The sequence below is a fragment of the Dermacentor albipictus genome, chromosome 2 (assembly GCF_038994185.2).
Source record: "Dermacentor albipictus isolate Rhodes 1998 colony chromosome 2, USDA_Dalb.pri_finalv2, whole genome shotgun sequence".
NCBI classification, from domain to species: Eukaryota; Metazoa; Arthropoda; class Arachnida; order Ixodida; family Ixodidae; genus Dermacentor; species Dermacentor albipictus.
Genome location: NC_091822.1, coordinates 109,649,522 through 109,721,610, shown reverse-complemented (window position 1 = coordinate 109,721,610; position 72,089 = coordinate 109,649,522).

Here is a 72,089-nt window from a genome sequence, read left to right as displayed (position 1 = left end):
TCCAACATTAGGCACACTTGTAGTGCGCTTCAAGTCACCAGGCATCTCGGCTCGCCCTCAGCCCTTGCACCCGCATGGGTTGCCTCCAAGATATGGCACGCGGGGAGCACATGCGCTCAGCCGAGCTGACATCCATGCGCTGCGCGACAGCCGGGTTAAAGAAGAGACGCACGCACAGTACCTGCACCCCCCCCCCCCCACTCATCTCCCAGCGCATTTGCAAGCTTGTTCGACTGTATTCGAGAAACAATGGGCGGCAGGGATAAGTGACACCAATTCTGCAGGCTGACGTCTTCATTTGTTTCTTTTTAAATTATATGTATGTGTAGGAGAGACGGGTATCATGGGTGATGCCGGCTACTCCTCCTCGCTCAGCCGAATAATACGTATCAAAACCCAACCGTGTTAGCCAATGCATTTCAAAGCCAAACAGCATAGATCTGCCAATGCCCGGCTTAAACGTACAAACAAGACAGAATTCTAAAATAAAATGTAAATAAATGCTAACGCATAGTTCAGAGGAAGTTTAAACATTGTCACAGTAGATGCAATTTGCGCAACAAGTAACCGAAGGCCGTAAACACTTTTGTTCATCCGTCTTATTTACGACTCTATATACACATAATTCGTTTGCTCTATAGACCAGAACACGCTAGTCTCGCACCCAGACTAACCGAACGCATACTCTCGCACCCGGGTTGCCCGGTCGACCGGCGCTATTTTGTACTGGGCTGCCAAAGTGTGTTCGCCGGCGACCAGTAGACATGGCAAGCGCCAGCTCTAGGGCTCCAAAGTGCGGAAATGTGCCCGTTCACACGGATCCAAAGTAGAAGAAGTCATCTGGGCATCATTGCGTCGTGTTTGGATGCCAAAACAACCAGCGGAAAAGGAGCAGGTTGCTTAGCGCTGTTTGCGAAGAGCACAACACACGTAGGGAATCGTGCCGGTGCGGTGTTTTCAGCCTGCGCCGATTTCCATCCGCAACGAAGAATGCAAAGCTGCGCCACCGGTGGATAGCTGCAGTGAATAGGAAGAACTACCAACCCAGTGAAAATGCACGAGTGAGTATTCGATCTGTGAATATTTTGGTGCCACGTTCAACTTTGCGCCCTACAAACGTAATACGCAGGTTTGCTCCGAGCACTTTCTGGGCAACAAGCCTACAGAGCAGAATCCCGCGCCGGCGCTTCGCCTTGGCTATACAAAAAGGCAAGCCTTTTCGTGTTTTCATTCAGGCAGAGCTCCCGACGGTTAAGCGGAACAGTTGAGTTTGCGGTTAGCGATACTTGCAGCTGGTGCACGGAATGACCATTAAGCGTGAACGACAAGTTGTAGGCCTTGCTGGTGAGCGTTATTGCTAATGAAAGTAAACCGAAGTCTGCTCGTCACGTAGCATGCGTCCACAAAAACGTAAACGGCGACTACTCGTCGCCGAAGGTGTTCTTGCAGCGCACCTACCTTTACGAGCTGGTGTTGCAGGTGTCATTCGTAACGAATTCATTTGAGCCTCCTGAGCTCTAAACTGCGTGTGGGCTGTTATGCGGGGCAAAGCGCAAAATATTTCCGTTCATATGGCGAGGAAAATAAGGTGCTTAATTATTCTTGTATTTTGTAACAAAATTTTGATCGTTCTCACTAGTTTTTTTTTACTGTTTTCTTTTCTAAGGGAGCGCCAACAATCCGATGGCCTCGCACAAGCGAAACAGGTCTGGTACCAGGTAGCTGCACTTGGTGGGGCTAATTTCTTGGAATGCAGGTGCGGTTGTTGTCTTGTACCAAAGGGGTCCTGATGATGCAGCTTTAAGTAGGGATGGTAATTTTACGTGCCCTGTCATGGTTTGTGCAACTGTACAACACCTGCATCTGTCATGCTCGCCCTGTTATACGGGCTTTGACTGCACATGTAGTTGAACATTATAACTACTGTACGTAGTACCTCATTTTCCAATGAGTGCAGGTTTAGCATCATATGCTGCTTGTTCGAGTGCTGTAAGCTTTTGTTCTGAATGTTGTACTCTTAAGTGGTTGCACGATACAATTGGCCTGGTGTATTTTCTATTTCATTTTGAGAGGACTTTATATCTTCGCAAAAGTGATGGCATGGGAAAGAACTACAGCCCTTCTTACTATAACATCTATTTTGTTTTCAGTGTGCAGGTGGTGAAGGGCAGGCGTCTGCTAACCAGGCAGTCAAACGACCTCGCCAGTTGGTTGCCAAGCGCGGCCAACCCAGTAGAGACCATTACAAACAAGACCAAACTGAAAGTGCAGATGACAGTGTTCTGCGTACTTTAATAATATATGGCACCAACACAGTGCTGTAAATTCCTTCACAGGTTACGTGCCAAAAAGCTCACAGGTGTTCTAGCATATAGCGCGCGGTTTGTACAAACGTAATAGCGTACCTACCCGATGTATTCGCTCCTGCAGTCTGCACAGCACTCAGTGTGTCCATTGTGGACTTGCACGAGGTCTTGAAGTTTGATTGAATACAGACAGCGAAAATGACAAGTTAGAAAAAACGCGAAACACGCCTTCAGCCCAGCTAAAAAAGCCCAAGTTTCGCTTTCGCGCCGGGTCGCATCTCCCGGCGTGGCAGCCCAGGCCTGCTACTTCGCGGTGCTTGGGATAGATGGCGCGACCGGCGCTCATCAATATGGCGGCGCCCTTTGAATTCACGGTGTTCTGGTGTATAGCATGACAGCCACCATCTTGCGGACTTTGCATATGGTCTATATTTCGCGCACAAATAACGGTGCCCAATATTTGAGTGCGACGTCACTGATTTAACGGTATTTTTGAGTTATAATACAAAAGGGAGCGTTCTATGAGCTCGCGTTTCAAGAGAGATAGGAATCGTTTCTCCTGCCGCCTTCGTCACACTACAATATTCACACTGCAATATTCAAACTATACGGTCGTCAACACTTCCCCTTGCTTTAAATATTTATATATATATATATATATATATATATATATATATATATATATATATATATATATATATATATATATAGAGAGAGAGAGAGAGAGAGAGAGAGAGAGAGAGAGAGCGTCGAATCGGTGGGCTGCGATGCAACGAAATCGTCATTTGCGTGTCGGTATTAGAGAGCGCTTGTGAAGGTCGCACAGGCAACACAGCATTCAGCTTGCGATACCATCTTTGTACAGAAGACAGCACACGAGGCGAAGGCGACACAACACGGCGCTGAACTGTCAGTCGAGCGCTGTGCTGTGTGTCGCCTTGACGACGCGTGTCGCATAATGAGAAACCAACAAGCCCAGTGCAATGTGTTAGCGTTAATCAGCTCGGTACTTTGAGCCTGTCGATGGCTGCGTCATTATACTCTTTCTTTTCTCTGAAGCGCAGAGCTCGATCACTTTAGACAGCCTGTGAGTTTGCAGTTCGACCTAGAGAAGTTGGGAGAGAAAGAGAGAGGGAGGAAAGAAAATGCAGGGAGGTTAACTAGACTTTGTCAAGTTCTTCTAGCCTGCATGTGTGTAGAATGTCGGAGTGAAATAGGGGAAGACGTGGGTTTAAATCAATCACACGCACTATATACAATGTGTCCCAGCTAATAACTTTAGCCAGAGTTTAAAAATATGCGAATGCCACGTATCTGGACAGAACCAAGCTAATTTTGTTTGCCGTCGCTTGGAGATATACTCAGATTATGGTTTTTTTCGCTCCGCCTAATTAGGTCACCAGTCTTAATTAATTAATCAACTTCTCAAATATTATAATTATATGAAAAGTGTAAACGAGAAAATTTTACAGCCACATGATTAACTACCGATACAGCTTTCTGTTGCTCAATACGTGCTACACAAAAGTGCTTTTCCTAGTGTGAAAGAAGCCCGTGAATACGCGCAAAGTGCCTCAAGGGGCTAGTCGCGCGAACTACTGTGCAATGTGTGACGTAGGATTGGACGGTGGTACTGAGTAACACTAGGAACACCTTCGCAGACTGCGTGACAGTGCCCTCAGAAACAGTTCTGTATCGTGTGTATATGTATGTGCGTGTGTGTGGTTTCTTTTTAGTTATTGTTCTCACTCTCACCTATCGCATTCTTTTGTCCCTCCCCCGGTACAGGGTAGCCAACCGCATATAATCTCTGATTAACCTCCCTGTCTTTCCTTTGCCTTTATCTATCTATCTATCTATCTATCTATCTATCTATCTATCTATCTATCTATCTATCTATCTATCTATCTATCTATCTATCTATCTATCTATCTATCTATCTATCTATCTATCTATCTATCTATCTATCTATCTATCTATCTATCTATCTATCTATCTATCTATCTATCTATCTATCTATCTATCTATCTATCTATCTATCTATCTATCTATCTATCTATCTATCTATCTATCTATCTATCTATCTATCTATCTATCTATCTATCTATCTATCTATCTATCTATCTATCTATCTATCCCCTTGCGATCTCCAACTGTCCTGCGCCAGCCGATTACAGCTAGCACCTGCGAATTTCTTAATTTCATCACCCCGCCCACTTTTCTGTCGTCCTCGACTGAGCGTCCCTTGACTAATTATCTAATCAGGTGTAGCGAAAAGCAATAATTTGAGTATTCCAACGCAGCAGCAAACAGCATTACCTTGGTTCTATTCCAGCTACGCTGCATTCGCATATTCTTAAGCTATGGCTTAAGTTAGCTGGGGCACCCTGTATAAGGTGCAGCATATCTACAGTCGGGCTACTCAAGGCTGTCGCCTTCGTACATGTATATGCAGACGAACACCAGAGTATTATGTATACAGGAGAAGTTCTACAAATCAGTTTTATTTCGTATCATGGCACAAGTACGTGTTTTCCCACCTGAAGCACGTACTTGGTGGATCTACCCTTGTTTCAATTAGAGAGCGAACATTTGGAGAGAGAGAGAGAGAAAAACTTTATTGATTCTATCAAGGGGCTTAGCGGTGAGCCGTCTTGCGCTTGCTGCCTGGCTCTTCAGCACGGGTGTGCCCCTATTCCAGGGCTCCACTGAGCCTGGCCACTTCGCACGCGTCTGCACCATTGCCCTTTGGGCGGTGAGCTCACTGCTGGTGAGCAGGCCCTCCCATTGCTCCGCACTCGGGTTGTTATGTTTATGGAATGTGTAGATATGCTTACATTCCCATGTTATGTGGTAAAGAGTTGGTATTTCTCCGCACCCTGGGCAAGAGTTTCTGTATTGTGTCGGGTACATTTTACTTACTATGTGTAGATTATAGAAAGTTCCGGTTTGTAGCCTCCTCCAGTCGGCTGCTTCCTGTTGTGTAAGTAGTGTGTGTGGCGGAGGATATTTGATTCTCTGCCCTCTATAATAGTTTAATATTTCCGCACACGTCGGCTCCACCGTTGTAGGGTTCTCGAGAGGCTCTATCTGTCCAGCTCGGTATGTGATCTCGCGAACTAGACTGTCTGCTCTCACGTTCCCTTCTATCCCGGTATGGGCCGGTATCCAAAAAAGTTTGTGTTTCACTTTATTTCCGAGGGTTCCTGCTCCGAGGAGGATTCGCAGGGCCTCTTTACAGACTCTCCCCTGCATGTAATGCCTGCATGCAGCTTTGGAGTCTGTTAATATGGTTAGTGATGTGTTACTTCGGTAGCCTTCGGTCGCTGCAAGCGCTATGGCGACCTCTTCCCCCTCCGCTACCTTATGGTTGCGCAGCTGATTGTCTCTCCCATGTAGTCTACTACAGCCGTAGCTACTATGTGTGTTCTAGTGTGCTTGTCCCACGGGTATAGCCCTGCATCCGTGTGCACCGTGTTTTCCTGTGTTGCCAGGTGGCCTTCCACGTAATCTGCCCTTGCCTAAATTCAACATAACATAAATTCAAATTTATTTTGCCACCATGGTACAGATGATGGCGGGGACCCGTAGTAAAAGCTGCCGTTGGACAGCTTGACAAGGCCACGGGCCCCCACTTTGACAGCAATACAGTGGTTGTTTTTCTTTCCCTTTTTTTTTTTTCACACACACGAAAAAGAAAAGAAAATACAGGAAATACAGATAACAAAGGAAAAAAAAAAATACATATAGCAGAGTTGTTATCCGGTTACAGTAGTCAGCATAAAATCAACAGCATTGTCCTGGCTGGAAAGAAAACTTACAATGATGGTGAAAGAAAGAAGAATTGGGTAGACAAATCACAGAAAAAAAAAAAAAAAAGGTTAGGTGTAGTGTAAAAAATACTCGAACAGTTTGTGGCGTGTTGTGTTTTGGAGATCAATATCGTTTTGTGCGAGTTTGTTAAGAAGTCGTGGTAGTTTATTTTCTAATGTTTGATTACCATAGAAAGTTCTGTATGTTTTTACGTTCCATTGTGCTATGTTTCTTGTGCTGTACATTGCATCTCGTTTTTCTAAACCAGCTAATTTTGATAGAAAAGATATGTTCTTCAACACCTCGTTTTTCACACACTTGCTCAGACGATAGTCGTAAAGTTTAGTAATTGGTAGTAAGTTATACTTTAAGAAAAGTGCGGCCGTATGGTAGGTATGCGGAACATTTTCAACAATTCTTAGAAATTTTTTCTGTAACAAGTGTAGTTTCTGAAGATTGCCTGCTGTTGTTGCACCCCAGGTTAAATGGCAATAGCTGAAATGCGATTGTATCAATGAATTATATAGCATTAGCATTACATTTCGCGGTAGTATCTCACGGTTCTTGTAAAGAAGACCAATAATACGTGAACATTTATTTGTTACAAAGCTAACATGATCATCCCATGACATTCTTTCATTAAATAATATACCTAATGTTTTAAATGAAGGCACAACTTCTAAGGGTACGGACTGAAGGAATATATTCTTAGTGAGACGGACCTTCTTGTTTCTACCTCTGAAAACAACGACTTTAGTCTTTGCTGTGTTAATCCGCAACGCATTTCTGCTACTCCAGTTTTCTATTTGCTTCAGTGCATTGTTTGCAGTATCTGTGAGTTCGGCTGCATTATCTCCGGCAAGAAAAATACTGGTGTCGTCAGCATAGATGATAAATTTAACGAATGGAGTTGCATGTACAATGTCATTGATGTATAGATTAAACAGAAATGGACCCAAAATGCTACCTTGTGGAACGCCACAGCCTACAGATTGCATATCTGAGAGGAGACCATTTATTGCTACTGCCTGTTTGCGATCCATGAGGTATGACTGCACAAGCGATAGTGCATGGCCGCGGAAGCCACAACGCTCAAGTTTACGAAGAAGTATTGTATGGTTTAATAAGTCGAATGCCTTCGAAAAATCAAGAAAAATACCAATGACTATCCTATTATGTTCGAGTTCGTTCAATATATATTCTCGTTGATCTAATAGTGCAAGTTCAGTAGAGCGGTGCTTACGGAAGCCATACTGAGCTGCTGTTATAATTTTGTGTTTTTCTTCAAACTGCAAAAAGTTTCTAAGTATTACTTTTTCTAGTAGCTTAGAAAACACGGGTAAGATAGATATTGGCCTGTAATTCCCGAGCTGGTTTTTATCACCCTTTTTAAAGATAACTGTTACACGTGCAATCTGCATTTTACGAGGAAATACAGCGGTACTGACACAAAGGTTTAAGATATGCGTGATGTATGGTAAAATAAGGTCAAAAATATACCGTATAGGCTTTATCTGGAGGCCATCAATATCAATGGATGTGCTATTGTTTAGTTCGTGGAAGGCTGCCGTTACATCTGCTTCTTCAACCGGTTTGAGAAATATAGTGTCGCTTATATGAACGACATCACTGAGATTGTTATGCGGGACTTGATTTCTAGAAGCGCAAATAAAGTGCGTATTAAACGTATCTGCTAATTCTTTTCCAGTTATACTTACACCATCGATATTTAGCATATTTAATTCACCTGATTTGCTATTTCTCCCCAAAATTGCGTTTAGCCGCTTCCACATAATGTCGACACGACCACAAGTTGACGTGAATTGATTTGTGTAATAGGCGTTTCTGGCTTTCTTGAGCTCAGTATTCAAGCGGTTTCGATATTTTTTAAACGCTGTCAGATCACATTCAGCTCTCGATTTAATAAACTTATGATATAGGATGTTCTTTGTGTTTATCTTTGCCACCAACTCCGGTGTGACCCATGGTTTGCGACTGTGACGCCTTTGTTTTTTTGTTAATATTGGGAAACAGGCCTCGTAAATCGGCTTCAGAATACCTAAGAATGCCTCGTAAGCATTATTGGCGTCATTTTCTAAAAGGACAGGCCTCCAGTTGTTCTTTTCTACCGAGTTTCTAAATGTCGACAGTGTTTTTTCAGATATAAGTTGGAAAGAATATGTTGAACTACGTTTCTTTTTAGACATGTTTTTAACACACATAAATATTGGCAAGTGATCGCTGATGTCAGAAATTATTACTCCAGATGTGATCATACTAGGGTCATGGTTAGTGATAAACAAATCGATCAGCGATGAAGATGTGATCGTAACACGCGTTGGCATTTTGATTGCATTCAGAAGTCCATGTGTTCTAAGCAATAAATCTAAACTCATTTGGGATGCATCAACCGATAACATATTAATGTTTAGGTCACCACCAAGGACAATGTTTAAATGCTGACTGGTTGCAAATGAAATCAGGCTTTCAAGAAAATTCAAGAATATGGCTACGCAACCCTTTGGTGGACGATAGCACACTGCAAAAATAGTGTTGTTCAAACACATTGTTAAGATTTCATATTCTTTCACAGAAACTGTGAATCGCTCTAATATTTCAGGCCGCCACTTCTTCTTAAATGATATAGATACGCCACCACCAATACCAGCGTAACGATTCAGAAAAAATGTCTCATAACCAGGAATTCGAAAGACATCATAATCACTTGTAGACCAAGTTTCGCTGATCATGATAGCGTCAATGGGAACATTTAGTTGTTGAAAGAAAGTGTCGAAATATGCTTCTTTACGTCTGACAGATCGAGCATTGATATGAAGACATTTGAATGACGTCTGGAAAACCGGGCCAAGGTAATCTTTGAAGTTCTCTGGGAGTAGATAATTCTTTTCTGTTACAGTCTGCATTTTTGGCAGGAAACAAAATAAAAAATCAATTCTCCCTTCTTATTGCAGCTTGCCAAGGTCGCAAGAGTGCTGCACTGGCATTGCTGACGCGCCATCAGTCTTTCTTATCAGAATCTTGCCGTTGCTGTGCCAGACATACTTGTACTGATTTGTTTTTGCCCATTCTTTCACTTCCCTCAGCAGTTCTCGATTTCGCCTGGTCAGGTTTTCCAACATGTGAACATTGGCATCCGCAGTGGTCAACTCCCGCCTGCTAGCCCACCATTTGTCCCTCATGCTCTGTCTCGCGAAACGGCAGATGATGCCAGGCACTTTGTCACGCTTTACCGGCAATCGATGAATTGCCGTGATGTCGTGTTCTGATAGCTGGGGCAATCCACTTTCACCAGCCAAAGCATTAAGTTTGGACAAAAGATTTTCGCCTTCCGTTTGTGGTACACCATGAATTTCTAAGTTCAGTTTCCGGTTGCGCCACTCGAGGTCATCGAGTTGGACACTGAGCGATTCAAGCTGCTCTTTGTTCATTTCTGTTTTTGCGAGCCTAGTCTGGATTGCTTTAATATCTCGCTCATTCTGTTCTGTGCGCGTCAACAGGTCTGTCATCTGTTCGGACATAAACTGCACCGATTGCTCAATTCCATCGACAGTTTCTTTCAGTGGCAACAAAACATCAAGTTTTCGGTTAATCTCCTGAAGTACGACCAACATATCTTCTACGGTCAACGGTGCTTTTTCTTTCTCATCCTGGTTAACATGTGAGGTTGGTAGCCTACATTTCGGGCATTTCCATTTCTGGTAGGTTGATTTCTTAGATTTTATTGTTGCCTCCGACACTCCTGCGCAGCTTCCTACATGGTACGAAAGCTTACAAGTCATGCAAGATATACTCTCTTTGGGATCCAAGATTTCTTGTTCACACTCAACACACTCCATACTGACATAAACAAGGTTCGCTCCTTTGGCAGCAGCAGTGGCAGCAACACAATAACACCCCCCTCAAAAAAGCCACTAACCTGTAACAGTATGCAGGAGCATTTAGGCAAACGCTCTTCCGAACACTGCTGCTGCCAAAGTGCCGTCTTGGATGCGATGCCGTAGCTTTATAGCAGATGCGTCGATGCAAGCGCCACGCCAGGTGATGCCAGCCGGTGACGTCCGTCCTTGATAACTCTTAGTTGATAACCGGAGTCGAAATGCAGCCTCAGAAAACGTGCGCTTCTCGGCTTATAGTGGTGTCGTCCTAGGATCCAGGGTTATCTGTAACAGTATGCAGGAGCATTTAGGCAAACGCTCTTCCGAACACTGCTGCTGCCAAAGTGCCGTCTTGGATGCGATGCCGTAGCTTTATAGCAGATGCGTCGATGCAAGCGCCACGCCAGGTGATGCCAGCCGGTGACGTCCGTCCTTGATAACTCTTAGTTGATAACCGGAGTCGAAATGCAGCCTCAGAAAACGTGCGCTTCTCGGCTTATAGTGGTGTCGTCCTAGGATCCAGGGTTATCTGTAACAGTATGCAGGAGCATTTAGGCAAACGCTCTTCCGAACACTGCTGCTGCCAAAGTGCCGTCTTGGATGCGATGCCGTAGCTTTATAGCAGATGCGTCGATGCAAGCGCCACGCCAGGTGATGCCAGCCGGTGACGTCCGTCCTTGATAACTCTTAGTTGATAACCGGAGTCGAAATGCAGCCTCAGAAAACGTGCGCTTCTCGGCTTATAGTGGTGTCGTCCTAGGATCCAGGGTTATCTGTAACAGTATGCAGGAGCATTTAGGCAAACGGCTGCCTTCCGGCTGCGTGTAGGTTCGCATCCATGTTGCGTGGAATTGGACTTATTCTGAGGGTTTGTCTGACGTTGTCTGGGATGTCTGCCCCTCGATCTATTGCCCCTTTCGTATCGTATCCTAGTCTCTTTAGGAGCATTCTTCCTGTAGCCGACTGCCAAAGTCTCGCTATTTGTGTGTTTAGTTGCGCTTCTGCAACAGCAGCAGAGCACGCTACTATGTATCCAGGCCGATCGTGCACGGTGCTGGCCAGAAAATAACTAGCTTCGTATTCACAAAAAGATCTAGCTTACGACTCAACCGTTCATAAGAGCGAATGCTATCCATTCCCGATGGTGGCAAGATTACCGGAAAGGACGGCCGAGCAATGGCAAAGAGCACTGACCAAGCAAGGAAAATAAAGCATTGTGAATTCCGCCCCTGTTTGGCGTGGCGATCGGCGAAATCAACTGAGTGACCGCGAACGAAAGTTTCGCGATTACCGGTATCACCTCACGAAATCGCCTTTTCGTTCGAGCTCACGTCCGGATTCCAACAGGGGGAGAGCAACGCGGCGCCTTGCACGCAGTCGATGAACCCAATTCCGAGGAACACCACACCATCGCGCCACACGGCGCGGTCATTGAGGAACAGAAAGAATCAGGAGGGGGTATAAAAAAAGTAACACTAGACAGAACGTTCGTGCGCGGAAAGTACAAATAGCCTCGAAACCGAACGCTCCAACTAGAAGAAATAAGACACAGAGAGGGAGAGAGTAGTACGCCAGCAGGAATGCGCTAACGACGGCGCGAAAGGACGACGAGCTGCGGCGGTACAGAAAGAAACAACCAGGAATATCGCTCGCCCGAACTCCGAGCCGCGCACACTTCCTCGCACTGTAGCCACACGCGTCGCCCGCTCCGAGTGATCGGCACGCCACGCGGGACATGCACGCCGTACTAGACTTTCCCGACCATCGCATAGTAGTAGGCAGCGTGTACTACGCTCCTCACTGTACGTCGAAGTGTGCGCACGTCTCCACACAGCTCTGTGCGTTCGTCGCGTCGCTCGCTCGCTCGCAAAGTAGAGTGTACCGGGAAGTCGTTTGCCGCGACGCAGTGCTTCTCCGAGGCGCTGCTGCCGGCTTTCTGGCGGCGCGCTGCGCTGACAGTGCGCGCGAGTTAGCTCACGGAGAAAAGAAATAAAGAAAGAAAGAAAGCGCCTTTTGTTGTCCGTGGTGTGCGAGCGTGCGGTGCCGGTTTTCCTTGGCGCGCGGACCGCCTCGGCTCCTCCAAGTCAGCACCCGCAGCGTGCGGCGGCGGGAGAAATTCGAGCCGCCAACGCCGACGCACGCGCCGCGGCCATTCAACAGCCTCGAGGTGGGCTGCGGCGGCGTTTCTTTGTGCGCTGGTTGAAAAGTTGGCTGGCCGCCGTTCGCTGGGCCACGCGCGGTGGTCTTGCGTGCGGACGAGGCTTTCGCTCTCTCTCTCTCTCTCGCTACCCTTCTCCCTCTTCACGAAAGGCAGAACGCCCGTCGCACGAGAGCCGGTGAGTGGGCGGGTGGGCTGGCGCGCGCCCTCGTAGATTATCCGGGAGGAGGAGGAGGTGTGCATATAATGTATCACGGTGGACAATGGATTCAGAAATCGTGCGGTGCCGTCTCGTTCTCCCGTGCCTAGATGATGATGCAAACAATCCGCAGCGACGAGGCAATCTGAGGAACACGGTAGCGAAACCTTCAAGTTAACTTGTTCCGATCCTGACTTCGGTCGCATGTGCCATGGCATATTAGACGGGTTGTTCTAGAGCGCCGCTCTGGCTGTGCTACGGAAATCGGTAATCGGAGAGCTTTCAAATTGTATTACTATGACAAACCGGCTATAATAGCGCTGACCTGGCTCTACTGTCGTCGTTTGAAAGCGCGTATTGCTCGCATGAGCTACCTAGTTACTGTATTAGCTGACTTTTGTAGTGCTGCCGGAAAGCTCTAAAAAAACACCAGTCGAATGTGTCATCGGTTAGCGCCGCAGCATGGTCCATCCCTGCTAATTTATCTGCGTTTCGACTGTGCGTTCCATTTGGGTCTTACAGCAAGTGCAAGTGTATGATGTGCATTCTGTTGTGTTTATCTTGGATCTTCTTCTGAAGGATGAGCTACACCGAGTGAAAGAATGATCATTGATGACAATGCGTTCCCGTGAATACAAACGAGGCGACACACTGTAAACAATGCTTGAATTGAGTCCAGCTCAAGACCATAGCTGCTGCTCCATACGCAAACAGTATAAATTACTTTCTGCCCAGGATGTAGAGTACCGCCAGCATAGTCGAAGCCTGCATTGGGACAACTATGTCGCGGTGTACCGGCCATCGAGTTTCCCGCTCAAGCAACACCCAAATACTACAAAGCCTGTTTACTCTGGTCCATGACGTCACTCCACTTGGCCCGAAATTTCCATTGACAAAGCTGGCGTTTTGAAAGCGGTGACGTCAAAATCACTGTTGCCTACTAGGGGGAATCCACATTAGATTCTGTGGAAGACGGGCCAGGTAACATGGCGTCGTGGATCGCAGTGAAAGGGCCTTGTGCTATATAGAGTCAAAGAGTCAAGAGTCAAAGAGTTTATTCAGACAACGTATGGTACAGCTGCTAGGCGGTGTTGGCTCAAGTCACTAGTGAAAACCTCGACAACAAAGGCTTCACGCTCAAGTATCAATGGATGCCCTCTCGCGGTGGCGTCGCTGGAAATCACGAAGCTGGTAGGAATCCGCTTCACATCGTCCAAAACTCAAAGTCGAAAAAATTTAAAGCTAAGTTATGGAATCAGAAGCCAGTTCTCACTTTCCGTCTCTTTGGGTACCGCCAGATCAGCCTTGCATAAACAAGTCGTTTAATCGAGAAGAAGAGCCCGACATCTGCATATACGATAAGAACAGGATACACTGATACTGCAGCGGGGTTAAGACGGAGTGTGCCGTTTCCTCGTCTTTTTTTTCCCCTCATGCAATGGGACAGGAGATATGGAACTATATGCCGTGCTGAAAAAAGACGCTATTCTTGATAACACACTGAAAGGTCTTCCGCTTGCGTGCCTGCAGCCCACTGTGTTTTCAGAAGGGTCTGCTATAACCGTCAACGAAGCTTCAGGTCTTCGACTTGCATTCTTATACAGTAAAAGCTCGTTAATTCGAACCGCAATGGGAAGTCGCTTCAGTTCGAATTAACGAAAGTTCGAACTAACGAAAGTGAAGGAGAGCAACAGTACACTGCGATTTGGAAGCAGTAGGGCATGTCAGAAATTGGGCGAGTCAAAAAGTGATGGCGTGTGCCGCGGGCACACGCCATCTCCAAGTCGAAGCTCTGGGTCCGACTGTGCCACACCACCGATGTCCACCGAAACGAACGTTAGCCGAGGCTTAACACCATCACAATGAATCGCGACGGCCGATACCTCCTAAGCTGAAAACAGAGGTGCACAAACGATGAAGACTGCCGAGACAAAGACGCTGAACATGTGAAGGTGGCGAAGGTCCTGATTCGTTGGTTCTTGATTACAAGCGCAGCTGCGACGTACTTGATTCGCTGTGTTTTGGCGCTTGCCGTGCCATCTCCGCACAACATTAGCAGCTGTACAAGATTTGCAAAGCCTCCGAGATTTGCAACGGGCAAGAAGTCTCGGAGGTTACGTAGAACGGAGAGGCGGCAGCCGCCGCTGCCTTCTGGCTGACCCCGCGTCGGTTAGATTTTTTTCCGATTTTGCCTTCTCTCGCCGTTCTTTCCGTTTCGGAGGCAATACAGCCTTGTGTGAAGGCAGTAGGCGCGTTTCTCTGGCCGTGTGCTAGGCGAGCGTAGTTCGAATTATCCGTGAGGGAACCTTCTCGCGTTCGAATTAACGGACTTTTTTATACATAGACTTCTGTGGAGCTTGGCAGGACCAAATCGTACAGTTCGAATTATCCATAAGTTCGAATTATTGAAGTTCGAATTAACGAGCTTTCACTGTAACACTGGTTTCCTGGACGCATAATGACACATCACGGTGAAAATGCAAGGGAAACTTAGGCGGAGCAGTTGCCGGCCCCGATCGCCAGGCTAAACTCGCATATACGCGCATATAGCTAATATTTAACCCACCACCTGTTCAATGTTCTATGAAAGGTGATGCTTGCAAGTGATTCTGCCTGTAAGCCTTAAGGCGACGGCAGCAAGGATATGGGACGCGTTGTGCTGCAGAGTGCCTTCAGTGTCTCCGACGTTCCTTATTTGCTACAGACATTCGCGTCGGCAGCGGAAGAATGAGACCTATAGATCTGTTAAATATCAATTTCCATATCATTTCGTTTTTTCTCCCTTGGTGCGGGACGGTCAAGGTAGCTCCAGCAGGCAATAAATAATTATGCCACTTATTCTTCACGATATCGGCTTGCATCAGTCGACCATCCTGAACGTGTCCCTGTGTACGTTTTGACACCAACACTTTGAAGAGAAAGTTGTGGCTGTTGCACGTCTCAGGCGCTGTATATGTGCTGTAAGATCATTTACACCCTTGAAGTGAAGAAGGGTGTAAATTTGTCTATTACGCACACCCTTACACCCAAAAAGGGCATAACGATGTGAGTTACAGGCGCATTTACTCCCATATTTATTTTTAAGGCTGTAAAGTATTTTACGGCGTATACACATTAAGCCTACTGTCTGCATGTTATTCGTTATACAGGGTGTTTCAGATAACTTGTGCCACACTTTAAAAATGCCGGGTTAGCGCTACGCGCATTGCAACTGACTTATTATTGTTCATGTTACTGTGAATTTACGGCGAACACCCGGACAAGGACAGGAAATGAAGAGAACAGGCGTGCGCTTTGATTAACAGTAACAGCGTGGTCTTAAAGCTCATCAAGCATTAAAGCTTGATGTTAATTCCATATGGTCATTGCGTATTCAAGTTAAGTGCGAATGAAGATTGTATACGCGAATTTACGTATTGTGAGGGAGGATGCGGGATAATAATAATGTTCTTTTGATGCACGTAGCCAAGAGATTTTATCATTTATGAGAGAACTAGTTATCAATTTCTTGTTTCGAAGAAGCCGGCGACAGAATAGTTACCGTTTACATCACGATAAATAAATAAATGAATGAATGAATAAATTAATAAATAGATAAATAAATAAATAAATAAGATCAAACAGGACCTCGTAATCTAACGGAACGCGACAAGCAGCCCGGTATAGAGAGCGAATATCAAAGTACAAGAATAAGACGCTGTCTGTCGTGGTCGTCGTTGCGTTCCATAAAGACAGCTCGACCAACGATTCCAATACGCGTTTTGCTCGTATTACGCCTCTTACGTAACGCAGTCAAATAACGCAATAAAGATCTGACGTAGAAACAAAATAGAAATAACTTTCTCTCACTCCTCACATCTTTATTCAAGTATTCGCGCACTTACAACAACACACCTTTCGATAAGATGAGTCGCTGCATGCGGTAGCAGCACCTCACCGATATATTCACGCGCCTTAGGTTAAATTGGCGAAAGGTACGACGCAGAAACATTCCTTCTTCCGGTCCCCGTAACAGTATGCGTATAAAGCCGGAGTTCCGACCGGCAAACATCATTCGCACACATTCGCGCGCATTGAAGCAAGCGCTCTTGTTCGAAGGAGCGCCGCTGCGCATACCTTCAGGGGGGCGTGCCCCGGTACGCGCGAACAACGACGTTCCTTGCTGTCCATTCTACATACGCGCGCTCATCTACGGAAACGAGCGCCGGCAAATAATTAAGCGTGCCGTTTCGATCGAGCGGTGCTCAGCCTTCGAAATGGTGGGCGTAAAAACCTCGCCTCGCGAGGCTGCCGCAGTTTGCTGTCCATTAGCGAGACACTCCTTTGTGCGTCACATGGCAACCTACCGAAATGGTGCATTGGCACGCCTTCCTTCCTTCACTCTCTTTCTTTCTTTTCCATTGCAGTTGCATCATGTGCGCGCACTCGCTGCTCCACCTGCAGTGCGCGACAATCAAATTGAAGCGGAAAGGGGGCTGCCAGCGGCGCGCCGAGGATTCGTGCTGGAAGGAGTGTGGACGTCCCACATGCGGGGTAGGGCGGTCGTCCACAGGCGACAACAGCGCAAATCGTTCGAGGCGACCTTCCTCCATTGTTTTTTGTTCTTTTTGTAGGACGCGCCCATGCGCTATACGACATCTTGCGGGAAGCCGTTACTACTTTATATATATATATATATATATATATATATATATATATATATATATATATATATATATATATATATATATATATATATATATATATATATATATATGTATATATATATAATTATTATTATTACGGAAGGATGAAAGAAGACAGAGAGCAAGAAGATCGCGAGACGCTGGCTGCTGCGTGTTGTTGCTGGTCAGCCATCTTGGCCACATTGACTTTGCTTGTATACATACTGTAAATATATTCAGTCTATACTCCCAACATCCCCGTAGCCACACTTTATACATGTAACAGTAGGGCCACCGCAAGCATGTTTTTTTTTTGTTTTTGTTTCTGTAATAACACCCTATGTTAACTGCATGCGGCGATCGATGGCAACGCTATATATAAACATGCGGAAGAGTTTCGATCTCGCTGCACATGCACTATATACACGGGCAGTTGTGAATACATTTCTACGTTGTACATACTAACGAGGAAAAAAAAGGATAGTGTTACTGTATATTGCATTTGCCGCATAGCGCGGCATGCCCGTGTTGTCTCAGGACTTCCAACTCCTTCACAGGCCAATTGACGCCGGACTGGTCGGTGATTACGTTTGACATTAAGCGGACGTATACCTTCCGCGCGTAGAGCTCGATTTACGCGGTCCGCTCCCTTGTGCACGTACAAGATGGCGGCAAAAGGCAACACCACATAATACGATGAAACACGCCCACATGTTGCACGAACCTCACTCTCCATGGTGCTATATATATTCCAGATTACTTCTATGGTCACCCGTGTATATCTCCTTGCTTCTGGGATTACGCTCTTAGAACCTCGTTTACACCGAAAGAGGGCATTCAACCGCAATTCGGTCCGACAGGGCCGTAATTCGTGCCGAAGCCGACTAGCGTAAACGGACGTGCAGACACCCTCCACTTCCCACGCCGCCGCGGCAGCGGAGAGGAAAAAGCCACAATCGCATCGGGGCCTTTTCTGGCGGCTATACACAGCCAACTATGTGGACTTTGCTTTGAAACTTGCATGCGCATACACGGAGCAGTAAATTTTTCTATCTAAGCCGACGCGCTGTTAATGTGACATTCCTCCCCAGTCAGTTCAATGCCTCATATGCACCGACGCGCAATCGTTACATGGTGCACAGCTGCGGCGAGCCAAACACGCGCCACGAACAGAGAAGGACCGCGCTGCGAGGTTGAGCTATACCGGTGTGCGGACGCCGTCCGCGTGGATATGCGCATGCGCGATAGCATCGCCAGAGCACGCGGCTCCGATAGAAAGCAAGGAAACAGCGCACGGGACAGGCCGCACGCGAATGACATGCGGTGCACGTATACACTAGAGAGTGTTTGCGCAAACAGTGTGTATAGCATGCCCTCCCCTTTCTTCTCCCCTTCTTTTCCGTACACAACTGCTCAAACTTGCAACATCAGGAAGGATATAGGCGAAGATTGGTTCGGTATCGAAACCTGCCGATGAAAAAGTCGCTGTGATTGCGTTGAACGGCTGGCTCGTGGCAGTCTTTGTGAGTTTTGTGTACACACACACACACACACACACACACACACACACACACACACACACACACACACACACACACACACACACACACACACACACACACACACACACACACACACACACACACACACACACACACACACACACACACACACACACACACACACACACACACACACACACACACACACACACACACACACACACGTGTGTGTGTGTGTGAGTGATGCTGCTGCAAAACCGCTTTATGTACATATCGCGTAAACTGCGCAATTAGTTGGGAAACGAGACGAAATTTGTGATGTCTGACGATAAGCGAAGACATTTGACGACGAAAAGGGATTCCTACGGAAGCATTTTCGTGCGGACGCCTGCTTTGTTGAATTCCAACTGCACAGTACATGCAGGGTGTCGCAACTTGTTTATTTATTTTTTCATCATTCATCATTAGTACAGAAGGAGGTCCCGGAGTTACAAGAACTGTCAGGGGGACCTCCTATTAGTAATTTAACATTGCATGAATTAATACATTTTGGCAACATAGCAACGACAGACATCAGAAAACACGAAGTTAATGAAAAAAATTAACAAATACAAAAAGTTGCTTATAATAATTGAAGTTCAAAATACAGCAAATAAAACAGATACAGCGTATGCATAAATAAATATGTGGTAATTGACACGTTAATGAAACACAGGAAATGACACATGTCAAAGAACACGGGGTTATTGCAACAGATAATTAAAAATAAATATATGCTTACAATACGCAAAGTACAAATGTTATATAGGCTATGCGACAAAAAATTTGAAATGTCTAAGAAAGGATTAAAAAAGAAGACAAAGGAAGATATAGAATAACGAATAAATAAAGGCTGTCGATACAATAGGTAAGTACAGAGTCATTGAAAACTGGGAAATATATTTGTACACAATATATACTTATAGTAATGAATCAGTAGCCAGTAGTGTCGTTAGTAAATATTTCTTCGTCTCTCTCCTGAATGTTAATGTTGTGCGGCAGGCTTTAATATGGGGTGGTAGTTTGTTCCAGTATTTAATGGCCGTAAAAAGCGAAGTAAACATTCCATAATTAGTGTTTATTCGAGGGAGTAAAAAATTGTTGTTAGAGGAAAATCTCGTATTGTTAGTGTTGGTAAGAGCAGAGTTATTAAATGCATCTGAAATTATTTCATGATTTAGTGTGCGGTATATTAGTAAAACCAATTTGAGCTGGAGCATGTAACGTAATGGTAGTATTTTTAAGGAACTGAAGATTGGTACTGCATGCGACATGTAACTGGAGAAAGTAATGATCCTCAAGGCTTGATTTTGTAAATGCTGTAGATGTATTATGTGCGAGCAATATGTGTTTCCCCAAACTGAGATGCAGTATTGCAAGTGACAGTGAATAAATGCGTAATAAAGTGAAGTTCTAACGTTTTGTGGAAAATACGAGCGCGTTAGGATTAGTACTCTTATTCCAAAGGCAATTTTTTTTTTAGACCATGTCAGCATGCAAGTTAAATTTAAGTTGGGGATCAAGTTTGACGCCAAGGAAGACAACTTCATGTGCAGGTGAGAGAACATGGGTTTGTAAGACGAGTGGTGGCGCGGGTGCGATGACGCGTTTATGTGTATGGAAAAGCATAAACTGAGTTTTCGAAGGGTTGATGTGAAGTTTGTTACTTGTGCACCACGCAGATAAGTTGCTTAGGTCAGAATTTAGTCGTTTTATTACAGTATTTATGCATTTGCTATGAGTGAATATAGTCGTGTCGTCAGCATATAGAATAGATGAAGTACTGGTTAAACAGTGAGGAAGATCATTAATGTACACCAGGAAAAGTAAAGGGCCTAAAAGTGAGCCTTGTGGGACACCCCTAGTGACTGGTTTAGTACGTGAAAGTGAACCTCCGAAATTTACAACTTGAGTTCTGTTAGTCAAATAACTGCGGATGAGCGTAAGAGCTGGGCCACGAATGCCCAGAGCTTCTAACTTGTAAGAAAGGATGTTATGACAGATGGTGTCAAATGCTTTACTGAAGTCAATGAAAACTGAACCAACAATATGGGAGTTGTCAAGGGCATGTTTTATTTTGTCAGTGAATGATGTTATAGCTGTTTCGGTCGAATAACCTTTACGAAACCCGTGTTGTTCAGGCGAGAGAAGATTAAATTTGTGAAAATAGTTTGTTAGGCGGGTTACAAGTAGTTTCTCAATGACTTTGCTAAAAAAAGATAGCATACAGATAGGACGGTAGTTTGAAATTAATTCTTTGTTACCTTTTTTTAATATGGGAGTTATTTTACCGTGTTTTAATTCATCGGGGAAAACGCCTGTTATGAACATGCAGTTAACAATGTGCGCTAGTACATCGGCGATATGGGACGATACTAATTTGATTTTAGAAGGGTGTAAATTATCAAGGCCGGGACCTGTAGTTCGTAAACTAGCGATTGAATCAGATACTTCTTTGGGTGATGTAGGGAACAAGTAAAATGAATAAGGGGTTTGCCTGAGTACTGGCTGTGGTATACTGTCTAGTGAATGATCATGTGTAGGACAGAAAAAGGTATTGAATTCATTTGCGATGTCAGTGGCTTCCGTTACTACCCTTGTTCCTGTATTAAGTTGGTTCAGTGCGTGGTTTGGTGAAGACAGATGAAGAAATGACCTAATGATATCCCAGGTTTTGCGGGTGTTATTTGTGTGTTTAACAACCATTGTCTCGAAGTAGGAACGCTTGGCTTCTTTCAAGAGCCTGGTAAGTGTGTTAGAATAAGTTATGTACCGCGACTTTAAAGTTACATTAAAAGGTTGGCGTTTTAATTTTTTGTGGAGGTTGTCACGTTTTTTAATACTTTTTAAGAGGGATCCTGTTATCCATGGGTTTCTAGGGGCGGAGAACCAGTGAGTATGTTGTGTTGTGTTAGTACACTCCGAGTACACGCTTTTAACTTTGTTGTTAAATTGTTCGAATGCTAGGATTGGGTCTGTTATAGAAAGAATCGGGTTCCAGTCGATTTCAGCAATTTGACTAATGAACTTAGTGGTGTGAAAGTTTGCCGTTTTTATGTTTCGTTGGTACGGTGTGTTAATAGACTTTAATAGAACGAATATGGGATAGTGGTCTGTTATGGGAACAGTGACTACGCCAGCACAATGCTCTAGGTGTAAGTTAGATAATACATGATCTATTAAAGTGTGAGATCCGGACGGAGGACATCTTGTGGGTACGGTTATTAATGAATCTAGGCCATATCCCGCATAGCAGTTGGTATAATTAGAGCAATGACTATCATTGGGGTTAGTAATATCTATGTTTATGTCACCGAGGATGACAACATTTTTGTTGTCATCCTCGGTGACATGCACCAAGATTCTTTTATTTAAATATGCAAATAGCACGTGGCAGGACAGAGCGAAGGTAATGTCATTTGCAGTCGCATGGAGATACTCAGATTATTAGAGATACATAGAACAACATTACCTTGGTTCTACCATGAAATTCATTTCGCCAAGCTGACGTCACGTCCCCTTTGGGTGGGAAACTTTAGAAAAAAAAAGAAAAATATCAGGTATTTCAGAATATTTTGTTGTACATATTTACCGATACGCAGAAAAACAAATACCCAGTAGACAACGTAGACGACCACACCGGCGGTTTTGTCACCGGTGTCGTCGTCTATGTTTTTTACCTTGCATCTACATTTCTAGCGGTAAATTCATAGTCATTCCAACGAGGAAATTCGGCACTAATTTTTATTTTTTTTAATTATGAGATATTAGTTTTTCTCGACGTGTACTTCGAACGAATAATCTACCAATCTACTTAACAGGTACTGATGGGCTATAGTTGGTGAGTCACGATATTGAAGCGGCGCGCACAAGTGTCACACGTCCGCGCACACACAGAAAGGACACACACAGGCGCCAATTTAGACAATCTACACAGATTCGGCGTTTATATTTAGATGCGCGTTCCAATAGAATAATACATATCCCCTGCAGTAAACACCGCGCGTATACAGCTCGACAACAACGCGGTGTATTCCGGAGCGCTAATAACGAGCCACTTTTGCGAAACACAATCTTAAGCCTTCCTCACTTCCTCGTCTTTTTCCCCGAAGGCCCGGGCCGCGCGCGGGGCGGGCTTAATTGCTGGCGCCGGTCATACGACGCCCGCGCTTTCTCGGCAGGCCCCGAGCTCGCACCCCTTCCTCCTTCGACCCCTTTCGCCCTTCGCGACACGGACAGACAGCGCGTGCACGCTGTGTACAAAGCGCAGCGAGAAAAAAAGCGTGCAATTCTCGGAGCGACACTCGTCCATTTTCCATGCCAGCTTGGAGGCGACGCGGCTGCGGTGGCGGTGCGCCTCGACTGTATACAGTCTCGCACTAAAGTCCCCCCCTTTTAGGACTCGACGCCGGCGCGGCGACATCGGATCTCAAAACGAGGGCCATCACTCGATACCGCCCCCCCCCCACCCCCCTGCACCCCCCACTCCTGCTTTTGAGAGAAGGCGCCCGAGCGGTGCTCCGAGCGAAAGGACTCCGCTGACACGGCGTCATTACGGACGGACTAACGGGAAAAGGGACTACAAGGGCTCTAACTCTTGAGCGAGGACTCCCATATAGACACGTGCCGCCAGGAAACCCGCTCGGCTTCTGCGAAGAGGCGTCCGTCTTCGGAGCGACGACGACGGGTTTATGGCCGCCTACTGTGCGCGCGTGTATGTGGCGAAAGTAGTGTTTTGCGTCTCTCTTGTCTGCACATAACGGGTGTACATATACTGCACATGCGTAATGCACCTGTGTTGTCTTTGTACTATGGTCGTTGTGGGCGTGCACGCGATTGCGCGTGTACCTGCACGCCTGTCAACGTGCTTTGCATAGTGTATGTGTGTGTGTCACGAACACGCGTCGCTGCACGCGCGTGTTCACACGCGCATTGACGTGTCGCAAATGATTCGTTCGTTCGCACTCGCTCACTTTTCTCAAGGCAACGTGCGTCCTTTGTCGCTAATGAGCGCGCACTGTCTACGGGTTTGGTGTACCTGATTATTTGGTGATAGGGGACGATATTCTCACACACACACACACACACACACACACACACACACACACACACACACACACACACACACACACACACACACACACACACACACACACACACACACACACACACACACACACACACACACACACACACACACACACACACACACACACACACACACACACACACACACACACACACACACACACACACACACACACACACACACACACACACACACACACGCACACACACACACACACACACGCACACACACACACACACACGCACACACACACACACACACACACACACACACACACACACACACATACACGCGCGCGCGCGCGCACGTACTCCGAGACGAGAAAATAACAACCAATAAACGCGAGAACAAAGAGCTCCGTTATTCTAGCGCCGAAGCGTGTCCACCGGTCCTCGTGAAGCCTGCATCACGTGAATCGATATTTGCTACAGCCTTTTCTTTTTTTTCCCTTCTGTTTCTTTTCTGAGGTCTGATAATTGCACATGGGCAGTTCACATTCTCGTTTCGGCGTACACAATTTTTCGCCTATCGTGAGCCATATTGTAAGCGCAGGGCGCACAACATGTGGTCTATTAGAGTTACAGAATGGGTGCCAGCAGTAGGTAAGCGCGGTCGAAGACGGCAGAAGACTACATATAGATGCATGGTTTGATGACGTTAGGACAATTGCAAACATAAGATGGAGTCAGTTGGCAGCTAGGCAGGGGTAATTGGAGATCGCTGGGAGAGATAATCGCCTTGCAGTGCAGATAAAGATGATGATGATAATGAGATGATGATGACGACGACGACGACGACGATGATGATGATGATGTAGATGATGATGATGATGACGACGACGACGACGCCACAAAGGAATAGGCCTGATTCACGCTGGTATAATGACCGTTCCATGCATATGCGCACCATGCAATATTACGTCATTCCCAAGTAAAACAGTTCCCACCCCCTCTAAGCTACTATATACTATAAACTACTATACTATATACTTATTTAGTGCAAGCCGCCCCATTCTTCGCCGATCCCCCACGGTTGGTAAGTACCACATGTGCAGAGAAAAAAAAAACCCAACAGAGGCTCATTCAGTATTACTGCAGCGTTGTTGATGATATGCACCCAGCTTGCGTCTCGCGAGCTCTTTCGCGAGGAAGTTCAGCAGCTGGGAAGACTGTAGGAAAGTGGTGAACCTTATACACACACACGTTTGGCCAATCTGCACCCCCTTCGGCATCAGGCTCGAGATCTCGCACGCACAACTGCGCCACGAGAACCTGGCTCAGCAAGCGTCGTTTTCAAAGTCGAGCTATACAAGAGGGTCTTAAAAAAAAAAAATTAGATTATGGGGTTTTACGTGCCAAAACCACTTTCTGGTTATGAAGGCACGCCGTATAGTGGAGGACTCCGGAAATTTCGACCACCTGGGGTTCTTTAACGTGCACCTAAATCTAATTACACGGGTGTTTTCGCATTTCGCACCCATCGAAAGGCGGCCGCCGTGGCCGGGATTCGATCCCGCGACTTCGTGCTCAGCAGTTCAACACCATAGCCACTGAGCAACAACGGCGGGTAGTTTCGCAGTCGATTTCGGGCGGCGAAGACCGGTGTGCGGCGCCGTGTTCGGTGTAACACATGTCAATGAAAGAAAAATTAGAAGCGCAATCTGCGTAAGAGTCACAAACTATTTTGCTTATAATGAATGATCATAAAATAAAAGTTACCTTGCGTTTACATTACTCGAAAAGGCGTCTTCTTTTTTGCCTGGTTGAGTGTTATCCAATAATCAGTGACTTTTGTTTCTACTGTCGCGTTCGGCCGCGGCGTAACGTTGGAGGTCAGCTAAAGAAATTCGCGCGGCTGCGCTGGAGAAAGCTGACGGCGTAGTCGGCCCCATATGTCAACCAAATAAGAGCCAGCAACGCAGCCTGCGTGGGAGCCTATAGTAGCGGCCGTATCACCAGGACCTTGGTGATGAATCATCACCAAGAACAGCCAGCAGCTACGTACATTCCGATATAGTACACATCCGAAGGATTTGGGAACGTATCACCAGGACTCTGGTGATGAATCATCACCAAGAACAGCCAGCAGCTACGTATACATTCCGATATAGTGCACATCCGAAGAATGGGGGAACGTATCGCCAGGACTTTGGGGATGAATCATCACCAAGAACAGCCAGCAACTACTTACATTCCGATATAGTACACATCCGAACGATTTGGGAACCTATCACCAGGACTTTGGCGATGAATCATTACCAAGAACAGCCAGCAGCCCCGTACATACCTATATAGTGCACTTTTGAAGAATGTGGGAACTCACTTATACGGGTGGTCACAGGTCGCATTTTCGATCGCGAACGAACCCGATCGGGATCGAATTTCTCGAGATCCTTTGTGCAAGCTGAGGGAGGGAGCGGATCGCCGTCACGAATTTCGATCCAGATCGGGGCTCGATCGCGATCAAAAGTTACCTGTGTAACGCCGGTATATTATACAGCTTGGCTGACTACGGTGTGTGAGATCTCCAATTGGTACACATCGGTGAATGAGTTTTTATTCTTTCACAACGAAGTAATAATTAGAAACGCAAAAATTTTGCTACTAGAACGAAGTGGTATCAATGGCTTCGTGCATAACGCTTATAGTAAATTTCACGTTGAAAAATCCTAGCGACTCATATCCGACCGTATCATACTTGCAGACACCTCCTGATTCCTACGCTGGAACTCTCTTGAACTCACCAGGTCATGCGTTATGCGATTTTTATGCGGGGGACTCACGCCTCCTGTTGTCAATTTGCATGTACCATGACTGCTCATTCATTGCTTAATGCGTAATAACAATTTCGGGGTAGCCGAGCGTCATGTTCACTGGACCAGGAGATTTATTATAAACGGATTTGCAGCCTAACTAGTCAACAAGTTTTCCTCGGTGGTGGAAGTAAAAACAAACAGCTTACTTCAGCCGTTTACGAAATAAGGACGAATTTAATCATTTAAGTTAAACTACATGAGCTGAATGCGACAGTTCACTCGGGCGGAGAACACGTGCGGTGAACGTGCAGAATCAGGCACGAAAAGACCAGTTGCATGTACTTTGCGATTTTCAGGATATCAACAAATTTATAAATCAAGAAAACATCAGCTTTTCTTATGCCACACCGCTACAAAATAGAAGTTATTGGGGTGGTCTATAGAAAATAAGTAGGTGCTTTGATAGTGTCTATAGATGCCCTGCACTTTAGATAAGATATATATATATATATATATATATATATATATATATATATATATATATATATATATATATATATATATATATATATATATAATAGTATAATTAGATATAAACAGATACAGATAAGATATAGATAATGCACTTTTTGCCTGCAAATGTCTATAAAATGTCTGCCCACAACTAGGTAAGTTGTTGTTGGATCGCAGTATAGGCCAAGCAAATACACTACAAGTTAACTCTTTGGTTCCATCCTGCCAGGTTTTCCTTCTAGACAGTTTCCAGACTTCATATTCACAAAAGGAAATGTATATAAGAAGGTAAGGCAGCCCCCGAAGTCTACGCGAAATCTACAGACACTTTAAACGGGAAGCAGCATAGATGTCATTGCCGCCTGTGCGCACTACAGTACAATTTTCTACCAAATTGGCAATGCACTGCTTGAAGACAACCGGACTGTACGATCGCTTGTGACTATGCGTAACTGGACATTCATTCATGTGCGGGTGTTCGCAAAGAGACTGCCCTTCTTCTTTATTTCACCCGGAGGCGAACATTGTTCGTGCCCGGTTGTCCCTGCCTCGAACTCTCCCTGCTTCTAGTCATGTATACGCCAATTAGCGCATGCGCAGATGGCGTTCTCTTACCACAGTAACGAGGCCGCAGCCCCTGGGAATCAAACCCCTGACGTCATGCTCTTCAGCAGGACGCCATGTATACGCTGAGCAGAGGTGTAGCTGGTAACCGCTGAAGAAGAGACGATAGGGTGATGTGTGAGCGCGGTCAATAAGAAGCCCGTCAGAAAACACAATCGCCGGGTGCCGGATTTTCTGCGATTGAAATTTCTATGTTCAACTGAACTACAACGAATGCACGGAACCTTGAACCCATAGCGAACAAGGCTATGGGTTCAAACAAGGCCCATCTTTTTGTGGAAGTAGGGCTTTTATATCGATACCTGTGAGTGTGTTACTTTCAAGACTCTCCTTACGTGGCGCAGGCCTTCTGATCGTTGCTGTAAGTTGGCAGAAGAGGCTCTCAAAGGAACGCCGTGTCACCCGAAACAGTTGGAGTTGGAATGGAGAGAAGACTGTTACTTTGCGATGACTTCCTTTCACTTTGTCACCGCGCCAACGTGTGCTTCACCTAAATTTGTCGTACGACAACTTAGCGTAAGAGCCCCGGTCTTGCTCTCATGAGGCTTCCATTGGCAACGCAGCCGCGGCGCCTGAATTTCTGTAGCAGCTTTCCAACTTGAACCAGACAAAGCGCGGAGCGGACACGAGGCGCCATCTATCGGCGGAGGCGAGTACTAGACTGTTTTGTTCGCGCGATGCGATCGGCCTACCGGCCCCCCGCACAGGCGACAATAAATTTATTCAGCTATCTCCACGAACAGCGGCCCAAGTTCGAGTTTGAGGTTACCGACGCGAGCTCAAGCAATTGAAATTCAATCGTCGACTTAAGAATCCCAGTGCTACGTACGGAAGGAAGGTGACCGACCGAAAGGTAAGAAAAATGGATCTTTCTTGACTTTGTTGTCTCTAAAACAATGCGACGTTTAGGCACGACGTGTGTGGCGGATAAGGATGAAATGTCGGATTTTTTTTGGTTTCATTTTAATGAGATGCAAAAGTACTTAGAAGATTCTGGACTTTGGGAGACCTTTTGCTTACGTTGCGCTTAGCATGCTACAGTTGCTAATATGGAAATGACTCATGCATGCATGCATAGTACACTCACTCATCCAACGTACATATGCACATACACTAACTAGATCGCGTGGTCGAGGCCATTGTTTCGGTGAAGACTAAGATCACTCTCATTATTGGCGACGAACCACACCAACGCTTCCACAAGGTCCAAGTCCAGACCAAACGAACTTCCACGTAAACTAAAAGCAGATTTCGTATTGGCTCTCGGGGTTGTGAAGCGCGGGCAACCGCATAAAACGTGATTCAAGTCATCGTACACATTCGACTCCCCCCTCCACTACATTACAGTGGGCTTCCCATTACAGTGGTGCGATCACATCATACCCGATGGAACATGAAGGCGATGATATGTTGTAATGCTTTATACTACTACTACTACTACTACCACTACCACTACTACTACTACCACTACTACTACTACTACTACTACTACTAGGACGTTATCAAATAGATACATATTGTTTCAGACAGCGCACCATCGACCTTTATGTAGATTAGTAACATTAGCACGTGGAGGTACAGTACAGATGGTGCACGCAAGCAAATTTTGTGCGCATGCTCAATCAACGCAGCAATTAACTGAGCCATCAAAATGTTCCAGCTAGGGTATATCTTATCGCAACAGCCATTACAGCAGATGCAGGTCGCATGTTTTCGCAGCCCGTAGTTTCTGCTTCCTGAAGTTATTGCTACACACTTAGACAACAGACTGCTTTCTCGGCTACCTTGTTGGATCCATGACGTTTAACAGCGAAAACTTGGACAATGGACGGCGAAAGAGACAGACGTAGACAAGCGCCGACTTCCAACTGAATTTTTACGTTGTTTGAGCCGGCACCACGCAACTGTTTCGAAGAACGAGATATAAAGAAACTTCAAATCGTTTTTCCCCACGCGCTATTCTCCTGTTCAGAGACACACAGAAAACCGATATAGTCGTTCGCCAATGCTAACTTGTCAGCCAGCCAATCGATCAACACTAAAGCACGCAAGAGAGGCTATAGTATACTGCCGACCTACTGATGCCAAAAAGATATATGTTATGTCGCAAAGCTTCTCAGTCGCTCCGGAATTTCAGCTACCCTAATTCAATATTTCTTCATATGTTGCACTAAATCACAAGAATATTACCACAAATTACCTCCTTTTAGGGGTAGGTAATTTTTATCAAAATAATGAACAGCTAAAGGAGAAACTTCGGGCTTTTTCCTTTGATTACATAATCTGGACCCGTGAAAGTAAATAATAATGTATTTTCCAGCACTCCATAGCGAATTCGTCATTTAACGAGAACTTTGTCCAAAAGCACAGAAATAAATAACTTTCTCTTTATGGAGCAAATAAGCAAACGATGTGTCCGACTATGCGTTACATGGTCGCCCACATACCAACGAATTTGAGACATCGGGGTTACTTTGCATGTTCCACAACAGTAGTAGTTCAACCACTTAATATTTTTTTCGCTTTTGTAGTGGTCATTGCATCTATTATTCTGCTCTTCTATTCATTTCGTTATTTACCGAGAAACTAGATTCACCTCACCTAGATTCACGCTCATTACGCGCTTCTCTGGAACCGAAATTTGAAGGAAATCGAATCTCACTTGAAACAAGTTTGTTTTACCTCGTCTACGTTTTTCGAGATATCTTTCCACTTTTGAAAAATGCATTTTTTTATATAATAGGGCTGCAAGTTTAGCGTGTTTCTGGGCGTCTGACGTTCTCATAAAAGCCACTCACTGTAAAATAATTTGCACCCTAAAAAGTGAAAAAGGTTATAAATGTGTCTATAACTCACACCCTTAGGGTGTCCGTTATATAGATAACACCCGAAGGGTGCGAGTTATAGACACATTTACACACTTTTTCATTTTTAAGGGTGTAAATTATTTTACAGTGCTTGCCACCGCGTAGTGGCTTCACTGCAGTGTAGCTTTACAACAGTGCCTTTGTAACCTCAGAAACACCGCGCAATTAATCAAACGTTTAAACGTACGAAGTGTGAGTCATATTGATTGATCACGTCTTTTTAATGAGTCGGGCTGATGAAGGCACATTTCTCTGGTATGAATTTCCAAACATCACTGTGGAGTTTCCAATGGTACAAAAGTGGCCATTGAACTAAGAAAAGAGGCTGCACCAAGCCCAAGCTTTGCACATAGTGGGAGGAAGACGTATAGATTATTTAAATAAATAAAAAAAACCTTGTTGTATAAAGAAGTGTTGCTCGGTAGCCAATTTTCGAGATGCCTTTCCCATTGAGTGACGCTACTGCACAGCACCCGCCACTGACAAATGTCCCGAATTCCTGGACGTGTTATAATAATAATAATAATAATAATAATAATAATAATAATAATAATAATAATAATAATAATAATAATAATAATAATAATAATAATAATAATAATAATAATAATAATAATAATAATAATAATAATAATAATAATAATAATAATAATAATAATAATAATAATAATTATTATTATTATTATTATTATTATTATTATTATTATTATTATTATTATTATTATTATTATTATTATTATTATTATTATTATTCAATGCGGGGGCTGAAGCTCGCATTTTCTCACGCGCATAAAGTCTTCAGCATCTTGATGGTTGTACCTTCGCATGTCGCCACAGGATAGCATTTTCAACCATAACTTCGAAAATTTATCTCGAGTCCCATCGTGTCTCATTTTCTATGCCTTTCAACACTGTCGTCGCAAGTTCATCGCAAATTCTCTCAGCTACCGTTCGCCCTGAGTGCTTCAGAAGTACAGCAGCGTGTCCGACAAGGAAAAATAGAAGCGTACGTCCTGCTTGATATTTCCTGAAGGTCGCGACGCATCTAGTGTTTTACAGAGCTGCCTACAAGAGAGTGTTATTTACTGCAAGAACACGGTTTTATATGCGAACACACATACAGCGAAGGAAAAACTATCAAGTGAAATTGACCCCCAGATATTTTTTCTTTTATTTTTTTGCGGAGGGGGGCGGAGTTCACAAAGCTTTTTGGTCGTAAGTGATGTTAGCCATTGGCTAGCCGCCTTCGCTAATGATATGTCTAGCTACAGGATTGGCTGGAACTTGCTCTTACAAACAATGTTAGTGTAAGTGCTTTTATGAATACGGGCCCAGGTATTCTAACCTATGTCACGATCCACGTCAGTTCCACCAGGTATGTGAGTAATTGAATATAAGATAACTGTGTTATGGAAGCAGCAGTGCCCATAAACATAGTCCGCGCTTAGCTGCGCGCAATACGTATTTCTCCGTATTGAAGAAAGCAAGGATATGTAATTAGGTTCAATGCGTAACGTTTCGTAGAAATCCGATGGACCCCTTTTCAGTATCGGCTGTGACGCGTGTAAGAGAAACCATGGGTTAATCTGTGAGAAACAAAATTTCAAGAGTGACTTCAACCGAGGGGCGTGAACCATTTCTTTTTTTTTGGAAATATATAGACGTAACACTTTTCCTTATGGGAAGAATGCATTATGCACATATCACGGAAGGAACTAATTACATTTCAAAGTGCTTAACGCGTTCGAGAAACAAATTCTCTAAGTTTCAGCATATAGTATACCCCATATACTGTTACCGTTATTGCGTGTGAACGGAAATCTAACAGTTACTTTACTTTTCATAGAACTTTACAATGAGACATGCTAAGGCGTGTCATCAAGGCAAGCACTGCCATGGTATACCCAGGTCGAATCACACGATTTCACCAAGATATACTGTGTGAGTGACCTCGGGCTTGACGTTGGCGATTGGCGGCGAGGTTGGCCATTAGAGTGTCAGCTGATATGCCCGTAAGGTTTGCGTTGGTCACGGTTGGTGACGGGATTGCATCTAGACGGGCAGTTAGGTTACGCGAGAAAGCTATCGCTTGTTTATGGCATAATTTCATTCTACGACATTGCTCAAGTGGGTTCTGAATGCGCCAGACATTAAGCACTCCATAGGACCCATGTCAAAGCCGTATGGCAACCTCCTGCTCGTCGATCCTATAACCGATGTGCCACTGAGACTAACACGCCTTTTGAATTTTGTTTCGAGACCGCTCCCATTACCTGTAGACGTTCTTCTCAGTGATATATGCTCTCTATCCATGGGCTGACAAGAAAAGCACGCCCGTATTCGCAACAGGTCTCTCTTATGCATATAACTGTTCGTAAAAGCAGGTGCCATGGTGAACCGTAATGTTGGACATAGATGTAGCTCGTCCGTAAGTTTCTTACCGTTTACGGGTTTAACAGATTACCGTGGGTGGTGTAGTGGCGAAGCTGGTAGGGACATCTTTTGATGCTTTCTCTAACTACAGTGCGTCTGAAAAAAAAAAGAAAATGCTGACTGCATAAATGTTCTTCTAGGAAGAAAAATCATAAAACGATTGCGAATTAAATATTATGTCACTAGCAAAACTTCGCACCACCATTTAGGTACAATATGGTAGGTAACTGCTCTATTAGCTCTCTGTGCTTTCTATAGTTAAACGCTACGTCACGAGAGATGTACGGCAGCAACAACGCTAACAGTGACGTCTTCTGTACTCGGTATTCTGCAAACGATATATATAATGCACATGCGGACAAGCTAAAACTGTAATAAACACCATAACATACTAAGCAACCAATCTCTACTATAAGCGAATACGAATAGCAAACAGCACGTATACGAGCCAAAAGCTTTGTGAATACGGGCCCCGATCGCCCGTCTCTTACTCACCGTTTTTGTTAAAAGAAGCCAATACAAAATGAAGCGAGACACTCATATATCAGTTTTTATGTATGCAGTGCGTTGAGGCAACCGTTAGGGCTATGAATTAGAAGCAAGGGATCTTTCCGAATATCTATGGTAATCAGGCCTCCTTGGATATGCACAACTCGGATATTATGGGCGAGGGTCACATATATCACGTCGCAGTGTGACGTGCCAAGCCATCGCGGTCTAAACGGCAGAACCGAAAGACGAAACGAAATGATACCCTGGCAACGCCGTTCGATGAAACGAAATTGGCGGTTACACAGACAGGAGCGTTCATAATTGCGCCTTTCAAGCAGCGTTAACTAAGCGGACCTCACGCGCGCCTGGCATACGTGACCGGCGTCCGTTCATACAACGGCCTACACAACCCGCGTGAACCAATCACGTTCATTGGGGCAGTTTGTCAGAGGTATCTAAAGACCGTTTAAACGAGAACTTGCGACGATTCAGAGGTGACCCTATATATTCTGTTGACAATGAAGCGCTTCGCGCTATACGACATGCAGAATTCGCATACGGGCAGATGCATTCCAAGTAGAAAAGAAATGGAAGCCGAGTCAGGAAACAGACGAAAAACTGTGTGCAGACGACGACGCGTCCCCCAACCATAAATCGTCTGCCTATACTACGCCATTTGTGCCCGCTCTACGTCGCTAATGGCTTCGAGTCTTTCCGCTGCAAAATGCGTGTCGTTCACTCCCACTTGGTTTGGGGCGTATACGCGCCTTGTTGTAAGTGGACACTTCCCTAATTCGCTAATTTGCCGCGCCGTTTCCTTTTTATCTTTCTTATTCGTTTACATTTGCCTAACTCTCCGTTTTTGGCCGACGCAGCGAGCGTGATTTTTCCTCGACCGGCCTATACTTCGTTGCATGCATGCATGCCTGGCTTCGCGCAGAAGTCGCCTCTCCCTCGCTCGAAAATGGCCGTCATGCTACCGCTCGCGCAAATGGGGGAGGAGAGGACGTAATAGGCGGTTACGTCCGAGTCGATAGCAGAGTTGCTCGGTGATAAATAGGCGAAGCACCGGTGACTGCTCGCCGCCGCATGCATCCGGAAAACGCTCGCGCCCAAGCGAGGCGCGGACGACCGAGAAGCATTGACGGTAAAGCCGCGTTGCGTGTATTCATCATTTTGCGTACTATGTTCTTTTTTCCTTGCTTATTCAGCGCGTCCTCTCACGCAAGAAGCTGTCCGAAGAAATGGTTTCCTGGTGGCATTCAGCAGAGCTGTCTGCTTTGCGGGCGCGTCGTCTGTAACGGCGAGCGAGAAGCGTCGTCTGCTGCCGCGACCGCGTTGGGAGACGACAGAGAATGCGAACGCGCGCGCCAGCGCTTCGTCGTGGGGACACGCTTGCCGAGTTGTTCGCAGTGAAATATATGGCGGGCAGGCTATGTGCGTGCGTTCGTGGTTCGTGTGTATAGCGTGCCCATACACTTCTCTCGTGCGCATGCGCGCGTGCGAACAGAGGGTCTACTGTATATATACACAGAGAGCGTGAGCTCACTGGCCTCTTCGTGCATACCGGACTGAGGCTTACCGGCTAAAGGTTTTCTTTTTTGGCAAGTAAGGAAAAAAAAAAGAAGAAAACTGCGGAGAAAATAAAAGAAAGAGGTGGGGGTGCCTAATGGTTCCGATGCGTGCAAGGAAGGTACGGCTGTACTTAAGTGTCATTCCTTTGTGTTGTGCTACGCCTTCGTAGTCCCGAGTGCGGTAATTGTTTCTACCGATGCAGAACATCCCGCGGCGGCTCTGGCGGCGCAGACGAACTTGGCTGAGCAGACGAACTGTTTGCGAACGAGTGCGCGCGCGCGCGCCATCTCAGAAACCAAAAAAAAAAAGAGAGGGGGGGGGAGGGGCGCTATTTTTCTTCCTTGTAAACGACATGCATGCACAACCGAGTGGTATATACAGACTGTAGTTATTGTTTTGCGCGGGACCCTTGCGATGGTGGTCATTCGTGAGCGTGCGCACGCATATGGAAACAACGGTCGCGCCTCGTCACGTGACTTGCTTGACATCGTTCGGCGCGACGCAGCACCCTTGACCGTGTCTACGCAGCGTGAAGGACGACACATACCGCTTCTGTCTGACAACAGCCTCCTCTCCCAAATGCGAAGAGAAAATGGAGGAAGTGGTGACGGAGCTCTGACGCATGCATGCTATAGATGCCCCTGAGCATATCAATGTAATAAAAGCAACGAAGTACAGCTCCTTCGTTGCCTTGCATCTCGTGTTACCATATACGGGGCTCCTCGACTAGACACGTCCAACAAACTCCTTATAGGCCTCGTGAAGACGCGTTGGTTGGTACATACAATCAGCACATTTTCATGCGTATAATTAGTATATAGGACACGCGCCTTCAAATCACCTGCTAACTCTCTGATGTAGTTACTGACGTATAGTGTCACACCACGATGCATTCCATGAGCAACTGCCGTCTCAATACGCCTAGTATCATTACATTGCGTATTTCCAGGGGTATTAGCAAATAATTTCCTTTAATGCTTGTTTTACTCTTACAGTTACAGTTCTTGTGGTCGTTGTTGCTGTGTTTGTTTCATTTGTGCACTTGCGCGGTTTAATTGCGTTTGTCTTTGTATCCCTTAATTCTGTGTATATGTACACCCTTAGCAAATTATAATTTGAATCGAATTTTGAGGTTTTACGTGCCACACACGATATGATTATGAAGCACACCATATATATATATATATATATATATATATATATATATATATATATATATATATATATATATATATATATATATATATATATATATATATTGCATTGCTAGCATTATTCCATAAATTCACTCACTCTGACTGATTATCCCTACCATGCTTGAAACACCACGTCTTCACATCGCGCTGATTGCACAATATTTCCAGCTATGTCAGCGCATATATGGAGCGACACAAACATTTAACTTTTCACCGCTGCCTCGCGCTATCCGTCTCGGGAACAGCCTTCAGACTAGCATTGCTTCGCTCAGAAATCATGATGCCTTTTGCAGTAACTTAATCAAACATTTTTCTCCACGCTGTGCGTAGTGTTGAGTCGGTACACGGGTACTTACCAATCCAATTACGTTTTCAATTTGTTCGCACGAGTTATGCCACATGTCTGTTTTCTGTTTTTTTTTTTTAACTTACGCTGTGTATAACCTCTCAAAGCAGAGTATCTTGCTGCGTTTACGTAATACTTCGAGCTGTTCTTGCCCCTTTTATGCTATGCTTATCTGTTCATTCCTTTTTCTTTTTTGATCTTTGTTTTTGACATCTTTCCGTACATACGTAAACTTCATCGTTTTGTGCCAATGTCTGAATCCCTTTCTGCATCGATATCTTTTTACCGATTGTATCTTGCGATAAACTGTTTGGTGACGTCACCCACTGATTCGTACGCTGCTGTTGCCCCTTTCCCACCGGGGCCGCTTATTCAACCGCAATGTTTACCGGGAAACACAACCGGGGAGAAGGAGCGTGCCTCGCATTGTTCACGGGCACCTTATCATCCATCATGCGGTTTTGACGCTTGTTTTGTGCTATTGTTTATTGAAATGAACACTACGCTGTGTGTTGTATGCCCGATTCCAAAGGAGATGTGCACTTGTTGTGGGTTCAATTCTTTTTTCTTTTTTTTTGCTGACGGACACGGAAAATCCCGACCAAATAGAGGCTAACAGCTTCGTTGTAAAACGAAAAAAAAAAAAAACGAAAAGAAAGGCCGAGCTTTTTTGGCCGGAAACGTAATCCAAGCGTTATTTATTATTTCCTTTCGGAATGAAACCGAAGTAATTTTCTTTTCGATTTTTCGGTTCTGCGGGGAAAGTCGGCAGTCCGAAACTACCGCCGTCAGGCAACGTCAACATTAGCGCGTACCCCAGGCAGTGAGAATGCGAGCGGTAGCCTGTCGAGCGCTCCACTGATCTAAGCACTAGCAAATCGTCATCGTAGCAAAACCCAGGGCTTGCGCGCTGAAGAGCTCATCGTTTCGTTTTCTACGGGTACAACGCTTTGTAACCGAAGTTTCATCGTTCGTTGAAATTCGTTTAGGCTTGTTTTATTGAAACAGCGGGCTCGCATTTCGGCGAGTACACTCGATGACGTGCTGCTTATGAGATCACGCTCAGCGCTTTGACTCAAGGCCTTGAGCATAATCTCAGAATTCATAATTCACTTGTTGAGAAACATGAATACTATATTTCTGTCGTTACATTGCTTCGGAAATTTTTCCATGCGAACCAAAACCGTTGGGAACCGTTACGGATCACTTGTTTTTCCTTCGGGAGCAGAACTGTAACGGAACGTTTTTTCACTGGAATGAAACTAAAGCCAAAACGGAAAAATTTCGCTCCGACACCCTGCTTTCGTGTGAAGCATGCGTATACCCGTGTTACCTCATTCGTTTCTTTTTGTTTCGAACACACATTCTTTATAAACAGCTTGCGACAGGTAGCATTGTTCCGCCTTTTCAAATGGATTGCTGGGAGAAGCAGACACTTGCGCAATAAATCGCTATGTCTAGACGGCTTCTTAATGACACCCACTTATTCTTTTATTGAGCACATTTCAGTTGCAGTGAGATTACCATGCACATGCTCGTCACGTAGAAGTATGACATTTCGCAGGTACAGAGTGGGGAAACATCTATAAGATACTCTAGTTTCACTATAAAGTCGGTCTATGGCTGCCTATAAAGTCGAGAATGCATTATAGCGTCAAGTTACGTTCACAAGTGGTCGAACGAGGGATGTACCAACGTTTCTACAAGGGGGTACTTCTCTTCGATCACTGTTGTTCATTTCATCTCTTTTGATCTTCGATCATTATTCGATCGCTCTTGATCGCTTCAAGTCGCCATCTTCCTATGAAATTCTGCCGCAGTCAAGTACAATAATGTTGTTCATAACCAAAGATTAAAAGAAAAAGGTGCTGCACGTGTTTCTTTCTTTTTTTTTTCTGGCTGTGTTCACGTGTAGCAGTCGCAGCGATAACATCCTGTAAGCTAGTCATGAGGGTAAAGAAGTAAGGCCCGGGTATAATAAATTTGTACCCAACTGAGCAGAATTTCTGACACTGACACCACTTTAGAGATATGATTCCCCAAAATGTTAATATATATATATATATATATATATATATATATATATATATATATATATATATATATATATATATATATATATATATATATATATATATATATATATATATATATATATATATATATATATATATATATATATATATATATATATATATTGGCATTGCAGTATAAACATTGTTATGAACTATAGTAGAGAGTGTCTCTGGGAAACTGGAATGTCAGTGTATTTCGTAACATAACCTTGGGGCGGCTTTCTTGAAAGTGGCTTCTGCTAAACAGGCGTACATTCGCCGCTGTTCAACATGGCAATTTAAATTAAACATGTGTCCTAAAGTAAATAGCTTAAAATTTTCATTCTGTATTTCGGTGTCTGAAAACCAGGCAACTCAATGTTGCGATTTTTTTTTTGACACTTAATATCCACCTCTACACGTGATTCACCTGAACAGGCCGAATGACGACACATGTACCAGACCAGTATTTAAAAAAAAAGGGGGGGGGGACACAAAACTGCGCACTGCTAAAGCATCTACAGGGATGCGCTTCGCTCGTATCCCCTCTTGGTTTCGTTCTAAAAAAAGTTTGCAAGAGGCAACTTCTGTGGCGTCTATTTACGGCTATACCGCCAGTGCTGTGTTTAAAGTAACGTCTATAGGAATCGAGGCAGGCATACTACAGATGGCTCATAGTAACAGCAGTTCTCGAAACGTCCTTGTGACTTATAACATTTTGTAAGCTATAGTCTCTCAAGGCAAGTTCGGTGCGTGCTCCCAGTCCCCGCGTTTCTGAGTTACCTATGTAGTTCACATCGCAAACGAGTAACGTAGTAAACGCACCCCCCCTCCCTGAATTGCCCGCGCCATGCTTATGCTTGTGTATATAAGACCGCTGGCTGCGATAACCTCTATCCAAATCTTGTTAGTTGCTCATTCATGAAGCAACACATTAATAAAGTCAACAAAAAATCGTCGCGACAACAGTAGAGCTATTTTGTGAGAGTCCACCTGTCCACTTATATTGCACATGTCCGCTATATATAGTAAACATGTCCATTTCGTCTGCTGGTGATGTGCTGATTGGCTGTGGCACCTCGCTGCCGCGCATGCGCAGCCCAGCCAGTCAGAACTTCAACAGCAGACGAAATGTACATGTCCACTATAGGTGGACTCTTGCAGAATAGCTCCCCTGTTAAACACTTTTCCACAAGAAAAGTGCAAGGGAGCCCGCCGGTATCATTAGCTTCCATGAGGTTGCGCAATGAAGGTTATCGGCTACGCTGTTTTTGGCACGAAAAACAAGACGACCCCACTTTATCCGTGGATACGGTATATCCATAATTTTCCTTCAATTAATCGAATGCGGAGAACAGAGAATTGCTAAAGAGCAATTTACCAGTCTATTAATTCTTTCACGCGAATCTCTTCAGTGTACCGTATATGTCAACATCAGTACTGATTGTATAAATCGACAGCGCTAGCTGATCGATTTTATGGCACTCGCGGCAGTTGTAATCCGGAATGGAGGCTTGTCAAGAATTATTATTTTGTTCACTAACAGATGTCTTGTTTAGGCGTCACTGTATAACCACACTTTGTCGTCATTATTTAAAGCAATGCAGAAGGTACACGTCAAATGTTGTATCGAATTCTGATCAGATATGTGGACGATCTGCGGGGCCTTCCGACCGAACGGCGGTTAAGGCTGCCACAGTGCGAGACGACAGCTATGTATATAGACCGGCCAGAAGCAGCAACATCACTGCATCCTGGAATTTTGCGTGCCAAAACCACGATCTGATTACGAGGCACGTCATTGTGGGTTACTCCGGATTAATATTCGCCAGCTTGCGGTATATACACGAGTGTGTTTTGCATTCTGCCCCCATCAGAACGCGGCCGAAGTCGAACCCGGGACCTCGATCGACCTCAGCAGCCAAAACGCCACAGCCCCTCGGCTACCGTGACGGGTCAACAGTGATCAGTGCATGCTTTCACAAGAGCCCCTGCACGTCCCCCGCATCAATTCTAAGAGTGCGTAGAAAAGTGGCCGCCGCAGGAAGAATGGACACATGTGTCACAAACTCCTATGCTTTCCTACAAAATTTACTATAAATTTACTAAATAGTGGTGAGATAGTTAACTCGTTAATGCCAGGACGTATAAATACCAGAGGAAAAAAAAATATTTTCGATCTAAATGTACAAAACACGTCGAGAATAAGCATAATCGATGAAAAGAAGATATATCTTGCGGAAGCTCTTGCAGCAGTGAGGCGGTCACCTGCAGGGAGAAAACTGCAAGTGGGCTTTGCTAACCCCAAGCCACCTATGGCGTCATTTTTAAATCTGCACAAAGAGCTCACGTCATATATGACCTATAGGTGTACATTTCATTTGCTTTACGTCACACGTGGGACACTATACTGCGGCACGAAATCCTGCGTCTGTCTGTCTCCTCTGGCCGTGCTTTCAAAAGAAAGCGAGGCGCCCTGTCGAACTTCTTCCTCATCCTGTGTTCATGCTCTGAGCCGACAAATCACGTTTGCTGCATGCCATTCAGTGTTGGCCGAAAACATTTAGCAAGAAACTTTGTACTCAATACCCAAACTCAGCAATATTTTTTTGTTTTTTGGTATGTTTCCTGCAGGCAACATTCGTCAATAAACGGTCAAGGTCCCATGGGAATGGTGGTGAGTATATATATTGATCAAATCTTCGTGTGTGGAGCTTCAAACGTTTTAGCGACATTATTTCTTACGCTTTACATTTGTAAACTTCAAGCACTCACGGTCTTCTAAACAAGGCCAGGGAATCAGTCTCTGCACGCATGCGCAATCATTGCGAATCGAGACGCCAACAAAGGAACGCGTTGTTTAAGATGGCCAATTTCGCGAAGTCACAAAGCCATTTGAAACCGTAAGGACGAAGTCTAGACACATCCATGTACTCAATGCGCTCATCATTTTGATGCTCCAGCTGAAACCGTCACACACTCAGGTTTCGTAAACCCTACAACGCAGCAGTTCCTTGCCGGTGCTTTTTGTCATGTTGTGTGTCTGCGTAGTGACACTGAAAGGAAGGGAAGAGATAAGTGCAGCACTGTAACAGTCTCTCACAGGAGGATACCTCAACTTTGCCGACGACATCCCATATATATTCTCGAAGACTGGTAAGTGAAAAGCGGGCAATAGATGCAGTGCAGCTGCGAATAGGAGAGAACGTTGTCTAGGTTTTAAGGGGGGGGGGGGGGGAGGCTAGGCATGCAGAACAGCTGGGACAGGACGGGGAGAGAAGGCGCCGCGTCGGGCAGAGGAGAAGGGTGAAAACGCGGCGGCGGCCAAGTGAGACACGAAGAGCGGTGTCGTCGCCATGGCAACATTTCACCGCCGCTCGGGTTCTCCATTATTGATTGGCGGCCGCTGCCGCCAATGAAAAGGCGCGGCCACCGGCGCCGCGCCTCGCGGCGACAAAAAGATGGGCGACGCTGAGAGTTTGCGCGCACGTTTTTATGGCCTCCCCGTTTGTCGCTACGGTGTTATTTTCGTTTTCACCCCTCCGGTCGATCTCTCTGTTTTTTTTTTTTGTATTTCCTCTCTTTTTCTGTTCGCACGAGGCTGAACGCTCTTCATATCCCGACGGCGTAGTGCGTGTGGCGACAGCTGCCACAGGTCGAGCGGACTGAGATGCAATGTGTCGCAGACCTCCTGCCCAGCGAGGAATGCGCACGCTGTAGTAGTATAGTACGTGTTGGGCTTCAGGCGTCGCTGTATGTAGCGGCTCTGTGTGTAGCCCACGTGTGTCATACGTGACGAGCTTTCAAGCAGCTGCGGCGTATGCGCCGTTACTATGCGAACCTGCGTTACATGGCACGTAGTGTGCTGCCTTTCTGCCCGCTCCTGCATAATATCTCGCGAGAAGAGAGAACATTTATTTCTGGGCCCATGCAGCTGGTTCCATACTGAGCGTCATTTTTACCACTTGAGAGGCGAATACGCAGTACGATATAAAGGGCAACGCCAGTCAGTAACTTCCAACGACACTCTAAAGAACGCATTTTGCACGCTTATCACGTCCCCAAAACATAATTGTCGTCTGTCTTAGTTGCACTTTCTTTCGCTATAGTGGTACGCGTCCGATACCTTACTGACAGAAACACTATGCCGCGCTGATACCGTTCGTGATCTGAAAGTAGCTGCCGCGCCGCGTGAAAGAAATACAAGCTACATTGATGAATGTTGTCTTGAGGTAGAGATTAGCTTTATTCTGGACTCTAATGGCGGGAATGTGTACACAAACAGGTGACATGCGAAGAATGCAACATCAAAATACTACGGCCTGCCAAACGTGCCGCAATCAATGGCTATCGCTGGGACGATCGCTTGTCGAGGAAGACAGTGATTTTCCATATACTGTGTTATGGAAGTTTCACCGATGCAGACCGAACCTTTCTTTTTATGACTCAAAAAGGCCAAAGGTAAAAATGCAGGCGAGTTAAGGGAACTGTGTACCAGGTTAAGATGCGACCGTGAAACTTTCGCTAGACTACACAATTTGGGGACCACGTTCTTGGAGAGGTATTGATGTAACAGGTTTGGCATATGCTGTGTCATTTCAATGTTACGCTCTGTGCATGCCACCTTCTTGTGTTTATATTCCTGCATTTGCGTCCTGAATAAACTAGATGGGAGTTACCGCACGTGACGTTATTTACTCCTCTATGGGAGTCCAGTTATAGCGTTAACGCAAAATTTAGAAAGAAGATACATACGCATGCGGTACCAATGCACATATTTGGAATCAATCTGAGACGAAGCTTTTTTCAAGCAATTATTTAAACGTTATATAAACTAAATAGGACGCCTACAATGAGATAGGATTGTGGCAGTGCTGGCCAACAGTCCAAGTGTTAGCCGACAGGCATAAATATCCGACAAAGTGGGCGGCAATACTGCGCGTGGTAGCTCGATTGGTAAGAGCATCCCACGCGTAACGCGAAGACTTGGGGTTCTTTTCCCACCTGTGGCCAGTTTGTTCTTCCATTTTCATTTCCATTTGGTCATCGCTTCTTTAATTCAATGAACGACAAATAATTTCCCCTATGATGTCCTTTGCGTCATTGCTGGCTTCTTAGTAGGATCTGACGATGTGCGTATATATATATATATATATATATATATATATATATATATATATATATATATATATATATATATATATATATATATATATATATATATATATATATATATATATAACACTGCTAGGACGTCAAAACAAAACTGACATCGTCCATCCGTAAAGTTGACGGAAGCGCGAGCAGCGATCCGGTCTTTGTGCATTTCAAGAGCCACAATGCCAGATAGAATTCCATGCCGAGTTGGTGGCGGTCATGCCGAAGTGCAGGAGGCTCCAGACCACATGCACCGCCATGCAGACGCGGCAGAATGTCTAACGAAACATTTCGCTTTGATAGTCACCGGAGTACAAGGCGCGCTGCGACTGATGTGACGAATTGCCATCAAAGGGTGGGCGGAATAGTTAGGTCAGGCTACAGGGCATTGTGCGCGGGCTTGGAGGCGCGAGCGCTAGCGACGCCACTATAACCGTGGCGGTAATTAACCCAAGTGACGCTCTGGAAATTGCGCGGCCGTGAATAAGGTGCCCTGTATCCTTCCTCCCTGCTTCAAGGCAGTGCGCTTGAAGAGATGACGGGCGCAGCTGCAGAAAACTGCCTGTTCCTTCAAGCCCCATGCCTATGAAAGCCGGCAGGCGCACCCCCCCCCCCCTTGTCATTAGAATTTACCATAAACGCCACATGGTTAAACAGAACATGCATTGTACGACGTATGGTCGGTTGTGCCAACAACCGGCATTCAACAGATTATATTCAGTTGCATCGCTCGTCGTGTCGTCGGACGCCGCGTCGTATATATATATATATATATATATATATATATATATATATATATATATATATATATATATATATATATATATGTGTGTGTGTGTGTGTGTGTGTGTGTGTGTGTGTGTGTGTGTGCTGATTTGCGCGTGCTGTATATAGTTTTGCGTATTAAGCAGAGATGAAAGAAAGAAAAAAAAAGGAAAGAAAGAAAGTTGGGATGGGTTAACGAATACAATCGCGTGCTGACAACTATAGTTCGAACAAAAAACGCACGGGTGGTTTCACAGCTCCAAACACGACCAAAATAAGGCTGTACCGTGGAATATTGTTCATATGATCTTCACGGGAACCGCGAAGTCAAACGTAACGTCCGAAAATCGCATTATGGAACGCAAGCTCCAATAAGTACGGAAATTGGCGTACTCGGTGACAAACTCAATAGCAGAGGTTCGTGTGGCGTGAAGTGATACTGCTCCGCATAACACGATATGCGGAGCAGCACCACTCGACGTGAAACGAAACGCAGCCAAGGCACTTTTATTCAGGAACGTTGAAATAGCTCGTCAATTCGCGCGGAAATTTCATCTTTTTAATGTTCGTAAAAAAGTTTTGGAAGTTAAAAAATGTCGGAGTATCGCAATAGCCAATTATTGGACAGCTAGCTATACGAAGTAAGGAAAGTAGTTTTATCGGCCGCATAAACTTGTAAACATAGGCACACTAACTAAATTAACGAGCGGAGTGTCACGCGCGCACAACTAAACATGAACACGCCTGACTGCATGACCGCGTTAATTCGCTGTCAAGGCGCTGGGGTGAGGAAACGCGGCAGCAGCAGCGAGCGAAGCGACATCCGTGCTGTTTATCGCTTCAACTCAAAGTGAGCGCCGAGAACACGCAGCACGCACAAAGCTACGAGCCGCCGACACACCTAGACTCTGGCCCCAACAGAGATCGCACTCACGATAACGCCTCCCCCCCTCTCTCCCCTCCCTCCGGTGCCTCACAACGTTTGGTGCCTCGCGCGCGACGGAAGACGGCGCGCTTCCTCCCCTCGTTCGTCTGTTACGCGCGGGCGAGATTGAGCCGCGATCGTCGGCACCCCTCGCGCGCCTTCACTCGCACATACGGCGAGGGCGCGCGGCGACGGTGTTATCGCCCTTGTACTTTATCCGGAACGTCACGGCGACGGCGACGCCGCCGGCGAAAATGCGCTTGGAGTGTCCACTTAATTGCTATCGCAATAAAATAAATGTTTCCTCACTCGAGTGGGCAGCTGCGCACCGCCAGTCGGCGTGAGCGCGATGACACTGCCGGCGACGCGCCACGTGCGTTTTTCCACCAAACAATCACAAACAGCGTGCCAGATTCAGTCACTGTCAATCGTGGTCATTTCGTTTCCGTAAACGTCGGGTAACACATTCTGGCCAGTTGTCAGTCCCTTTAATTAACCGCAAAGGCTAACGAGCTCCCTACATGTGTCCGCAATCCATGCGGGAGAGCGTGGCAGTAATTAACGTCGATCACGTGACTGCATCTATGCATCCGAGGGCTGCTCGTGTTCGAAGATATAGGTTGAACGCCGATTGCAAGAAAAGCATTTTACTCGCAGGTTAGATGTCCCTGTTGTTTGGCTGAGGCTTAACACATTGTTCGTGGGTCGTCGAAATGATATTCAAGCCAGTAAGTTCGCTGGAAAATAAGGCTATGAGTTTTATAAGTACCAGCAAAAGCCCACTTCTGCATGCAGAAGTTGGATAATTGGATAATACGACTGCAGTCGTATTATCCAATTTGAGGTGGAAACGCGATCGCAGTAACGGCGCGAAAAAAACATTGTTCCTATAACGACGTTGGCCGGGAAAAGAAAGGGAAAAACGTATTATCCAGAAAAGCTTATGCAGAATCGTATTAACGAGATTTCACTTATATATCTGCACTTTTTAGTGGGCAAACATATCGTACCTACATAAAAGGTATTCAGTTTCAGGCTCCTCAGCGACAGTCGTCTTTTTTTTATTACATTCTTTACCACAGCTTTCGCCGACAAACACACATATCAGAGCACCTTGTATAAGACTGTCAGGCCTGTCCGTTTTATTGCCATTTGAGAGTCCATACGGATGTGCTCCACGTGATAATGAAAACGGTTCCTGCAGAGCTATAACTTCGTTTCTCTTTTCTTTGTCTTTTTTTTCTTTTATTCCGCTGGGGAGCTTAGTTTGTCCACATATAGGGCACTCCATAAATTTTACGACCACCTAATGGGTAGGGACTTCTTACCTGCGAGTAAAACGCTTTCCTCGCAATCGGCGTTCAACCTATATCTTCGAACACGAGCAACCCTCGGATGCATAGATGCAGTCATGTGATCGACGTTTTACTGCCACGCTCTCCCGCACGGATTGCGGGCATATGTAGAGAGCTCGTTAGCTTTTGGGGTTAATTAAAGGGACTGACAACTGCCCAAAATGTGTTACGCGACGTTTACGGAAACGAAATGACCACGATTGACAGTGACTGAATCTGGCACGCTGTTTGTGATTTCATTAGGAACTATAATTTTCAATTCGCAAAAAAAGGAAAAGTCTCAAAAGCCAGCAAGTGGCGCGGCCTGGTGGTGAAACCTTGATACTCCGGATGTAGTACACGAGATTAATGTACGTAAGTTGGTTGTTATTAAGCACAGCATACTTATTGCCTAAAGTTTCAGTTCGGGTATATTGTTAGACGATTGCGCTTTATTCTATGCGTATTACGAAGTAATGAAATGTACCCGCGACCCACTATGCATGGACGCGCGCATATGCTGTTGTACGCGCGCGAGTTTGCGAGTAAAGCACCCAGAGTTGTGCGGTATCCCTGTGAGATACAAAATGCCATCGACTGTAATTGTGCCGTAAATGGGTGCCAGCCCTCAAATACTACAGCATGCGCGCGTGGCAACAGGCTGAACTGCGTATTACGTGTAAAAGCGCTGTTGCCCTTTCGAGAACTTGACTTGGCTAGAAGAAACACTCTTGACTAGTTAGTGACCAAAGCAATTGGACAGGAAAACACGGGAAGATGTATGCCTAATATTGTAGAAATAGTTTAACGCTTCGGGAAACATGAATCGTAGGAACATCGATTTGATAAACAAAATAATACTTTTTTTTTCACAGGTATGGCTGCAATTGTCTGCGTCCCACCAGTGCCGGCGTTTAATCGCTACAGACATCGTGCTCACCTGTCACTGTTTCGAGCATGTTTCCAGTGAACGACTACACCCTCACTGCAGATCGAAAAATTCTGATAAAGAGATGTTCCACGGCGTTTTCTGCGTTACCACTTCATGATTAGACACTCTGACCGTTAAGCTTTTCATTGCACCAAAGAAAAAAGTGGGTACCATGAAAATTGGTTGTCAGTCCCTTTAAACCGCTGCCCCGTCCACAACTCGAATTTCGCGCAGGGCTGGGGTTTCGTGGTACATTTTTTTTTTCAATGGCGTGTTCAGACGTAAGGTAAACCCGCTTCATTCAAGAATAAATCATGACGTCACGCAAATGCGGGAACAGCAACTGCTTTGCCACTCCAAAAATAGAATAACTTCCTCAGTGAAAGCAATAATGGCATAGCCTGTCTGCATCATCATCATCCTCATTATGATCATAATTTGTTCACTACAGAACGAAGGCCTCTCCTAGCGATATAATTACCCGTGTCCTGCACTAGCTGCCTACAAATTTCCCCAATTTCATCACACCACCTAACTCTCTGCAATCCACTGCTATCTACGCATCTATATCTAGTAAGCCGAGATGCTTGTCGCAAGGATAACACAATACGGTACGGTTCTCTCTAATAATGAGTTGAAAAATGATTTTAAAAAATATTTCGGATCCCGCGCACTGTGAGAATCGATGTTATACGCGGAGTATTTTGAGGGCTGGTTGTTCAGCATCGTTTGGATTTCTCCAAAGCTTCACCAGATGGACGAACATGTTTGTGTAAGGCGAGCAATTATGCGTGTGGCGTCATCGTTCGTGTGACGACGGCAGCAAGGGGATGGTGACAATGATATGGTACAATGGCGACGGCGATGGTGTCGTGACTGATTTGTTGCATGTATATAGATACTACGGCGAATGAACGTTATGGTGTTGTGCCGCAGAGGTCACAACTTTAATCTCATGCGATGCTTACGCTTATGCAGTATGCACCGTTCACAAGCTATATGCTGAAATTTATGCCAAACATCAAAACAGCCGGGTGTTCTGGTGTGTGACGTCGACGCAGCCATGTGACGAGGACTCGGGTGATGAGTGGTGCCTTCGATTATAGAGGTGTATGCACAGAGAAGTGCGGTGCATATATGTAAACACATTTACCTCTTTTCTTACCAGGGAAGAAGCAGCCCTTTCTTGATGGCTTTACTAAGGTTCTCTTTGCACTCCAAGAAAAGTGCCGGAGAAAATGGGAGTAACTGGACAACCAGTCCTAAAAAGCGCGCTTTCGGCGGACTTTTTAAAACCAGCCTATCATTCGTTAATGCCGTTAATTGCTCATTTGAGGACCATCGAAAATAATGAGCATTACTCCCTTGAGGAGCATCAAAAAGGAGAAATTTTCAGTCCTCGTATATAGGAGTAACCACATGAGGAGTAACAGTATATCCCCTCGCCGTTACACCCTATAAGGACGAATGGCTGTAGCTGGTCAGTTGCTCCCTAAAAGGAGAAACCTCGGTATGCCATTTTCTCTTTCTTTCAGAGTTATGGAAATCGCCAACATGGCTCAAATAACATGCTGTATAAGAATAGAAAACTAAAGAAACTTACTTTATAACGATATAATTTCGAAAACAAATGTTTGGTGTAACATGTAACATAATTTGCGTAGAGTGAACTTTCCTGAAAAGCACGATCATTAAGATGTGCGGCTCACACAGAAAGGTTAAACGAAAAAAAAAAAGAAATCCAAATAGCGCCAAGTTTCTTCACTTCAATTTTCGTATGCCCATAACATTTTCAATGTTCTATAGCTCATCGGAAACGTGGCCTATAAAAGAAAATATTTTCTGTCTAGTGGAAAATGCTTATTACCTGTATAAGTGCTACATTTGACATGCGTATTAGTTAAAACGTCACACTCGTGACGCTTTAGCTAAGAGCTCTAGGACATCTCGACATCCCAGTAGGTATAAGAAGAAATTAGTTTGCCGCCAAACGCGCTAAACAAATTAGGGAACAGCTTGAATAACAGCCACACGTATTATGTAGCGATGTGCGTCTTCCGCGCCCTCGTTCTTCGCGCTGTTCCCCAATTCAACATGTTCAACCAACTAGAAGCCGAGGACAGGTTCACTAAATTGCACTAAACGAAACTCGCTTGCCGTTTACAGCCGACGACTGTCCGAGCTGGTATATTGTGTGACTCAATCCACTCACCGGATAAAAATCCCATGATCCTCAGACTCACTGCTATGATATTAGTACCCGAACAATCTTCTGAGTAAACGGCGTAATCGCGAGACGAACGTAGTTCCCACGGTGGCTCGGCGTTCTGCTTGTGGAGTGGTTTTATGTACACTCGCCATTATCACCGGGTGCACATGTCTTCGCACTATAGATACATGCGCTTTCGTAATGGTCTCTCCACGATTTCTGCCACAAGCTTGTTCGTACGAAAACTTCTCTATTACGATCATTTTCCAAACTCGTTAGCGCGCTTCTCTGCGTTGCACGTTTTCCCAGTCGCTGGCGGCACCAGCCATGATTCAAATGAAGACGAAGTGCCAGCTGCACATGCGCGAAGCTTGTCTCTTGCGCGTGATTTGCTCGCTAGAACCCACGTAAACATTTTCCACGCCATAAGCAAACTGTTCTCGTCGTGCCGATAGCAAAAAGAATGAAAAAAAGAAAAAGACATGCCTACGTTACTTCTGGCTTGGCAAACTGCCTCACGAGAAAAATAGCTTTATAATTGCGAAAGGATTTTAAAAAAAAGGAACATTTTGGGATTGTTCGGCTGTCAAAGTGTGTGCTGCGAAACCATCGGCCAGGAATTGCCGCTAATTGTCGTGGGACCGCACAGGGATCATTTGAGTCTAGGATTTTCAGAAGCCGCAATCTCTGTATGCGACCGCCAACCCGGAAATAGGACCCGCGACCTTCGTGGTGGCCGCAAAACGCCATCGTCACCGAGTCACTGGGGCGGGTGAAGTATAATAGCCCGCTTTCTATACTTTGACGGCGTCCGCTTGCACTTGCGAAATTACATTTCTAAAGCAAAGCTGTTTATGGCAAGGGTTCCGTAAATTTTTCATGTGCGCGAGCAAAAATTATCATCATCAGTAACGACTTGTGCCTCTGCTCGCGCGTTCGTCGTTGTCTTTTTGCCCGACTGGCTCCGTTGCCGCTCATCAAGCTTGCGTTCCCATTCTGCCCCTCCCTCCGCGAAGGCGCTGGCGGCACTGGCCCACTGCCAGTGGGCCAGTGCCGACTGGCCGACAGTGGCCCACTGGCCCACTGCCAGTGGGCCAGTGAGATTTCAGTCTAAAAATCTTTGTCTCAATACATCGCGAAATGCAAACTAGAATGTCTATAACAAATGCATCACACAAATGAATGCGAACGCGTAAAAATAAATGTGTGTGTGTATACCTTTCGTCACAATGACCACCGATCAAGACAATAAATGTTTTCGTACCATTGCTCAAAATTCTGTGTCCCCTCTTGTACGTGTGCTATGCAGCTTCGCTGGTCATTCACCTTAACAGAATGGAATGATTCGTGATTTTTAGACGCATATAACCTCCCGCATGATAGCTGTTATTTCTTCCCGTGCCGCCGACCAAGTTGTAAATATTCCCTGCAGCTTCCGGCCATTCAAACTGCACAGCCGCGCAGCACGAGGTGACGCGCGCTGCCGCGATGCGGTCGCTTTTCAATCGCGTAGCTGTCTTCTATTGAGTTGGACTGCAATAGAGTGCAGTGGAGTAGGCGGCACACACACGCTCGACTCCGAGATTGACACCAGAGCTATCACGCTATCGATTAATTGAAAAAGGACTAAAAAACAAACTAAGAAACAAATAGACGAGGAAAACTGATCAAGGGACACGGGGAAAGTAATTTTCGACCTTTTCGACTTCAGGACTCTCGTATCGTGGCAGCTAATACTGGACACTCTGACGACGTTTGTCTGAGAGGGCACGTGCGTCTACCTGTCTGTACGTATCTACGCGTGTCTACGTAGTTTGTCTTGGACAAACTGCGTAGACTCTACGGGCGCGCGAGAGAGCAGGCGCACAAAAGATTGACACGATGTGAAGAAAGAAAGAAAGAAAGAAAGAAAGAAAGAAAGAAAGAAAGAAAGAAAGAAAGAAAGAAAGAGAGAAAGAAAGAAAGAAAGAAAGACCTGAAAGACTATCTCACCGCGCGCATACCGCATGTTGAGCCGACCATAACCGTACATTGCCTGTTGGCGCGCGCCTGTATTTGCACTTCGCTATTTCCGTGCAGCGTGGCGCCATGACCGCGAGCTTAATTATATGCCCTGAAAACAACACGTTGTCTCTCGCGTTGATTTCGGCGAGGAACCGTCCTCGCGGAGGCCGTTACATACGACAGTGGCTGCTCCCATATATGCAGTCCTTGCTTGCACGGTGGTCATACATATAAACGCTGAGAAGGGGACAGCTGGTCCCTGCCACGTGGTATTTCGCACATCCACCGCGCTTTCTCATCGCCACGATTCGGCGAATCAGCAGAGCACAACGCTGCACTGAACAAACACTGCATCTCCTCCGAGCATCCACACAAGAGGAGGAAGGGGAGGGAAGGCGCGAAAGGGAGGCGAAAAGGTGGAGAGGGGGGAGGCGGCTGTCGGTCGGTGCCTCGACACACGCAGCCCGCGAAGCGTTGAGTGCGCTTGTCGAACGCCGCGCATAAATAAACACTCGTACACGACCTTACTTGTTAATGAGCAGAGCTGAAAATTTTAGCCTTGTTTACATGCGAAATGAGACAGCGCATACGCACAACGGCGAGCGAAGCGGAGACACTGATCGCTTTACCGAACACCCCCCCTCCGCTCTCAAGCTCATCGCAAGCCTGAAAGGCCAGCGAGAAGTGCCGTTGAGGAGCCATCTGCAGTGTATACGTCTCTGTATCTGCGTGTGTGTGGGTCTGCGCGCGCGTGTTCGTGCACAAGTAATTTTGTTGTCGGGCACGGAGTCGAGGCGACCATCTGCGATTGTCGATATTGATAAGCCCGCGGTTCCATTCAGCTGCGCATCCGCCATTTACCCCCTCCTCCGCGCCTCCATCCCGTCTCTCCTTTTCCCCAACGCTCTCTCAACTTATTACGCGAGATTCAGCCGATTCCGCTCTGGCGGGTCGGTGCGAAGCGCGCGTTCGAAGGGATCGGTTATGACATTCGACCCGGTGTGTGCGCCGCTGGCGTTTCTAATACGCGGCCTCGTGTGTACAGACGCATGCAGGCGAGCTTTTGAAAAAGGAAATTTAAGTGGCGAGAGGTATCCACTGCGGGAGATGAGAGCGAGTGTTTCACGTGAATAACCACGGCGAGTGACAGAAGCACGCCACTGGAACGCTCTCTTCCTATACTTACAGTATAGTGCCTAATCTTTTCGAGGCATCTGTAGGAGTGCCCGTTTGGGAGTTGATCTCGGTGGCGGAAAGCGATCGTTACTTTGTTCACCTTTTCTGATCGCCCACCAAGAGACGGGAACCAACGTACCTAATCAATATATGCGTATAATTTCGAAAAAAAGAATCAGGAGCACAGTTGTCGAATATTGTCGTTCGTAAGTGTAAAAGGTATTTGACACATGCACAGTCTTAAGTGCTGTTGACCGGCCACCTTCACTAATAATATAAGCAACATTATGATTAATTGACATTGGCTCTCAACGAACAAATCTAGCGTAAAAGTGTGTGTGTGTGTGTATGTGTGTGTGTGTGTGTGTGTGCGTGTGCGTGCGTGTGTGTGTGTGTGTGTGTGTTTACGAAAATTCATAGCAGGCGCATCGAAACGATGCCTTCTGATGTAGGGGGACCTACAAATCGTGACAGTGAGCATATTGTCAGCGATAGCGACCGGCCAATGAAAATCAGTTCGTACGAACTTAGATTGGTTTGTGCGTTCGCCCTTAGAGTAAGAAATGTTAGCAAATGGTTTCGGCCACGGCTATACGTATCGTTATCTCGCAAACCGTAATCATCGGTGGTGTGCTGCCGTTCTCCGGCCTGTGAGGAAATGTTATGTATGTAGCTACAACCCTGTAATTGGCGATGCATCCGTGAATGTCAGCGTATGCGCTAGTTGGTGACGGATAAAATCTCCATTTTCTTTAACACCCTACAAGAACACCCTAAAGAAGAGTTCTTATTTCGACAATAAGCGTACTCACAATATATACCGTTCACACCTAAATGTATTAAGGACAGGTTCCAAGCGTAACAAACGTTTCTGCCGCGCTGCAAGGTGCGGTCTCATGCAAGAGTGAAAATGAAATTAAGCAGCTTGCTAGAAAAACTTTTTATGTAACAAATACCAATCATATTACCAAATATTTTGCATTTATGTATATTTATTCCTATCGAGAGCTGCTTTTATCGATAATCATAATAAGGTTTCTATGCTCTTTTACTATTGCAACGTAACATTGAATGATAAATCATACTGATATGTCTGGTTAGTACAAACTAGTCATCATTCTGCTGTAGCTCACGGCAAATCTATATATCCTGTTTCTAGCTGCTTACAACCAACCATACTATTACGAAAAGATTTGCTGGGCTTGAACCATGCAGAAATTACAAGAGAACGACACGTAAGTTTGTCGATCAATTTTCGTATCTCGTCTTCTGAGCACGTTCGTGCCTAGCGTTTCGTCTTTTGTGATTCTAAAAAAAAAATCAATCGCAAGTCTCTGTACAAAGCTGGACCACAGGGAAGCGTTTGCAAAGTCCTCGCAAAGCGTTTTCAAGGACCCCCAGGACTTACAAGAATTGCGAGGACTCTCGTATATACAGCCACACTTCCTTTGATATATGAGTTGCTCGGATCGGCATGCATCTGTCGATACATTTTTTCTTTTCATAAGTTTAAACGTATTCAAGGACCGAATGTCTTGTAATTCCAGCTGTATATGCGTGCAGAGGTTTTCTTCACGTGGTCTACGGCTACTGACGTTCTGCTATTATATATAACTCGTGAGAAGCCAACGGGTAACGACACGAACAACAGTGCAGGGGAAATTATATGTAGTTCTTAATTCAAATAAAGAAACGATCAAAAATTACAGCAGAACTCATCTCACGATGACGCGAATAGAAATCGATCAACGTAGCGACAGACCATATACCTGACATCCCGTTTATTTAACTCATGTAGTGGTAATCCAGGGACTTTATTTGATTCGGCTATCCCTTAAAAAAGTTATTAAGAAGGCATTGAAACAGAATTGGTCAATGTTGTGTCTCGTATTAAAAAGCCTTTGCAATTTCGTTGAGATATCATTGCGCTAGGCGTTGAAGGCTCGAGTATTGGACACGGAAATTTTATTGAAGCACCATTAGGAGCGTCAATGTTGAATAATCATTAAGTTACCATTGGAAACCCATTGTACGTTTTTGTTTGTTCTGTTGAATGGTTGTAGGGCTACCGTTGATGCAAGAATGAGGCAAAGAATGCTTGAAATTTCGCATGTCCAATGTCGCCGTCATATGCGAGTCCTAATTATTATATGCTGGACACAACTACTACACAACAAAAAAAAAAGACTCAACACAAATTACCCAATAAATTATTTATTGAGAAACTCTCAATGGTAATATCATTGTGCAAGTGTTTAGGGAACTCCACAACTTTTGAAATCTTGTTGAAAGTCCGTTGATTCTACAATCGCGCAACAATACATCATTGGTAAATCAACAGTGATTTTTGTACGGGATATATGTGCCACATACTCCAATATCGTCCCACTTTGCCATGACACGGCTTGCCAAGGTCGCCCATGAGCATGGAGACATGGCGACGACTGTTTGACACCGACGCAGTGACAATAAAATGACGAAGAAGGAATGATATCGATGGAACGACGAAAGCGTATACGGACGATGGTATGAGGACAACCGGATGGAGGAGCGGGAATGACGACGATCGCACTACTGTTAAGAACGGCCAGCTGCAGTGCAAGTTTTGCCAACCAGTTGCGACTGTGGAGGCAACGTTCCGGGAGCGTTGCCGCACACGTCTTTACCACGGCGTGACTAAGTCGATTGTGTGAACCGCAATACGTGCGTCCTCGACTCTCCGTCGCTGGAGCCGAGTTTGACGAAGTCGCCGTTGTAACTAAACGGGCTCGGCGGACCAACTATTGTTACTGAGCCGCGGGAACATCTACTGACACCCCGTCCCACACGCCGCCAAGACGCCAGACAATGGGCGGCCGGCGGGTGTGCTGCAGTTCGGGGAATAAATGCCCCTACGGTGCCTCGTTCTCCCCCTACGGTGCCTGGTCAACTCGGCTACGGTGCTTGGACGGCCGTTTCCGTCACCTGAGTATTGGAGGAGGACCGAGTGTTTAAAAACCGCTCTTGTGCGGCTGCTCAGAACACTCTCTCTCAAGCAGTCATGTTAGACTGATGTACTTTCTCAAACAGTCATGTTAGACTGATATAAATACTGTAAATAAGCCCATATTCGTCGTTCTCGATGAGAAGCAGTCCTTCCCTTCATCAACATCCTCAGCGTGGATAAGTTGGATGACGGCATGGGCCAGCTACCTCCTAATTCATGCCCGGCTCCTATCTTGACAACGGATCACGAGCGATGGGACTAGACCCCCAATCATAACACTACCAAGACAGCATAGCGACGACAGTATGACAACGTATGCATGCTAGCGCCCGTGTGACGACGACGCAATGACGACGATGGCATGACGATGTCATTATCATTATTGAATGACTACGACATAACTATGATAGAATGACCAACAAGCAATGACGCCAATGGATCGACGAAGGTGATGTGAGGCTGACGGCATGACGACAACGGGAAGACAATACTGTCGTCATTACGATGGTGAAACGACAGCGTGACGGCGATGGCAAGACAAAGGCACGATGACGGTGGGATGACGACGAGTGTATGATGACAACGGCAAGATGAAGACTGTATCACGAAACCTGCAAGACGAACATGTGGCTTGATGACGACGGTGTGGCGAGAGTTGTTTTACGTAAGTGGAGTGACAATCATGGTACGGTCACGACAGCATAATGGAACGGAAAAACTTTATTGGTCTGTATCTCAGAGAGATTGGCGGTGGGCCGGTGTCTTCATGTCTTGAGCATAACAAAGATGGTCTGATAATGGAGGCCTGGTAGCGACAGACGATGGCGGGATGGCAAGCGCGCCATAATCACGATTTAATGACGACGGTATGATTACAAGACAATCACAAAAAAATGTTGAAGTTGACTGGACGACGAAGGCGGCATGTGCGACGATGGCATAATGACAATGGGATGACAATGATAAAATGACAGCGTGATGACGAAGAGATGACGACTGTGTGGCGACGATGGCGTAATGACGACGGCACGACGCGAATCAAAGCTGGAATGACGACGATGCAAGGACCGCAACGGCATGACGACCCCGAACACATATCTAGCGACACAAGGTACTGTGACCATTTTGTCGGAGTAGAAGGCACGACAACGACAGCATGACGAGAGAGGCGTCACGAATCTGGACTATGGCGGTGTGACAACAAATGCATAGTGACTGACGGTGATGCAGCGACCGCGACAGCATCAGGACCACGAGCCCATACCTACTGGCCCAAGCAGTTGGACAACTTGGGCAACTCGGTCAGGGTAGATGGCATGACTACGACGGAAAGACGAGAGCAAGATCACGAGGCTGGCGTGCCTACCATAGAACGACTATGACGGCTCGCGACCAGGAGCGCATACCAGCGGCCCAAGCAGGTAGACAGCTTGGGTGGCTTGGTTGCCGTAAGTGGTTACATAGATAGATAGATAGATAGATAGATAGATAGATAGATAGATAGATAGATAGATAGATAGATAGATAGATAGATAGATAGATAGATAGATAGATAGATAGATAGATAGATAGATAGATAGATAGATAGATAGATAGATATGCTCAGAAGAGCTAAAACAGCCAAAGAATGCTATTCGCATTAATAAATGGAAATGAAAGTTAGTGAAAAAAAATTACCGACGATTACGTTACTTCCTAATGCGAAATTTGAGCGCAGCAAATAAGCTCACGGGGCAACGATGTAACCATCTCGTCCACGTCAACGCAAACGTTCACAACTGGACCCTTAATGCCATATTGGCCTCCGCCGTGCATCAGTCGTCGCACTTGCATGAATGGGATTCGCGGATGTACGAGTCTTACACTCACCAGAGCCGATCACACACTGAACACAAACTTCCAAACGGATTGTCTGTAAACTGTCGCCGGAAAGCATTTGTTGCACCCTGACTGTTTGCGAGCCTTTGTTTGCGTTTGACCTCGGCCTCGGCCGCGCGAACGGTAGAGTCTTCTCTGCGACGGCGATGAGCTTCTGCTTCAGCCTCGCTTACTGCTGGTTGCTCTCGACGGCGGCGATGAGCCTCCGCTTCGGCGGTGCGAACGGCAGGGTCTTCTCGGCGGCGGCGATGAGCTTCTGCTTCAGCCTCGCTTACTGCTGGTTGCTCTCGACGGCGGCGATGAGCCTCCGCTTCGGCGGCGCGAACGGCAGGGTCTTCTCTGCGGCGGCGCTTAGCCTCTGCTTCGGCGACGCGTACTCCTGGATCATCTCGACGGCGGCGACGGTAAGCTTCTGCTTCGGCGGCACGCACCTCTGGATTCTGACGGCGACGGCGCTGGGCCTCTGCTCTGGCAGCTCGTTTAGCAGCAGCAGCAGCAGCAGCAGCAGCAGCAGCAGCAGCAGCAGACGGAGGACTTCCATCGGTCGTCTCGCTCATGGCTCAGAAAGAACTGGCAGATAATTTCGCAGTGGCGAACGGCAGCGGCAATTTCGGCTCGGGCGGTGCACATATACAGATCCGCCGCCACCGATCTGGCTCTCTGATTGCCACCGCACAGGGGTTGCATTGGAGGAGGAGCGAAGAAAGGAATTCATTTCGAGCCGGCGCTTTGACAACCGGAGACTCGCAGGAAGAGGGGGGAGGGGGGCGGCGTGTACACCCAGCGGCAAACGATGGGGGCAGAAGCGCGCGCAGCAAGCGGACAACACGATAAAGGGAGGAGGGAAGAGATAGCAGCGACTGACTGATGCCGCTGACGCCGATAGTGAGTCAACCCCAGCTGCGGAGTTGGTTTCAGGGACAACGCCGCCGATGCCGACACAAACAATATGATACCCTCGCTTCCGCAGCGCTAAGAACCAGGTCTAGCCGTGGGAAGGTGGTCACGTATTCGTCGACGTGCCGGGGCCTACGTGAAATAACCGGCGCGTCGGCAACTGAAAAGCACCCTATCCGCCACACAAGAACAGGGGGGGGGGGACCCTTTCCTCCTCTTTCTGCATGGCGGCGACGGTGTTCTATGCAGTCACGTTATCTTGACTCTCTAGCGGCGTCAGCGGCATCCAGTGGTATCAGTCGGTCGCTGCTAGCGCTGGGGGGATGAAAGGGGGGCGGAGCTGGTTACGAGGCCGACGACAACGCCGACGACGACGCGAAACCCAGGAACGGACGCCAAAGAGCTGCGCTCTAAAACAACTTGCCGCAGGCGGGATACGAACCCACGTCTCCGCATTACGCATTCAATTAAGAACTACAAATAATTTCCCTGTGCTGTCCTTCGTGTCATGGTGATATTAGGTTCTCATGATTTGACTATATATCGTCACGTTGTCGTTCTGAATCGGCGATAGGGTTTGGAGCAATCACTTATGGTGGGGAAAAAAAAGGTGCAGCGGGTTTTCTTGGAGCAGGGAGCGAAAGTGAACAGCGCAAAATATATCTGGAGGATGCCCTGGACAAGGAGGTCCCGCGTTGGGCCTAACCACACTTCGGAAACCGTCAGCGTGGACGTAAAATCAGGATTCCGCTCCGGCTTACAGGGCGAAGGTGTCGCAACAATTAGAGCGCGAATAACTTCGCCGATTTCGTTCCCGCTTCAGAATCCCCCGAACAGCCCGGATCTAAACTTGAACGCAAATCCGGGCTTTTAATCACGTGCTAAAACCACGATTCGATTATGACGCACGCCGTAGTGGGGGACTTCGGAGGTTAACTTTGACCACCGGGGGATCTTTAACGTGCTTCCAATGCACGGGAGAGGGGCGTTTTTTGCATTTTCGCCCCCATCGAAATGCGGCCGCCGCGGCCAGGATTTGATCCCGCGATTTTGTGGTTAGCAGCGCAGCACTGTAGCCGCTACGCCACTGCGGCTGGTATGATCTAAACTCTCTTGGCTATTCAGTCTGGTCTGCGGTTAAAAAAAAGAACGCGAGAGAGAAAAAAAAAAAGAAAACAGCCTGCTCTACTCCTCAGCGTAATTTAGCTTCTCTTCGTCTGACTTTGGAAGCAAGGAGTGAATTAGACAAAAATTATATCCCTGCTAACATTCGCGCAAATTGTGAACTCTTGAAGAGCAGATTTGGATTTGTGTGGATTTGGTGTCTGATTCTCGGTGAGCAAGACACATCGCCTGGGCCCTGAAACATGGGTAATTTCGTGACTGTGTTCCATTTCTGTATTTGGTCCATCCTCTTGCTTTTTTTTTTTTTACAAATTCCGTCTTCGATGGAGTTTCTTTTTTTTTATGATCGGGATAGCCAGCACTTCGGTAACTTATTTTCCCAGGTTCATCGTAGGTTAATAGATCGCAACAACGGAACTCATCCGCTCCCTCATGCAGCTTCAACCTCTGCAGGCCTTGTCATTCCGCGTGTGGCGGGAAGCCTGATGTTATAAAACCAAAGAGAATTTTTACGACACGAAATGAACGAAAAAAGAAAAGAAAAAGGAAAGAATCAGTCACGCTCCGCAAGAGTGATGCCATAGGTGGTGAATCTTAAAAGACCCTCAACGACGACAACAAATACAGCGTCGCCGCCGATAGTAGTATAAACCCAGCCATCCGTCGAAGAGAGAAAGCGCGCAACGCGATACTCGTGAGAAACCGAAACAATAAGAAAGAAAAAAAATGAGTTAGCGGTGAACTCAGGCGCCGTTATAACGAACAGCACGCGGGACGCCATTTGACATGCAGACACGCCCGCTGGCTCTCCCGCCATTGCAGATTTAAAGAAAAATTAAAATTGCGCACTCTCTCTCTCTCTCTCTCTCTCTCTCGAACGCCTGCGACGACAGCAAGCCGTCGATGTGCGCGTCACGCTGCGTCCGATGGCAGAAGGCGCGTGTGCCGCGCATACCAAAACTTGGCCATCTGCCCGACAGGTGGCGCTCATTAGCGACGGCGCCTCACGTCAACGCCTCGGCCACCCCCCCTATCTGGACACTCTCGACGCCTCTCGCCTTCGGAGATACCTTACGGCGCCGCGTTGAAAGCCTGTCTGGGTGTGTGCGCGAGTGTGTGTGTACTCGGGACTCCTAAAAGACGACTATAAGCCGGTCATTACATGCGTGGCGCCGTTATCGTATCGCGGCAGCGGTCCGTGTTGAGCGGAAGCGAGGGAAGCCTGCGACTGAGCGAGTGTAAATGGGAGTTCATTGACAGACGTCGTCCTTCTGCTTACCTTCTTGTGTGGAAAAAAATGACGCACCTAAGCCACGCTGCTGGCACCGCTCGAAGTTACACTGCCTTCATAGATCTCTTCGTGCACTCGTTCCCGAAAGAAAAACCTAGAAGAAGGCGCTTATTCACCCCGTTCTCTATGGCAATCGTTTGTATAGCTAATTGCTGTCAATATTGCAACCAGTTCTTGTATACTGCTTTGGGACCCTTGAACAATATTGTCGAGTCCTGGAAGTTGTTTCTGTACATATAGACACATTCGCCATAAGTTCAAATAATATCAGAACGAAACGCACCGTTGCAAGTGGCTTAATCACAATTTCGATTGAGTGAAAGAAAATCGATAATAAAAGAACGCCGACTTGGATGACTGTGCCCGTCTTAAGGTATTTACTGCGCAACGTAGTATTGGATCGCGCACGTCTACGGTGCGGTATGTACGGTAACCGGACCGGAAGCGTTCGAAAGACACACACCGGCCGTCAGTGCGTAGATTTGGTGCGGTGGACGCCCCACTTGCATCGGCGTTTGTCGCTATATTCGTTTAGAAAGCGCAGTGGTTCTGGCATTCGGTAGGTTCGCAGGTTCGACTCCTTTCCTTGCGGCAGCGGCCACACTTCGGCGCGGGAACATCCTCAGCGCTCAGGGAGATTTTATAGCTTGCTAAGGAAACCCCCATCGGTAAGAGTTCTTTTGTAACCGCCCATCTGTACAATGCCTCTCAGAATTAACGAAGGCCGGGCGTTGGCATATATGTAAAGACCCTACGAGACTGGTATGCAGTCATAAATACATTATGTTATGTTATGTTATTCGCTCACCACTGTGAATGAAAAAAAAAAACCTTACAATAACTGCTTTCTACCGGTGCTAACATATGGGGCACTAACTTGGAGGTTATTAAAGAAGCTCGAGAACAATTAGAGACCGCGCAAATAGCGATGGAACCAAAAATGTTAAGCGTAACGTCAAGAGACACGAAAAGAGCGGTGTGGATCAAAGAGCAAACGCGGATAGACGATGTTCTAGTTGACATGTGGAGAAAAACAATGGAGCTGGGCAGGCCTCTTTATATGTAGGGTAGATAACGTGTATGCCATTAGAGCTACAGAATGGTTGCCAAGGGAAGGGAGGCACAGTCGAAAACGGCAATTAGTAAATTTGCAGGTGCAAGTTGGAATCAGTTAGCACAAGACATTGATTTTGATATCGCTGGGAGAGGCCTTCGTCCTGCAGTGGACATAAATATAGACTAATGCTGCTGATGATGATAGTAGCACACGTACCTTTTGGATGCTCTTTGTCAAAAGTATACGGGCTACGTTGCTATACGACCGTCCCGTTGTACAGTTACATGCTATGAAGGGCTAGTTCCAGTGGTCGCCATGAGCTACAACTTCCCGGAGAACGGAAAGAAACCTCGTGCTTATCAATCATTCAGAAGCCTGGAGTGTTAAGAGCGCCATAGCAACCACACCACACAGCGGAATAACACATACGGCGAAGACGTGGTGAAGGCGCGGTGGAGTAGACTGCGTACTTTTGACAAATGCTCCACGTTCTCATGCAAGCACTGCAGTGCAGCCAATAATCAGAGAAGAACGGCGATGCATATGTAGGCCCCGAAGCAATAGTTTCTACCTTTCTTGATTACCTGCTTCTATGTTTCGGCAATGTATGGTATGGTTATATACTTGAAATGAGCAATGTTGACCTCTAGTACGTTTCATGCTCCGCGTGCACGGCATTCTTTGATATATTGAACAGTACACATCACACGCGCAAGTACCCGCGAAGTGTGCGCATGCGCAGGCTACGCGTCAGCCCAGCGCCGCGCGGCGGGCAGGGATTTTAATTGCCCGGTCGAGACCTCCCCGCGTGCTCGACCTGCGCTACACACTGGCCGCCGGAACAGAGCGTGCCACAGTGAGAGCAGCTGCAACCGTTTAGCGAGACTTTACTGCCAGGAACAGATTTGCTGCCGCGCGTGCGCGGAGGGCGAGGTCGCGTTTAATTAGGGCGGCACACATGCGCCTCGCTCGCAGCCATTCGTCTGCACAGTGCACAGCAGACGTACACGCATGGGAGTCGTGAATCGGCCGGGCGAAATTGGCCCTCCATTATATACGTACACGCCGAGCAGACGACGAGCATCAAGAAAGATACTATCGCTTTCAGCGCTGCTCCGACGCGGGCATCCACGCTCGCTGCCAGAAAGTCTCCGTCGAGGGTCAACAGACGACCGCGAGGGGATCCAGTTTCGAGCAATCGTCAGTAAGCGTAGCGTCGTCTGCTCGACGTGGAGTGTTCCGGAAGGACGTGACACGATAAGGAAAACCCGGCACCCATAATCTTATGCGGAAGGTGCCAATGTGGTTGTTCAACTATACAGGAGCCGTATGTTATTTGGTTTAGCTGCTCTTTTTTTCGATCCACCTGTAAGCGTCCACGGCTTTAGACAGCGCCAAAAACAGACGGGGACCAGACGGACAGACGACACGAGTGCTATAAATATCAACTGGTATCACCGTATAAAGAAGAGGAAAAGAAAACGCTTGCGTGTGTGCAATGGACCCACAAATGAAAATAAACCTTCTAAGGCATACGATCAACTCGGACATCAAGAACGGCGAAACTGCATAAAGGGGTTCTCAGATGCTTTGGAAGTACTATCGAGATCTGTTTTGCCACTGCCCGTAATACCTAAGGCGCCTGCCTCTCAATAGCTATACACCATTACTCCGTTCGCATTTGCCAATAGATGAACGATTGGCCGAGGCCTTGCATGATGCTTGCTGTTCGGGGGAGTGCCAATTTGATAGCATAATAAAACCTGAAAAATACGTAGTATAGCCTGTAAGATGAGTACAGAAAACAAACAAACAAACAAACAAACAAACAAACAAACAAACAAACAAACAAACAAACAAACGAAAGAACGAACGAATCTAGCCGACTTTGGAAATACCTTTGACTATATTCGTTGCAATTCCTTCGCTATAGCGGAGCCTCTTTAAGAGGTATCTTTAGCTCAGCTAGGTGCTCCTATTCCAAATACATGTAAAAGGATAATTCATTTTCTTCATCAACCACTGCACCAAATTTGACGATGTTTGCTGCATTTAAAAGAAAAACGTAAGATCTAGTGACTGTTGCTACCGAATTTTTTATTTAGGTCGCAAATTTTCATTAAGAATTGGCGAAAAATAGAAAATTTTCAGGGAACGAAACTATCAAGTTTACAAATCTGTAACTCAGCAATTAAAAATTACATCACAGTTATGTGAATTGCATGTAATAGTACTTCTAAAGCGGACAAAATTGATATGTTCCACATGAATCTCAAAAAATTTAGTGGTATGGAAATGAATCCTTTGCAGAACCCTTGTAGACAACGTAACGAATTCACGTAAAATATAAATTGACAAATTGAATTTGTACGCTTTGAATGATCTAATGCATGACGTTTACATAACCGCGATATCTGTTCTTGGGTTGTCTCAGAAAAGCGTTTCTGCTTTTTACATGTGTTCGAATAGGTCTTGTCGGAGTTGGGCCGGAGCTAAAACTTCTTCTTAAATGTTCCACTATATCCTATAATTCTGCACTTATATATGTTATTGGTTACAAACATAGGCACTTGACCGCTTTCGGGTTTGCGCACTGACGTGGCTCGGTACATTTAGCAGACAAAAAAAAAAGGTAATGGCGGGTAGCCAAAGCGCCATAATACCGAAGCTCGAAGATTTTGAACACCTTACCACTGTACATAACCACAATTGTACAAGTTTGCCGTAAGTTATACTAATCAGTAATACGTATAGGTGGTGTCCCAATCCATGGACCATAAAGTGGCGCCTTCTGGATTCAAAATACGGATCTTGAAGGCTATGCTTTTGCAGGTTAAAAGCGCCGGACGCCATTGTGGGAGCCGGAAACAAAGTGATAGACGTCGGGTTTTGGACACCACCTGTTAGTCTTGAGGCATTAGTCTTTTAAAAGTATATATACGTTTGTCCGAAAAGGTTAAAAAAGATACTTTCCGCACACTGAGAGAACTAAAAACACACCTTTTGTTCCGGTATAGTAGAGTCTAAGGGCCGATTTACGCTCGAGCCGCCCATCGCTGCCAGCCGCACCGCACGCTTGCGGTCGGGCGAAAAATTGCACTTATCTAGCACTTGTGCACAAATTAACGTTTACATTGTGTACACAGTGTATACCTTACGCATTGTAAACCGAAATTTGTGCACAAGTGTTTGATACGTGCAATTTTTCGCCCGACCGCAAGCGTGCGGTGCGGCTGGCAGCGATGGGCGGCTCGAGCGTAAATCGGCCCTTAGGGCCGATTTACGCTCGAGCCGCCGCAAGAGGACAATGCCACCGACTGCAGGGATGTCTGTGCTGTGCAAACAAAAGACGGAATTGCGATATCCGCTGTGTACATACATCCTGGCACACCCAGGCGCAGCATCGAGAAGTTCGTGACCACGCACTTTGCGCGGGTTAGCCGTGATGACGCTACCCCTGTGACCGTAATTGTAGATTTCAATGTTGACATTTCAAAAATTCCCAAGTCCAGTTCGGTGAGTGGCGCCCACGAGTTAGCGAGTGAATCCGTAATCAGCGGCGAGGCGGCGCGTTCCGGGCCGCGTCGGGCATTCTTGTGGGATGTGCTGCTGTGTCGGTGTATCGTCACACCAGGGACAGTTGTCTTGCAATCGTGCACTACCATTACCAAATGATGAGAATAAAGACATGCACCGTTGTCAAACCCTGTGCGATAAGCTACAGCTGCGCTGCTCATCTGAGTGTCATCGCTTCAGTGCGCCGAGGAAATAACTGTCAAGAGTGTCAGACAGTCTTGACAAACGCCCGTTGTCGGAGGAAATAATCCTGGGACACTGGTCGAGATCGTTCTCAGCACAGGAGGCTTTGAAGGCGTTGTTGCGCTTCTTGCGGAGAACTGGCCTTAGAGACAGACTTTGAGCAGTGTCGTATTCTCTCCTCTTTCCGTTTTCTTTTTGCCCTTTTTTTTATTGATATGATATAAGGAGATGTTGGCGCTCAATTTAAGGCGCCGGCTACTCCTCATCTCTTGAGTGGTTCCGTCACACATCGTACAAGGTTCAAGGTTACATATCAAATAGTCTTTTCACACAAGCACCATGACTTATCACGCAGCGTTTCCACAGGAACACTATGTAAGGAACACATGGTACATACAAAATACAATGTATATGTCTCCACACTTATGTAGATGAAAGTCTCAGAAGTACAAAAGATATTTCCGCCTAATAACACATTGTCCAGTCAGCGGGTGGTACATACATTATGTAAATGCATCATCACATACAGTCACAACAGAACAGTCAACATAACATAATTCACAAACAGATGGATATACACAGTGACATTGAAATGAAGAGAACAATGAAAGCGCTAATAACTTCCAGCAATGCCGCTGTCTTCAAGAAAACTCTTTAGTGCTTTTAAAGCACTCTTCTGCAAGGCCGTTGTTGGCCAAGGGCCCAAAATTTTCCTTAAACTGAAAGGTCTGCGGTCTAATTTAATTAGCGCTGATTTAAGTCGGCTTCTTGGTGTGTCGTGATGTGGGCAATCTAGAAGGAGGTGATATATATCTTCGTCTACAAATCCACAATCACATTCGGGGGTTTCCGCACGGCCAATTCTGTGTAAGAAATGCTTTGTGTAGGCAGTGCCTAGCCTTAATCGATGAATAAGGGTTTCCATAGTTCTATCTAATGACAATGAAAATTTGAATTCAATAAATGGATCAATATGGTATAAGTCCGAGCTCTTAGAATTCTGGTCAAACCAAGTGTTTCTAGACATTTTGAGAGACGTTGTCCTTATAATGTAGCGCAATTCATCCTTTGATATTGGGAGCGGAGATGTATCATCTATGAGGTGTGCTTGTCGTGCTGCTTCATCGGCTGCTGTGTTGCCAGGAATGTCGCAATGCCCTGGTATCCACTGGAATGCTATTGCATGTTTCGCTTCGCTTGCCTTTGTGAGGTTTTTAAGTGTTTCACATATTATACTGTCACTGAATCTTTTCCCCTTTGTGTTGCACAGTGATGTTAGAGCCGCCTGTGAATCACTGAAAATTACCCATTTTTGCGCATCTCTTACTGACAATATAAATTTTATCGCACCTAGGATTGCGAACAGTTCAGCCGTTGTAGACGAAGTCGCACGAGTTAACTTAAATGATTCTTGTTTGTTGAGGTGTGGTATAATGAATGATGAAGTTGAAGAGGTTGCTGTACTGGAGCCATCTGTATAGACGTGTGTGTATCCTGAATACCGCATATATATCTGGTAAAGCGCTAGTTGTTGAGCAGCTCGAATGAACATGTCTCTTTTGCTGAATATCCCATCTACTGACAATTCGATTTTTGGAACTGTAAGCAGCCATGGAGGATATTCGATGTCTGAGTTCCAAAATTCATTTCTTGGCAATATGTGAAGATTTTCTTGAATTTCTATATGAACATGACTTCTATCTCGTTTCATTATGTCTAGAGCCAATGGGTGGTTTTTATGCTGGGTTTGAAGACGGAAATAATGCCGGCATGTTTCTGTAGTTCGCATAACTGGAAATGGTGATTGGCGAGCCTCAGCTATTACAAGAGAACTAGAAGTCGCTCGTGTAACTCCTAGACATAGGCGTAGTCCTCTAGCTAAAAGTCTTTGAAGTCGATCTTCTGAAGTGTGGGAAAGTCCGTGTAAGATGGGCGCAGAATACGCAACTTTTTGTCGTATTAATGCATTGTAAACAGTCAGCATGGACGATACTGATCCGCCCCATGATGTGCCTGCAAGTCTGCGAAGTACAGTCACTACGGCATTGACCCCGTTTTCGAGTTTCTTTATATGGGGTGCCCAGGATAGCTGCCTATCAAGTATTATGCCTAGAAATCGATGCTGTTTGACAATCATTAGCGGGTGTCCTTCCAGATTAAGAGTGAAATTTTTTAACTGCCTTCGAGTGAAGGGCAATACAGCTGTCTTTGCGTGTGATAGTACCATTCCTCTCTCTCTCAAAAATTTGTTGATTATATTTATGCCGTCTTGCAATGCCATTTGAAGTAGTTGAGCATTAGACCCAGATGTCCAAATACACACATCATCTGCATACAGTGAAAATTTTAATTGTGATGGCAGCCTTCTTTCCTTTCTTTTGCAGCATCTCTTTTATATTATACTTTACTCTCCTTACTCCCTTTCCCCATCACAGGGTAGCCAGCCGTTCTGAGAACTGGCTAAGCTCCCTGTCTTTCCGTCTATTGCTGCTCCCTTCCGTCCCTCCTTCGCTGGTCATACATCCTCACAGGGTGGAATGGCTCCTCATTTTTCTTTTCTTTTGCTTTTTTTAAATTACGGGCTCATTGTTTTTTTTTTTTGTTACGTGCAGTCCGCATTCTTGCATGTGGTGGCATTATCAGCAAAAAAGAAAAGCGCAAGCACGAGTCATGTAAAACGAGAAAGAAAGAAGGAAAGAAAGGCGTCTGTCGCGGCGCACCGCGCGATTCTTGCGTGGCGGTGTGCAGCCGCGAACTGTCCTCGCGTACGAGCGACCTGCCCATATATTTATGCGTAGTGCGCAGGCGCATTTCGCACGCGCTCTCTCCGCGCGTTGGCCGACGACTGTTGTACGCCGAACGAGCAATCTTCCTCTTCCCAGAGCGTTGTTGCCGGCGCGTGCGTGCGCGCGCGAAACGTCTCGACCGCGAAGAGGCAAGACGTCCTCGCAGATAACGAGGAAACGCACGTGGGAGCGCCGTCGTTGGCTGCTGCTTCGCCTCTCTTTTTGTTTTCTTTTTCTTTTGTTCTTTAAGCGCTATTTAGGTCCGCCCGCTAGCAGCCAATTGACCAGTCCCGGGTTGGCATATGGCTGCGCTTCCGTGCGACCGACGCGTATACGTAGCACGCGCTGTGCACGCAAAACCTATACGGGAAAGGCTCGAAGAGGCGTGCTTATTATAAGTCTCTAGCGAGATGACCTAACATACTATGTAGTACGCGGCGCATTAAGGCCCGCGCGTGTGGAAACAGCCGGGCGGGGGAGCGCGCGAGAAGTGTGCAGCTCTTTTAGGTTTTACTGCCCCGACATATATACGCAGGAGCGTTTTTTAAGTCTGCTGACTCCTTAAAAGATTGTATCTTCACCATCATTACTATTAAAGTTTCGCATCCATCCATTCACCATCATTACTATTATCATCGTTATCGTCACTTTCATCGTCATCGTGCTTGTTGTATTCTTCTTATTATTCATGTGGGGAATACATGAAACACGGTGGGTTTAGCCCAGAAATAGGGCAGCATATCTCAACATTATAGGTAGGAAACAAATAGGAACATACAAAGCACGCTCAAACGCATTTAACGAAATGGCGGGACAGAAACAAATCAAGACTGTGAATCTTGGAGAGAGAGAGAGAGAGAGAGAGAGAGAGAGAGAGAGAGAGAGAGAGAGAGAGAGAGAGAGAGAGAGAGAGAGAGAGAGAGAGAGAGAGAAACGAAAGGCTATGAACAACACAAGCTGGGACAGATCATGAGAACACACAGGAAATAAAAATTACTCAATAACTACTATCCACAAGCAAGTTAGCCATTCACTGTCCACGAGGAAATCCCTATATATGTAGTTATTATTGTAGCTAATCTCTGTTCGTCATCATTCAGTGCATTGTAAGACAAAAGCCCCTCAAATTGATCAGAATTTCTTCCTGTTTTAATCGCATCATCTGGTTGCATCCTATGACTGTAACTTATACAATCTTCATCATGTCACTTTATCTATTGCTGTCGTCAACTGCGTTTCCATACCCTTATTGCTCAGTATGTTATTTTAACAATACATGGCTTATCTCTTCTGCGGGCATTACATGGCCTGTCCAACTTCACTTTCTTCCCCTTATTCTGAACTTGAATACGCAGCTACAGCCATTCTCTGACAAAGCCGTCGTCTTCCTATGTATCTCTTAATGTGATGCATATTCTCCATATCTCCATTTCATCGCTCTATGTTCCGTCCCTAAACCTCATCTAAAGCTACTTTGTTCATAGCCACGTTTTAGCCGCATATATTTGTACCGATAGAATGCACCGACTGTAATTTTCCTTTTCGAGAATAACGCTAAGCTCCCGGTCATGACGTAACTGTGTCGGTCGTGTGCGCTCGGGCACCCTCATTTGTTCGCCTGAAAAATTTCCTTCCTAACGATCCGGCTCCATCGTGACTATACTGGCCTGCACATAAGCGTGCTTTCTCCAGGAGCTTCAAGAGACGGAACGACCAGCCAGGCTATTTTGTCCCCTTGCCCAGCTATTGAACATTACCTTAGTAATTTGCAGGATTAATAATCAAGCCCACTCTTGGACTTTGCCGGTTAACGCCTTGATAAACTTGTTGTCAAGCCATGCATCTCTATAGCACTGCCGAACAGAACGATGTCATCTGCAAGCCGCAAGTTCGCGAGATATCCGCCTTTAATACAGAATGCTTATGTACCCGCCGTACTTGCTATACAGCTTAGCGATGTTAGTCACAATGTCGTGGGTTCGAGTTCCAGCGCCAGCGGCCGCATTTCGGTGAGGCCGAAATGCAAATACTCTCGTGTATACTGTTCGTTGGGTGCGTGCATATTAAAGAACCGCAGGTGATCAAAAATTATCCGAAGTATACCCCGCTATAGGGCGTGCACCTCATAATAATATCGTGGCTTCATGGTGTGCAAAAGAAGACCGCGTAATTTATTTTATCTTTTTTAAAAAGCTTATGAACCCTTTGCTTCTCTGAGCGTCATGTACTCCGGACAACTGATCATTACTACCATGCGTGGTTACATACTCCGCCAATCTCGCAGCCATCCGCGATACGTACATCTGCTTCCTATAAGCCACTTTTGTTGCCTTTGCTGCCGAGTGTGCGCTTGCTCTTGACACAAAACCGGTTCCGTTATAGACGTGAACCTTTTTTTTCCGGTGTTCCGCGCTTGTAAGTTGTCGGGAAAATGAGCAGGATGCAATCTTCTCACTCCCTAAAGTAAAGCTCGAGAAGTGAACAAACATGCAGTTCATCATTTTTGTTTACTCTCCCGAGTCTGCATCGAAGGTTCTCTATATACCAGTCAACGGCGTCCGCGGATAGTGTATACCGAGAACCATCCGGATGTACACGTGATCACGCGTGACGCGTAAACTCTATCACGCATGCAAACTGTTCCGACGTTCCGTTATTTCCACTACGTATACAGACGTCCCCTATATAGACGTCGTTATTCGAGGCCGCTCGATTAACAAACAAAACGCGCGCATTGATGCGTATTTAATACGCATACGCGAGACTTTCGCTGCAGCTCAAACAAGCGCCTGCGCTATACACATGCGGCATACATGCAGACGTACGTAGCGACGCTCCTTCATCATGGCACCATCCATCTTTCTCGATGCGCAGTCGGCGACGTGTGCCCAACAGGGCAACAGTGGCACCGGTTACCGCCTGTGTGCTGTACATACACGCTCTTATATGCCGCAAGCTCACCTGCAAACCATGATCGATGCTGTCGGCGACGTGAAATGATCCCGCAAGTTCGGCACTGCACGGCTCACATGAGCCCGCGGCGAAGCACCGAACCTGATCTATAGTGCATAAAAACACACAGTGCGCGTGTCTCCAACACCAGGTGTTTCTGCGCCACGGGTGATGTCGTGCTTCTGTGGCCGCCAGGAGTGAGGGATGCTCGCACCACGATCGTGCAACTGTATATATCTATATGTATAGTGCAGCGTGCACCCCTGTGCACGAACACTGTATTCTATAGATACGTGCGCCCGCATATCGTCGCAGGTGCAGGTTTGCCCCCTTTCA